Source organism: Vanellus vanellus (genome assembly GCF_965231255.1).
Source record: "Vanellus vanellus genome assembly, chromosome: 23".
Lineage (NCBI taxonomy): Eukaryota > Metazoa > Chordata > Aves > Charadriiformes > Charadriidae > Vanellus > Vanellus vanellus.
Window position 1 is genome coordinate 3,298,483 of NC_138928.1, and position 55,014 is coordinate 3,353,496.

Consider the following 55,014-nt stretch of genomic DNA (forward strand, 5'->3'; position numbering starts at 1 on the left):
CAGCCCAGGCAAGGAGCCGTGTGTGGGAGGGAAGGTGACGGGTGCCATGGCACAGTCTGTCCTGCCGCGGTCTCCGGGACTGTGTTCCAGTTCCCACTCTGCAGCCACGGAGCGGACGGGTGCCGACGGGCAGAGAGGTGCTGCAGGTCGCTGGGGCAGAGCTGGCTGTCGGCGTTAAGGGTCTGAATCACTGCGGTAATGATTTGCTCGGTCTGACGGGTTGTTAGTCTGACGGTTTTGTCGCAGTCCCACGGCTGTGCTGCGGTCGCAGAGCCACATCCTGAGCCGCATCTCCTCGATCCCTCCTGTGGGGTAAAATCCAGTCCTGGTGGAAGTCGCTACTGCTCCGACGGGCTCCAGCTGCCGTTGGCTTTTAGCTGAATTACCAAGAACCAAGTTTACTGCTCTAAAAACTCGATTCAAAACACACTGCACTTTCCCTCTCCAGGCTAGAGGATGTGTTGCCCCATGAAGAGAGGACATCCAAGGGCTGGGGGCTCTGCCATGGGTTGCGGGGACAGGACTTTCCCAAACTACCTCTTGGTGATACAGCGGTGCTTGCACAGAGCTTTCCTCGTCACCCACGTGGACCTTCTTGTTCAAACCTGGTCATCGCTGCACTGCGAGGCCGCCCAAAACCAGCAGCAGCTGGGGCGGTTTATTGTCACTGTGAAATAGTGGCCGATGATTGCGGTGTTAATCAGGCTCTTTACGGCCCTCTGTGAAACGTGAAATATTTTGCCTCCCATATTTTCTGCTGCTCTTTCAGCTGCCCAGCTTCAGCCGTAGGGCCAGCCAGCAGGACCAGGCCATTCCCATCGCCTTGGGTGGCTTGTCCCCTGGCCGGCATCTCCTCCGGAGAGCAACAGGGTCCTGGAGCGAGCGTGCCCCAGCGCCAGACACACCAGCGTGTGCGTTTGATGGGGGGGGGGAGAGGGAGAGACGAGGGCAGGAGAAATGAGTGAAGGGTCTCAACCCTGCCCCTGAACCTCTGGGGAGGACTCAGACCCGAGTGATGGTCAGAGGGACAGCGTGGGAAGGGGGGAGACGGGCTTTGTGTGTGGTTGTCACCTCCTGTCCCCCCAGGTGTGAGACTAGTCTCTAACTGGGTTCCCAGCCTGCCGCCTCCGAGCATCGGTCCCTGCTGCTCCATCCTCCGCCGAAGCAGCTCCCTGAGCTCCCGAGGCTGTGGCGAGGTTCTCCTCCCATTAATCACCCCCTCCCATCCATGTCTGCCCAGGAATTAAGCTCATTTGTCACTGCTGCCCTGTTCCAACCCCCCCCCCTCCCCCCTCGCAGCGTGCTGGTCTCGCAGGGCCGGCTGCTTGTGGCGGCCCCACAGCCTGCGTGTCCCCATGTCTGCGTGTCCCCATGTCTGCGTGTCCCCATGTCCTCAGGCACCACAGGCCTTATCCTGTCTCCATCTGCTTGGAAACATCCTAGAGCGTGCACAGAGCCATTTCTTCTGGCCCCCACCTCTACAGCCCCATCCCAAGTTGGGCCCCCCCCGGCACCAGCCGCGTTCCGAGGCAGCCCCTGAGCCCAGCGCTCGCTGGTGCCAACGGACCAGGGCTGAGCGAGGCTGAGACGACCCATTTGCCCCACCAAAACTCACCGGCAAATGCCAACGAGCCTTTTATATCCTCTCTTTCCCAGGGTCGAAGTGGCAATTTGGCCTGAGCTGTTCCGCAGCCCCACCCCAAGCGTCTCAGCGCCCCCCCCCCCCCATGCCCTACACAAAACCTCATCCGGGAGCGCCTCTCGCAGAGTAACAGGTTCATTCTCAGCCTTCTCCATCCCACTGCGCTGCGCTACCGCCACACGCTCGCTCAAACCCGCTCTGCCGGCATCGCTCTCCGGCTTGCAGCACGGCCCCTGGGACCGTTCCCCCGGCAGCGAGCAAGAGCTGCTCGTTAATTAGCCTCCCGTTACTCCCGAGCATCCCCTGCAATAACACACAGCTCCTGCCTTTTAACTACCTACAAGTAATCACTCAGTCTCCAATAAAAAGGGAAGGAACAAGCCCCTGGTCGTGTTGTTAGCAATAATTTTCCTGGCTGTTAACCTGCTCCCGTACTCTTAATTTTTCTCTGCGAAGCCCCAGATGCAGTGGGGAAGGACGGGAGCCAAGTGCGGCTCCGATCCTGCCGCTGACTTGCTGCCAGCCAGCTATAACCACGCATTTAGCAGTTCTTCTTCCTCCCTGCCCATCCCACGTGCTGATTTTAAGGGCACGGAGAGGGCATCCGTGCGGGACCGTGCAAGGGAGACTTCCCATTGCCGGGCGCTTAGCTGAGGCTATGTATTTCTATGAAAAAAGATGGGAAATGTGAATGACTGTGATTGAGGGTTTTTTTGCATTAGTCCTAGAAATCCCGTATCGGCCTCGGAAAGGCGGTCGCTGCCCCTAAGCATCTTATAGCGCAAGGAAAATACAGTCCTGTCTGAGACGTCGGCCTTGCCGGGCTATTCCTAAGGAGCTGGCTGTTTTCTTCTCTTGTTGCCTGTAAATCCCCGACACGCTTAAAGCCTCTCTCCTGATAGGGAGCCTAACGCCTGAGCCCTGAATAAACCTGCTGAAACTCTCCGGCTTAGCATGCCGAATGTAATGTTCTTAGCCAGCTTCATCGCGGCAAATCTCCATATTTCTCAGGGATAAACACTCACCTCTCCTCCCTCTGTCTTCTGCTTTATGACTGATTTTTCCACCCGGGGTGCGGTGTCGGGCTGTAATTGCTGGAGGGATGCTGAGGCCACTAAAAAAGGCTCTTTGTTTCACCCTACCCCCTCTCTTGCAGGGGGGTCACACACCCTGAGCAAACTGCTCTTTCTTTAACGGGAGAGGGTTTTGCCAAGAAAGGAGCTGGGGGAGATACCCCGAGCACCGCCTGGCCGGTGGCGGAGACGGGAGGATGCTGGCAAGGCTGGCAGCGAGTGACGGCTCCCGAGAGTGCCGCACGGCGGACACGGCGATGCTGAGCCGAGGAGCGGGATCCCCACGGGCTCCCCGGCATCGCCGCAGCAGGAAGCAGCCATGGGTGGTGGTGGGAAAGGCTGTCCCGGGTGGGCTGCTCTCCTCCGAGGTTCGTACTGAGGGTTTGGGATCACTTGTGCTGGCTCAGGCGGCAGCTGAGCAGTTTTACATTAATTCGCCTGCACTGCTGGTACTCCCTTTTGAATTTCAGATGCAAACGGAGCTGAAATCCCCACCCTGGCCCATGCCACTGCGCTTCCCCAAGCTGCTACTGGGGCGGAAAACCAAACAGGACTCGAAAACCGTGCACAACAGAGAGAAGGCTGCATGGAAGCAGGGCCAAGCTTAGCAAGCTCAGAGCCATTCCAGTCTGGAAAACATCTGGAGTTGTGCTGTAAAACCAGCTGTGTCGGGGCAGGGTACGTTCGAGGCTGTTTCAGCAACCGGGGTCGGTCCCGAGAGAGCCGCCGGACTGGCGCAGCGCTTCCGGGAGCGAGCAGCGGTCTCCCTCCTGCTGCATGGGGGCTTGCGCTGCTGCATCGCTGCGAAAGCGGTGGGTTGGAGCTGTGGCCATGGGCTACGTTTGCCCGAGGCTCTGTAGCAGCCCAGAGGTGCCAGCCATTCACCCCTCGCTGGGACGGAGAGGCTCTCTGCTCTCCAGCCCCAGCCCGGTCTGGAGCATGGGTGGACAAGGTGGGAAAAGAGCTGGTGGAAGGGGAGAGATTGGGGAGCTGGTGGGAGGAGGAGAGAGACAGGCAGGAATTGTTCCTAAAGCACTGGGGGGAGGGGGGGAATGAGGATGTAAATCACCAGAATCGGCGAGGGACAGGCCATAAAGCAAAAATAAAAAGGTATTATAATTTATGATGCACAGTAAAAATATCCTGGGAACTGGGTTATGAAGAAGAATTCATTCTCTCGCCAACTCTGCGTATCTTTAAAGATGATAAATGACATTATGATTCTTCCTTATATCTGAGAGCTGGAAAATTCACTCCACCTTGGAGCTCTGTCCACGTCCCCTCCGTGCTCCTCCTGCTCCCCAAATGGCACAGGCTGCGAAGCCCTGACCTGGCACCGTCACCCTGCCGGGAAGGCGCAGGTCCCCCAGACCTGGGCTGGGGCCACCACTCTGGGGACGCTGTGCCTGGGGTGCCACAGCAGAGCGGGCGTCTGCCCGCACGATGCGCTGAGTTGTGTGTGGCCTCAGCAATGCGTGCGCGTGTGTGTTACAGGGCTGCAGCCAGGACTTCTGCCAATGCTTTTGGGGGGCTGTTCATCCCTCCCATCTGTGGACGCAGATCTTCCTGCCTGTCTTGAGTAGCTGCTGGTGCCCTTTGCATGGTGCGGATGGTGTCCAAGTGTCTCCAGATGCCACGACAGAGCCGATCAGAGGAACCCCTTGATCGCCATCCCGGGCAGGTGCGCGTTCGAGGTGAGTGGGAGACATTCCCTTTATCACGTAGAGCCGTGGGGCCTTTGAACCCAGACCCTGATCCGGAACAAGAGGAGGATGAGGACCACTGTCGGGTGATGGAGCCGCTCAGCCGTGTGTGGAGCTGGCCCTGGCTGCGGTGTGAGGAGTTGGCCTCTACCCAGCTGAACGCTGCGGAGCAGTGTGTAAATGTGGATTAGTTGTTCGCCAGGTGGATTTAAAGAGTTAGGAGAGGAGGATGAAGCCAAAACTTTCCTTAAAGCTGCACAGGCAGCCTTGGCATCTCTTCCCTCCCTTCTGCACAAAGCCAACCCGCTGGGTTTCTTCTTTGATAAGAGTCCTTGATGCCTCCGTGCCTCCAGGCACTGAATAAAAGGCTTTAATTACCCACTGCCAGGCACCGGCAGCGTTGCTGACAGCGGGGAGGTGCCTTCTGCCCACACCTGGGGAAGGAAAAACTTCCTACAAAAGGAGCCATTCCCGTTTCATGTGCAGAAGCGTCTGCTCCTCCGCTGGCTGCTCTGGAGCCGGTGGGCAGAGCCCCCGCTCGGCCCTCCGTACCTCTAGGATGCGATTTCCAGGGAAGCGGTTTCCCTCTGCTCGCTTTCTTCCATTGCTGGAGCGCTTTCTTGTCCTTCCGAAAGGATGATGCTGCAGCACAGCAGCCTGTGTGAGCTCCTCGCGTGGCTCTGCGGGGGCACCATCCCACAAAATCATCCCGTATCCGCCAGTACCGCTGCCCGCTGCACAGTGATGGACACTGGACCTCTCCTGCTGCTGTCTGCTCCGGCACAACGCTGCTGCATGGCACTCGCAGCCTGCCCGGGCAGCAATGCCTCCTGCTCACGGGTGGGCATCCCCACGGGTGGATTTTCGGCAGGACAAGCGGGATGAGATGGAGCGCGTGCCCTGCAACTGCATCGCCCCGAACTCTCTCGCTGCCCCAGCGTAGGGAAGAGAAGGTCGCTTGTGCCTGGCAATGCAAACGCTCGGGGGACTCCCGTCTTTCACCAAAAATTCGTCTTAGGAAGGAGATAACGAATCTCATTTTTATCGCCCCAGCTGAGTGCTGCAAAGGTCAGGAGCTGTCGGCTGCCCGCTGACCCGTCCACCCGCTTGGGCTGGCTGGGAGGACGGGCTTCGGCGGCACCTGGAAATTTCCAGCCTTTCCCAAACCCATCAGCAACGCAGCCAGCTCCTCCGCTGCCGGCGGGCCGGGAACACCTCCCCGGTGCCCCCGCTGAAGCCCCGCTGCGTGACGTGGTCCCCGTCCCCGCAGGGCAGAGCGGGGCCGGGAGCAAAGGCAATCACTTCGAGCAGCAAATCCTCGTGGGGACCGACAAACCCTGCTGCTTCCAGGCGCCCCGGTCTCTCCTGGATCCCCTTCTCTGCTCATGCAAAACCTATTAAGCAGAGAAGAGCCTCAAGTATTCCCCAAATGAGTCATTAACCAGGTCCTGGTAACAGGTGTTCCTTTAAAAAGGTCTCCGAAGCCTTCGGAAACAAGGGGAGCGGGAGTGCTTGCTTTAATCATACACCAAAAGCAGATTCATTTTCACAGCGGGATGGCAAGCTGCCTCATCCGATAAAAACACACAATACCGCGGGGAGGTGCGTGCTCCGGTCCCAGCTGCAGCGGGACCGCGTGCCCAGCCAGCGCTCTGCCTTCCCCACTTGTAATTTCTTAATCTAGTTTTGGAATATTTTATTACTCCCGGCTCTCATCTGCTTTGTGTTGGGCATGGCGCTCCTTCTTCCCTCCTCCCTTCTCGCTCCAATTAAATTATGTGCTGCAGCCCATTGCTTTGGCCCAGGGCTGCTCCACCTTCTGCTCTGCCATCTCCTCCGTCTCGGCGTGCGATGCCAGCCGGCGTGGCGTGCCCGGGGCTGGTGGGCAGAAAAAGGGGCTGTGTCGCACCCTCTGGGCCACGGTCCCTGATGGGGATGCTCTCCTCTTAGGCATTTAAACCCCTGAGAGCCGCGGTGCCGTGCCTGCATGCCGAGCCCTGCTCTGAGGGGCACCGTCACCCACCTCTGGGCTCCCCGTGCCAGTCCAAGCACCCGGGCGAGTTCAGCCCCCGCCAAGGGGGTAACGTGGGCCGCCTGAAAGCAGAATTGGTGTTTTCTAAGTTGTATCGGAGAATCTGCTCCTTTCTCTGCACTTCTCCTCTAAAAAGTCTTTCTTTCTAAGCAAGTGATGGATGTGACAGCAGGAATGCCCCCCGCCGCCGCCCCTCCTGCTGCCTGGCTCTGCCTTCCCTGCCCCAAGGTTTTCGTGTGCCTTTGTCCATCTGCCGCACCGAGGACGCTGTGGGGGACAGCCAGTGACGCCGCTGTGGCTGCGAACTCAGCTGTTGGTCAAACACTCACCATCTTCGCAGTCCTTCCCTGAGGACCGCAGCCCACCGAGCACGAGGGACCGATGTGTGCTGGCTCCGGCCGCGCATCCCCGCAATTACCGAAGTATCTGTGCCGTGGGGGAAAGGTTTAGGAGCTGCAAGTGAAGAGGGGAGGGGTGGCTCAGGCAGGGAGAGAGGATTTGAGGCAGTTCATTCCCCTGCGAGGAGGTGATGGAGCCAAAATGTCCTTTGAGCCCTGCGTTTGAGGCTGCGCTGGCCCATCCGGGCTGTCCCAGGCTGTATTCAGCATCTCCCGCCAGCCGGGAGCCCATCCCCAGGGAGTCATGGCTGGGCTCTGCTCCGCTCCAGCCATGCAAAGGGGCTGGATGAGGCCCCCGTGCCACCCTCCTGTCCCCGTCCCCATCCCCTGCAGCCGCCCGTGTGGAGGCGGCACCACTGCTGCCCATCTCCGCGGCGTTTCCACTCTGCTGCTTGGCTTCCACGGGCGCTGATGTGCCAACGGAGTCACAGCATCCCAGACTGGTGAGGGCTGGAAGGGCCCTCTGGAGCTCCCCCAGTGCCACCCCCCGCCAGAGCAGGGGCACCTCCAGCAGTGGCACAGGACACGTCCAGGCGGGTTTGGAATGGCTCCAGAGGGGGAGACTCCCCCCCTCTCTGGGCAGCTGTGCCAGTGCTCTGCCGCCCGCACAGGAGAGAAGTCCCTCCTCAGGCTGAGATGGAACTGCCCATGGTCACGTTTGTGCCCGTTCCCTCCTGTCCTGTCACTGGGCACCACTGAACACAGACCGTTCCCATCCCCGGCACCCGCCCTCGAAGGACTGATAAGCGTTGATAAGATCCCCCCTCAGCCTTCTCTTCTCCAGACTGAACAGCCCCACAGCCCTCAGCCTCTCCTCGTAAGAGAGATGCTCCGGTCCCCTCATCATCTCCGTAGCCCTTTGCTGGACCCTCCCCAGCAGTTCCCTGTCCTTCCTGTCCCGGGGAGCCCCAAACTGGACACAGCGCTCCAGATGTGGCCTCCCCGGGGCAGAGCAGAGGGGGGGATGACCTCCCTCCACCTGCTGGCCACACTCTGCTTGATGCCCCCCAGGATGCCATTGGCCTTCTCGGCCACCAGGGCACATTGCTGGCTCGTGGGCATCCTGTTGGCCACCAGGACTCCCAGGTCCCTTCCCACAGAGCTGCTCTCCAGCGGGTCAGCCCCCGACCTGTACTGGTGCAGGGGGTTACTCCTCCCCAGATGCAGCACCCTACGCTTGCCCGTGTTGAATTCCATAAGGTTCCTAATGAATTCCCCCATGGCTGCGCTGCGCTCCCGGCCCCGCCGGCTCCAGCTGCACAGAGGAAGACGTTTCCATGCCGCCGCTGCCGGAGGAGCCCCAGTGAGTACCCCTGCCACCCCCTTCTCCGCTCTCCGGGCCGTGTCCCCCTGGGGTGCAGCCCCCGGGGGCTGATTTGAGAGCCACAAGGCTGCCTTGGCATGGAAGTTATTCAGAAGTTGGCCAAAGCCACCCATCCCCGCAGCTTGTCATAACTGTGGGGGTCCTTTCCCCGGGTCGGCACCCGCTAAAATCGATGCCGAAGGTGCGGAGCAGCTCGGGGAGGAGGCGGGGAGGGGTTGGTGAGATGCACCGGCTTGCTTTGGAAAGAGCTCCTTGCGGCAGCAAAGGGGCCGCGGCCGCTTCTCCGCAGAGAAAAATGGAGAATTTTCTGCATTTTTATTAACTTGAATTTTAGCTGAAGAAATGAGAGGGGTAAAGACACTAAGGCTGTTTGGCAGCTGAGCGCGCACCCCTTCCTACCTCCCGATGGCTTCTCAGCCACAGAGATTTGAGCGCTTTGATTTCATTTTGCTGCCACCAATAAAACACGCGTCGAAGGGGAATTGCGGGGCAGAGGGAGGGAGGGAAGGAGAAGCATCAGGAGCTGGCAACCAGTGCTGACGTGGAGGGTGGGGACCAGTCCCATTGCTAACAGTTAAAGAGGGAGCGAGTAATAAACAGGGGTGGTGGATATTTTGGCAAGATAAATGGCGCACAAAAAAATATGCTTCTTGCAAACTTCACGGGGATAAAAATGATTTAAAGAGATGCCGTCAAGATAAAAATCATATCTATTCAAGAACAACTCCTTACAAGTGTTATTAATAGTACCCGAGATATTGTTACGCCGGGAAGGGCTTTAAAATATTGTGTTTGCTTTTTGCTGTCGGCGCTGCCTGCTTTAACTTCTGCAAGCGTGCTCGGCCGAAGAGTGCAACGATGCCTGGGCAGGTCGGTGGCAAGCGTCGGAGTGCAGGCGAGGTGGCGGGGTCAGGCAAGCCCTGGTTGCCCCGAATTCAGCTCCTCGGCATCCTCGGGGACGTGGTTTTGGGGTGCGGATGCATTTCCCCACCCTGTGCTCCAGCTGTGAGCATCTCCTGCATCCCGAGCCGCCCTTGCAGGGTGATGTTGAGGGCTGGGTAGAAGCAGCGGGTACTTTGCTGTGTTGGTCCTGATGCTGCTGGACCCTCGCACAGAGCCTCTCCCCGCTGCACCCCATAACCGGAGGCAGGTTGGGGTGAGACATCAGAGAAAGCTTCCAAGTGCCGGTGCCTTCCCCACATCCCTTGGGAAGTTGCGCTTTGGCTGCGGGGATGAAAGGCTTCTCCAGCATCACAGACCTCCTCCCCGCGTGTTTAATTACAGGCTGTGATCCACTTGTCTCCTAATCTTCTCTTCGCCAACATCAAGGCGCCGCTCACCCGGGTCCCCAGGCGGGATCTGGGCCTCCATCGCTGTGGTTCCTCCCGGCAGGGATGGGGAGCGGAGGGGGGCCGGGGGGAGCGGAGCTGCCCCAGGAACTGTTGGGAGACGGTGGGTTCAGCCCAGCAGAGGGCAGGGGGGACAGGCTGACGTCCCACCGTGCTCCAAAGAATCGTGGGGGGGGGGGGTGTGTGATGGGGACTCCCTGCTGCCCCTGCTGTCATGGAAACTTGGCAATAGGGAAAACTGAGCCATTTCCAGTTTCTTCTGCTTTCCCCCCAGCCGGGTGGAGGGGTGGCCAACTCCACAACCCCATTTGCAGCTCCAGACTGGAGGCAGCGCCTTCTCGGGGCTGGGGGAGAAGACTGGAGGGGGGGGGATGCAGAGGGACGTGATGTGGTTGAGCTTTGCTCAACACTCCCCCTTGTTCTTCCTCTTCCCACCCCCCCCAGGCACCCCCGGCTGCCTCCCTCCCCGCTGCTTAACCCTCCGCAGAGCTTCTCCTCCCGCCCAGACTCCATCTCTCCACCTCCCACACCTTTCTGTGCGCCCCAGGGCAGATTATACCTTTCCTCTCCCGCAGCGCTCTCGCACCTTTGAAAACTGTGGCCGTGTCTCCCCTCTATCTTCTTGGAACCGCTCAACCCCGCCGCTCTCCATCCCTGCCCGCAGGACCCGCTTTGCAGTCCGTCCGCTCCCCCCCTTCCCCTCCCCAATCATTTCTGTTGCTCTCTCCGGGCTCGTTCCCGGCGCTTGACATCTCTCAGCCCCGTGAAGATTCATTTTTGCTGCCTGGCCCGCTGGTACGGCGGGAAAAGGGGGGATCACTGCGGTATTTTACGCCGACTGGTTTGAAAGCTGTGAAAGCCGAGCTGAGAATTTAATGGCACGTTAAATATACGGCTGATTGTTAGGTCCAATTCTGATTTCAAAGCGAATATGGGCTTGGGAATTAAGGACGAAGATGAGTTTCACTACAAGGTAAATAAAAATTAACTGATGGTGATATAAATATACCCGCGTATTAAAAGCGGGCATGTGTTTTTTGAAATACGCTCAATTAGAGAAGCGAGAGTTTGGGGTTATTTTTAATAAAAGCTTCGTAAACATGGCAAAATTTTGAGGACTTACAAACAATAAAAATACCCCCAGCTCCAATATCTAACTCCGGATGTTTACGACTGTTTAGTGCTCCTCGCATAAAATAAAAGCACCACCACAAATTAAGGCTGTTGCTTTTGCTGCCTCCTGTCCCTGATCTCTGCAGGCAGCTCCAAACCCTGCCCGGCAGCAAGGCGGCAGCGAGGGGACACTGGGACATCCCTGGGGACGACGCCTGGCTCGCTGCGGGATGGTCCGAGCTGGGAAACGGGGTGGAATGGAGTAATTGCAGGAATTAATTAGGCAGAGCCATCCCTTGCATGCAAGTCCCTGGGTGTGGGTGCGATCAAGCGTCACCCTGACGATGCTCTCGTGGGGTTTATTTGTACTCGAGGGTGTTTGGAGTGAGGACCGGCGCTTTCCAGCCAGCCCTGGGCTGGGTCTGCGCTGGAGCATTGATGCTGCTGTAGCACGAACGTGAAATAATAAAAATTGGCTAAACCGGCTTTTTACCAGCTAGATTCGCGCTTTGCATATGCAGCACTTCTGGAAACCTGCCACCGCTCCGGGTACCAAAGCAGGAGCTGAGGATGACGAAACCCGGCCCCGGCTCTCCGGCGAGGAGGGCTCAGGGCTCGTGGGGTCTTTCCCCGGCCGAGGGTCTTCCTGCAGCTCCCTTCAGTCCAGAAAAAAAAATCCCCGAGATGACGCAGGAGGGAGAAAGAGAAAAAGAGAGAAAGAAAAGCTCCCGCTTTGGGCAACCGTCGCCTCTGATTGTTACCAAACTTGTTGCGAACACAAAACAACAAAGAAGTGAAACTCGGAGATAATTAAGGACGTAATTGTACACACACAACTGCTTAATTAAGCTTTTCCTCTTTAAACCTGACAGAATCTGCTTAGAAGGTGGGAGCGCGAGGGGAGGCTGCCCATATGCCGGGCCATCTGCACCGCAGGCGGGGGAGGCGAGGCGGCCCCGCGCCGCAGCCCGGGGAGGAGGAGGTTGCCCGAGCGCCGGGGAAAAGAGCATCACGGCCCCGAAACCGGCCCCGCGCCACTGGTTGTCCGTCCGTCCTACGCCTGCGCCTGCCTGGGATGGCACTGGCAGGTCGCCATCTCCTTTTTGCTGCCGAAAAGCACGGAGCCGTCCCAGCTTCGAGCTCCTCTCCCGCTTTCCCTCCGCAGCATCCTCCCGCGTGGGAGGTGGGGGCTGAGGACAAACAAGGCAGCGAAGCTTAGTACGGGAAAGAAAAGGGGAGGGGGACACCTGACCCAAACTCCCTCTTTCTGAGATTCAAATTAAAGTCATAATGCTGTTAGGAACACGATTCTGAGTTTATGAACATGTTATTTATATTGATTTATCCCCGCAGCCCTCAAGACTTCTTGAAAATAATTAGGGCTGACATTGCCGACGTTAGAGCTAAACGCTCGTATCACAGAACGAAAACCGCGCGCCGTGGCTCCGCCTGGCCAACACGGCGTGTCGGAGCAAACGCCAACAGCTGCAGATCGCACCCTGCGCGGCTCCGAAATCAGACACTGCAGCTGATCGTGGCACCCGGGGCGACACGTGGCCACAGGACGGGGCCCCTGGAAACCCCGACCGGCGGCTCCCGCTGCCCCCAGCCCCGCGCCGCCGCAGGAGCGGTTGTCCGAGGGGCCGCGGCAGCCCCATTGCCGCTGGGATAGCCCCGTTGCCAGCGAGATAGCCCCGTTGCCAGCGGGATAGCCCCGTTGCCAGCGGGATAGCCCCATTGCCAGCGGGATAGCTTCGCACCCCATTGCGTCCCGCACCCTGTCCTGGTTTGAGCGACACAGGACTGATTTCTCTTCTAATACTTGGGAAGAGTGCAGTTTTAGAAGGCTCTAGTGTCAGAATCTGTGAAAATATTTACTTTATAGCCAGCAACAGCGTGGGGGTTTCAGGGTCTCAGTGTTTTCAAGCTCGCCGGGTGCTGGGATGAGGAGGAACAAGGTCTGAGCACTTGACCCACGCTGGCCAACAAGATTATTTCGTACCACGAACATCACATTCACTATAAATTAGAAAGTTTGCTGCAAAGTGCTCGCTCTCCTTGCTGGCTGCCACGCTGAGAGCTCCTCGCCCCGGTGCCGGAGCCCTGAGCCCGTCCCTTCCTCCCAAAGCCGCAGCGTTTCCAGTGTCCCACATTGGCTGTCACTGCTGGGAGCGCACGGCTTCTACTGATAGAATGGGCTGAGTATTTTTGCATATTCTATATTGGTATCGGGATCAATATTGATTCTTTAGTGTTACTAATGTTAATTATCTAATCTCACTCTATTAAATCTATTTATACTTCAACTTCCAGGTTTCCTTTTATTTCCCCCCCCCCCCCGATTTCCTTTCCCGGGTGGGGAGGGGTCATCGGGTGAGAGAATGATTGTCTGAACGACAGTAAATTGTTCTGGGTTTCTCAAAACCATATCACATGCCCACTGGGATGTGCAGCCCACCCCTTCCACCCGAGGCTGCAGCGCCTGGGCACACATCTCCATCAAGCGCTGCTGCTTTTTCTTTGCAATACAGTAGTTTTATTAAATTTTTTCCTTAACATGGCTTATAACAAGATAGGACACGTGTACCCAGACTAGGAAGGTGTATTATGACCTAGCCTGGGGCCAGGATACATGGCTCCAGATTTAGCGCACGTGCTCTCCCTATTAGGGCAATATTTGCTGTGGAAGTGGCTCCTTGGGGACAGCCCATCTCCTCCAGCGACGGAGAGGGTCTGAGCTGCATCGGCTGTTTCTCCTGACGCAGAGGATGCCCTCCCTGGAGCTGCTTCGTTACTTTTAGATAAAACCCCATCAGTTTTCCAGCTCAGGGATATCATCTGTTTCTTTGCCCATCGCTCTTCGCACTGTGTATCGTGCCGTAACTCGGCCTCTATGGAGGGGACTCCGGCACGTGCTTTGTCCCCACGTTGGAAATGTCACATCTCACTGTCCACCCTGTCCTGGGCTGGTGCCAGAGGTGAGACGCCGGCTTTGGGATGGCCGGGACGGCCGTGCGTGCAGGCAGCCCCCCCGGAGAGCAGCACACGGGGAACGGAGGCTCCAGCCTGGGCTTTGCAAAGCGGAGCCGGCGGGATGGGGGAGCGATTCAATTAGGCGCCTGACGAGGCGAGGAAAAACGAGACAGGTTGCGGGCACGCTGGGGACGCGCTGGGAGAGGCTGAACCGGTGTAACGGGAAAGGGCAAGGCCTGCGTCCTGGGAATGTGCATCTTTAGCGGCAGTAAGCAGTAGCTAGAGGCGACAAGGCTGGCAGCTCCGCTTGCCTCCGAAAAAAGCTTGGAAGAGCCAGTGCGAAGCTGCTCGGGATGGGCACAGGGAAGGCAGGGAGCAGGGAAAGCCCAGCTGGGGGCAATGGGGCGAGGGAGGGGGCTGGTAGCCCCCGGGGGGTGGGAAAGGGGCTGATCCCCAGCTGGGGCGATTTGGGGATTAGCAGCAGACAGGGCACACCCGGGGCTTTGCCCCTGATAAGGGGCTGGTGGCACCATGGGGAGGTTCTGCAGGGAGAGGAGCTGGCGAAGCTGTGCAGAGACCTTGGGGCTAGTAAGATGCTCTCTTTGGGTTTTGGGCGAGCCCATGTGGGACCCGCAGAGGAGACCCCCAGTGATGGGGTTTGGCACCCGCTCCTCCTGCGGCGCCGAGGCTCTGTCTGCAGGCGAGGGGCTGGGTTGAGCCTTTTGGTGCAAGCTGAGCCTGGCTCCAGAAGTCGGCTTTAATTAGGCGCTGTGCTCGGTGCCATCCCTGCGAGCGGGGCTGTCGGCAGAGCCATCGCTCATCTCGCCCAGGTTAGCTGCGTCCCACACGCGCCTGCTCTTATCTTGCTGTTTATTGCTGTAAATTATTGAAGTCAGAAAGGCTGACTCAGCAACGGAGGCTGGAGGAAATTTTTACACATCTATCAGAGCGACGAGTCCCACTCCTGTCTGCGTTTATTGCTGGCTGTGTCACCTTGCGGTGGGCTTGCCCCTGGGCTGAGACCGGTGCTGGTGGCTGCATGAGTGACTTGTGCCTCTCTGGGGCCCCCCAAAGCGGGGCGAAACTGGATGTGTGGATCCAGCTCTGCAGCAGGCATCAGCCCACGTCGTGTATTTTGGATGCGGGGTGGGATGGGGCCGGGGTGATGGTGACAGCCTGGAGCACCAGGGCCATGAGCACGGACGAGCTGGGAAGCCAAGTGGGTAACTCAGTGGTGGGGGTGTTCCAGCGGGGTGGGGAGAAGGGGTAAAAATTTGTATTATTTCTGCAATGAGAGGGGAAAACCTTGGCCTGCAAGGGGAGGTCTCTGCTGGAGACCCCCTGCACAGCTCCATTTTGGGGGTGCTGGTGCCCTGAGACAGCCGAGGGGTCAGGACTGGGGCTGCACAGTGCTTTGGGAAAATCAGTTGTCTTGAGCCAGCTGCAAAAAAAAAAAAAAAAAAATAAATCCCTTGTTGTCCCGGGGAAATGCGGCTCCTCACCAGCACCACGGTGACTGCCCTGTGCAGGTCCAGCCCTGGCACCCACCCGCGTGTTCCCGTGGTGGAAGTGCCCTCCTGTGGGGGTGCGATGGCTGCGTCTCCCGGGGCTTTGGGGGGTTCCCCGGGAGGGGAAAGTTCTGTTTGTGTGTTTGTTCCACTTTAATTTATTGCAGCGGCGTGGGGACCTGCTAATGAAGTGTTGAAGATGGATTGTGGCCGGCTTGTGTTACGCGGGGCTCGTAGAATAGTTAATTACCTTGGGAAGCCTGAACGCAATGAATACTTCATAAAGCAAAAGCCAACAGTGAATTATTCATTATCCATTTATCAGGGGCAGCTATGATAAACCCTCTGGGACTGGGACTGAGCGTGGGCTCCTCTTCCCAGCCCTACAGAGGCACAGACCCGCTCATCTTCCCCATCGGTGTGGGAGCCGTGGGGTCAGGGACACCATGGGGCTCCTCCAGGGAGGGATTTGGAGGGGGGAACCTATTCCCTAAGGATTGCTCAATTTGTTCAATCGTGTGCTGAGCTACAGCAGGTGCCTGAAAAATTTGGCAAAGGGCTGGGGAAGGGGGGTTGGAGACATAGCGAGGGAGCGGGGTCGGTCATCTCCCTGCAAGGGAGGCCGTCTGGAGTGGAACACTGTGTGTGCCCTGAAAGGACGGGCACTGTCCCCGCAGGAGCTTGAATTGAAGGTGGCAGCTCGGCTGCTGCTGCCGGGGTGCCCGGGGCTGCCCCGCTCCGGGGGTGAGGTGGGGGGAGGCGGGTGAGGAGCCACTCGCGGAGGCGTTCGTAGACGCCTGCCTGGCAGACGTGCTTGTCACATCCTAACCGAGGAGAAATTAAGGTCCGCCCTGACCTCTGAATCACGCCGCAGGAGAGAAACCTGTGGAAAAGGGGCGGTGGTGGAAAACTCGGTCTGTGGGTAAAGGGGAGGGTGGGACCGTCCGTAAGTACCCACTCGGTGCCGTGGTCCCCGTGGCCGGATGGTGCCTGAGCGGGGACCCGGCTGTCGCATCCCCGCTGCAGCAAGAAATAGGCTTTGCTGCCATCTACCTCTCCCGGGCTCCCCGGCAGCACCGGTGCCGTGGGGAGGCCGCGTGGGCCATGGGCTGCTGCCACGTGCCGTGTGCCACCGGTGGGACTTGGGGCTGCCTAGCTGCTCTTGGGAGTCCCAAAATATCCTAACCTGAGACTGAAATGGTGCTGGGAGACTTGCAGGGGGAGAGCTTTGGTTTCTCCTCTCCATCCTTCTGCTTCGGTCAACGGTGGCTCGTGCACCGTGGTCTTCCTCCGGCACCAGCCCAAAGGCTGCTCGCTCCCCTCCAGCGCAGGGCGTGAGCGCCTCCCTCCCCCCTGTGCCTCGGGGGGGTTTCACGGGGGAGAAAGAGCAAGGCTGGGGGGGAACATCCCCTTGACATCCCATTGCATCAAGCATCTGCTGCTGAAACATCATGTCCTTCCAGCGTGGGCTCCAAGGGCGGCCGGCTGTGCCAGGCATGTTTCGGGGCTGCTCGGCACCGAGCGTCAGCATCATCCGGAGCCGGCCGAGGCTTTGCTCGAGCCCTGCCAGGCGAGGCAGCCTCCCCTGCCTGCACGCCCTGGGCACTCGCCTCCCCCCGATTCCTTCCACGCTCCCCATTTAATAATTTTTTTCCTTTTGGCATAGGGAGTGCAGCCCGTGCTGCACATCTGCATTGCACAGCTGGCAGGGCGCATCTGGGTGGGATATTCCCATAAAACCCCTGCTCCCTGCTGTGTCTGATCCCGCTGGATGGAGATGCAGCAGCGATGGGATATCCTGGTATTTTCCCTCCCGTGGCATCGGCTCTGCTGCATCTTAGTGTTTCTTCCGCACTGAGCCGGTGGCAGTGCCCAGTTGAGGCCATCCCCTCCTTTTTGTGTTCAATTTGTAGTTTTGTGTTATCCCCCGAAATCTGTGCTTCTGCTGATGTTCTCTAGACCTTAAAGAATATTTAACCACCTGTTAAATTATTTATCCCTCTGAGGTTTCAGGCACCCGGGGCAGCTCATGGGCCTCCTGGAGAATTAACTAGAGCCATAAATCAAAGAGACATTTGAGAAATTTCCCATTGCTCGTGCTGATGGCGGCCTGGCCCCTGAAATGCCACTTGCAGGTTGGGAGCCGGGCGCTGCCACTTGCTGCTATTACTTGTTTAGGAGCTTGTTAAATTTAGAAGTTAAATAGACTCCAGGAAACAGATGAGACACACCAAGTGCTGGCTATGGGGGAAATTGGGTGGCTGCCACCCCCTAATACTCCTTTTTAAGGTGGGTTTTTTTTCAGGCTTTGCAAAGCACCGCCATCAATCCAGCTGCGAGGGCGAAGGCAGCCGAGGGCGGATTGTGGGTTGCGACAGGGTGTTGTGCTGTAGGGAATCATGGAATGGTTTGGGTTGGAAGGGACATTGAAGATCATCCAGGCCCACCCCCTGCCCTGGGCAGGGACACCTCCCCCCAGCCCAGGTTGCTCCCAGCCCCGTCCAACCCGGCCTTGAGCACCTCCAGGGATGGGGCAGCCACAGCTTCTCGGGGCACCCTGCGCCGGGGGCTCACCACCCTCGCACTCAACAATTTCTTCACAATATCTAATCTAAATCTCCCCTCTTCCAGTTTGAAGCCATTCCCCCTCGTCCTATCGCCCCATGCCCTTGTACAAAGTCCCTCCCCAGCTCTCCTGGAGCCCCTTTAGGGACTGGAAGGGGCTCTGAGGTCTCCCCGGAGCCTTCTCTTCTCCAGGCTGATCCCCCCCACCTCTCCCAGCCTGTCCTCCCAGCAGAGGGGCTCCAGCCCTCCCAGCATCTTTGTGGCCTCCTCTGGCCCAGCTCCACCAGCTCCATGTCTTTCCTATGTTGGGACTCCAGAGCTGGAGGCAGCACTCCAGGTGGGGTCTCCCCAGAGCAGAGCAGGGGGCAGAATCCCCTCCCTCACCCTGCTGGCCACGCTGTGGGGGATGCAGCCCGGGATGCCGGTGGCTTTCTGGGCTGTGATTGTACACTGCCGGCTCACATTGAGCTTCTTGTCAACAGGGAACGGGGACAGCAACGCTGCCTGCTCCGGGGGTGGGAGATGGGATGGTGGGACTGCGGCAGCTCCACTTGCATAGAGCACAGGGGATGTGCCCAGTGCAGAGGAGGAGTCGTGCGTTCGCCTGAGGGGCTGTCGGTGACGCTGAGCGTGCAAAGAGCTGATGGCTTTTACCTGTTGTCATACAGACCGGTTGGGGTGGGGATGGAGCAAGGTCTCTGCCACCCTGCTGCGATGCTCGAGCCCCTCGGGAGGACCGCCTGCGGGTCCCAGGGGTGCGGTGGCCGGCGTGCGGCAGCGCGTTCTTCGTTTGTTGAAGTGAGCCATGTCCTGACCATCCCCGTCAGCTGCGGGAAAGGGTGAGGAATGAAAGGAGGTACGGGGAGGAGAAGCCCAGCAAGGGGTCCGGCTGCCGGCATCGTGGCGTGTTTCCACTTACGCCCCGGAGCTGAGCTGAGGAGGGGGATTCGGCGGTCTCGGCGGGGTGGTGCATCGGGTTTTGCACGGGATGGTTTTGGTTGTGTGCCACAGCGAGGCTGGAGCGAGGCAGCATCCCTGCTCGGGCATGCGTGCAGAAGCTGTTGGGTAAGGCGGGGGACAAATCCTGGCGCTCGGATGTCTCCATGCGGCATCATATGGAGTGAAAAGTGTTTAGGAGTCGCCTCTGGGCAGGGCCTCATGGCAAACAAGCTGTGGCGTGGGGCTGGCGTGTCCCAGGCAGGGACCTCGGGGCAGCAGAGACGCAACACTGCCCGCAGAGCTACGCTGATGCCAAGTGACACCGGGGGAGGGGGGGTCTGCACTGCAGGGACATTCCCATCTTGCCGAAAAGCATACAGATTGCCCCATGCCCCCGGGTCTGCAGCACGCTTCTTCGCACAGCTTCTGTATTTTTATGGCTCTTTTCATATGCTTTACACTGCCTGAACACTACCGATGGGGGTTCGGGTGTGAGCTGGGGGCATCTCTCCCTTCCTGCTCTGTGCCCACAGCAGAAGGGACATGAGTGGACCCCGGAGCTCGAGGCACCCTGGCTTTGCGGGAGGAGGCTGTTGGGCTGCGGTGCTACCAAGGCGCCATGCCATACCGCCCCGGCCGTGCCAGGGTGGGCTCTCCGCATCCCAGGGGTCCCAACCCGCACCTTCCAGCGTGGGTGTGGGGTCTCTGTTTGTAGCCCCTACCTCAACAATGCCTTTTCCTTTGGGTCCCCTGCTTTCTCCCCGTGCTGGGAGCCTTCTGCAGGGTGGCAGAGAGGTGTTTCACCTTTCCCGAGACATCCTGACTTTCTCCGCCATCAGCGTTTTTCCAGCAGGAGCCACCCGCATCGCTGCTGCTCCCGAGCAGAAAGAACCTGCCTCGGGAGACCGCTTTTGTTGCTGACCACAGCACAAATCGCTTCGGTGACGGCTTTCCCTCTGCCGTCAAACCCTCCTGCACCGTCTCGGGGAGGTTTTAAGCGCGGTTTGTCCTTACTCCCTCCCTGCATTAAATCTCAGCTCTACCCCGAGGTGCACGGTGGTGGCTGGGACGAGCCCAGCTGCACCCGCAGCACCGGGCTCCCCGGGGACTGCAACCCTCCGTCCCCTCGGGACCAGGGCAGGGTGTCCAAAGAGAGGACCCGAGCTGCCACCGGGCAGGCAGAAAAGCCCCAACCCCACCTTCCCTCCTAAATTAATTCATTCTGCTCCCTGTGTGACGCTGCGGAGGGACCCCAGAGAGGGGTTTTCTCCCCTCCCGCGCTGCCCCCGGCCCTTTGCAGCCTGCCTGCCTGCCTCCGTCCTGCTGTTTATTCCCCATAGAAATGAGAATTTCAGTTTATCACGTCTGCCTGGCGGGCAGCAAGCCACCAAGCGAGCGAGAAGGAGCCTGCAGCAGCCAGCCGGGGAGAGCTGGGAGAAAGCGCTAGGTAATAGAGGTATTTATTAAAGGAGGGAGGAAATTTATATGCTATTCCTGCTTCTTCAGCTCTCAGTCACCGCCAAGGGGAGAGGAGGAGTGGGCAGCTTGCGCAGGAAATAGCCAGAAGTCTGTTTTCTGCCCATTTGTCAGTCTGATGAACAAGAAAAATATAGGCGGTCTTGATGAAGGAGAAATAGAGAGTCTGGAGGAGGCTGGCGCGTGTCTCTCCACCGCCGGTCACAGCCACCAGCAGCCCCAGGTTCACAAGAAGACACCCCGGACCCCCCTCCCCAGGCTGGGGGTTTGTGCCATGGTGGGACTGGGGGTCTCGAGGCTTCCAGTTGGTGGCAGCGAGCTGTGAATGGGAGGGGAGGGATGAGGAGGGGATGGACGGGGTGGGGAGGGGATGGGAGAAGGGGCTGTGGGGAGCAGAAGAGGGGCTGTGGAGGGGACAGGCTGGAGGAGAGCCCTGGCAGCGGGATGGGGACGGTCTCGGTGTCCAGAGCCATCGCCACAGTCTGTGCAGCTCCCCCCAGCAAGGACCCCCCCCCTGCCTGTTAGTTTATCTGAAGCGTTTGGCATCTACCGGAGAAGAGCACTAGGGAGTGAAAAACCCACCAAGTATTAAGTGCTAATAATTCCCTACTTTTATTTGCAGTTATCCACCTACGTGAGAGAGGCCGGGTTTTTGCTGACACTTTCTTGCCGGGAATTGAATGCTGCCTGAATCATCCATCCAGGGCCATTTGTTCATAAAAGTAAGGAATTGCTGTTTGAATCTTTTTATTGCTGCTAACGTGACACAGGCAGTGGTGTGATGGATTCGGGAGCCTCTGCACCGGCTGAGGATGTCCGTGCTGGGAAGTGGCACAAATGTGGGTGCTCGGCCCCCCCTCCGTGGGGGGTGCAGACACTGCCTGGGTCTCCCTGGGCTCAGCCTCGTGGCGGAGAGGCTCTGCAGTGTCCCCCTGGTGTGTCCCCTGTCCCCCCCCCCCCCTTCCCAAGCTCTGATCCCAACAGCTTTTCCCCTGAGAGGCAGCTTCTCCCCAGGGTACCAGGGTCCATGCACCCCGGAGAAGGGCTGGGGTGGCATTTGGACACCCCCAGCCCTGTGAGTGTGATGGCAGAGAGGGGAGGGGGAGGTTTTTTTAATCTTATCTCGTTGTTTCCAGAGCTGCTGGCGTGGCCAGACAAGGAGATGCTTTTCCTTTGGCAGAGACAAATAGACAGAGCCAGACCCTCCGGCATCCCGGCTGCCGCTTCTGCGCTCAGACGTGATAAATATGTCCCAGGAGAAACCCAAGAAAGCAATGTCCCAGCCTGAAGGGGATCAGCCCTGGGGCAGGATGAGTGCTGTAGGGCACCAGGCCAGGACCCCCATCTCAAGCCTCGCACCCCGCGTTTTGGTGCAGGATCGCAGTCTGTGCCCCACAGCTGCTGTGGGGCAGGGACCAAAGAGCCCCCCCCCACCCCCACCCCCCCCTGCTGCGATCTCCATCCCTGCGGATGTCTCCAAATTAGGGAGGTTATTAACTACAAGCTGCTTTTCCCCCGACTGCTGCTTGCACAAACGATAACTGATTTAAAATGAATTGAGCCAATTACTGCAGTTTTCCTAAAACAGATGATGGCAATACTCGAGTAAGGAGGAGCAATCCCAGCTGCAGTGGGGATAAGAGTTAGACACAGAAATGCCCTTTGGGCCCGAATTTCCATCTGTCTCTGTTTCCTGACTAAGTCTGGCTCCTTTCCTCAATTGTATGTGAATTTAGGCAGCAGCAGCCAGGGGCTGCTCAGCACCCTCAGGCCAGTGGTGCTGGAGAAGGTGACGGTATCTGCCCTGTGAGCAGTTATCTGCTGTGAATGAGGGATGCTAGAATGATCCTCGCTGATTGCAAGCAAGCAGTGCCTGAAAACATCCATGTATTTACGGAAAAGTGGAAAGAAATGACTCCTAAATTTTTTTTTTTTTTTTTTCCCCTCAAAGATGGGACCTCGGGGCTGGGGATTTCCCATACAGGAAAGGTGTGGGATGCCCAAGGACTCCTAAAGGGTATTTAACCAAATGGTTATTCATAGAGATGCCAAGCTGGTCGGCCGTGCCCAGAGCCAATCTGCATATGAAGTTCATCAAATTTTAAAGAACAAATAATTGTCACTGGCTGTCTTGTCCTTGTAATATGAGGAGCTTTAGTGAAAAGGAAACGTAATGAAGATGGATTAAAGCTTAAGTGGGTGAACATGAGTTAAGGAATCTTGAAATCAGGTTCCCATTTGTCTGCCTTTCCAAATCATGGGGAAATATTGATTTACTTATGGCAGCGGCAGCGACAGCACGCTGCGGTCCCAGCAGAGCGGTGAGGAGTGACATGTGCCACCGGCTCTCTGGGATGGGGACAGGTCGAGTCCCGCACTGCTCCTCAGCCGGCACAGGTTGCCACCGGGTCGGAGCCCTGGGTGGTTTTGGATAGTTTTGGCTGGGGCGGGCAAATGCTGCGGGGTGAGGCGAGGAAGAGGCCAGGCATGGCTTCCTCCCGCCAAGGGTGGTGAGCGGCTGTGCTCGTGTTCTGTCGCGCCGAGGCTGGTGGCACCGAGCTCTTCCCTGTGTCTGTCGCGCTCCCCGGTGTGGCTGCACCCCCCCAGCCCTGGGTTTCCCTCTGCCCCTGGACAGGATAGTCCCCTTCCACGCAGCCCACACCAAAGCCTTTAGAATTGAGATCAGATGAGCCGCTGTAAAATCAATTAGTGATAAAAACCTGTGGGCAAAGCGCACAATTGTGTCATTTTCTTATGTTGCTGTCTGAGCGGTAAGAATACATAGATGTACACTCTGAAATTCCGTATAAAACAACCTGAAACACCGGGTTGGAAATGTGGGCTCCAGCTGCTTCCCTCTTCATCTCCTATTAAGTGATATATCTTCTGATTGCTTTTGTCAGCTCTCTAAATTTAATAACTGAACTAACCATTTTCTCCTATTGTTTGCATATAAATAAGTGTTGGATCAATAAAAAACATCTTTAAAAGCCCCTGGATTTGAAAAACGAGGGGAGCATGGCCTGGTGGGCAGTTGCAAGAGAATTATGGCTTCACACCTCTGAAAAAACAATGTTTGAAACAAGAAGGGGGGGGGGGGGGGGGGGAAAGAAAATGCCTTCAATGAGATGGTTTCTGCCCTGGAAAGGTTGAATCAATGAGGGTTAGATGAGGTTTTAGCTTTTGGTTGCAGATTGCCTGGTTGCTGCGTTCCTCCTCTAGCCCTGCCTGGCCAAACTGCACGATTTTAGGGAAAACGGCGCTCGGATGCTTTAATTTCTTGGAGGAACGTGTTCAAGGAGAGCTGAGCATCACCAGCTGCTGCTGTGGGGCCACCTCGGGTAGAGATGGGCTGGAGACAGAAGTGGAGGGGTTGCTCTCTTGGGATGGGTTTCTCTTTTTATTCCCATTTGCAGCCTCAACCCCGTAAAAGCAGCTCCTCATTTGCATCGTAGATGACTTCAAGCTGCCTGATTTCAGGCTGCCTGCACCTCGGAGCATCACCGGCCAGCCGTGCTCAGGATCCCCCACGTGCACAGCCTGTCTGGGCAATTCCCACCTGGAGAAGGCTCCTCGCAGTGGGGTGGCTGCACCAAGGAGGTAAAACTATTGTTGAGAGACATTCTTCTCCTTTGACGCTATTCTGCTGGAGATAGTTGAGAAGGGAGGGGATTCTTCCCCTCTAATCTGCTCTGGGGAGACCCCACCTGGAGTGCTGCCTCCAGCTCTGGAGGCCAAATATAAGGGGGACACGGAGCTGTTGGAGCGGGGCCAGAGGAGGCCACAAAGATGCTGGGAGGGCTGGAGCCCCTCTGCTGGGAGGACGGGCTGGGAGAGTTGGGGGGGTCAGCCTGGAGAAGAGAAGGCTGTGGGGAGACCTCAGAGCCCCCTCCAGTGCCTAAAGGGGCTCCAGGAGAGCTGGGGGGGGACTTTGTACAAGGGCATGGAGTGATAGGAGGAGGGGGAATGGCTTCAAACTGGAAGAAGGTATATTTAGATTAGGTATTAGGAAGAAATTTTTCCCTGTGTGGGCGGTGAGCCCCCGGCGCAGGGTGCCCCGAGAAGCTGTGGCTGCCCCATCCCTGGGGGTGCTCAAGGCCGGGTTGGACGGGGCTGGGAGCGACCTGGGCTGGGGGGAGGTGGCCCTGCCCGGGGCAGGGGGTGGCACTGGATGGTCTTCAATGTCCCTTCCAACCCAAACCATTCTATGATAATTCTGTCTGCAAAGCATCCTCGGGGCAGGCCGGGTGCTTGTGACCTCCACCGACTCTGTAAACGGCGTTCACTCATCCGCCGCAGTGTTGTGGGCGGTGGCACATCTGGGGCGGCAGCTGGCTGCTGAGTGCAGGTGGGGGCGGCCAGAAGGCATTGCTGCTGGCATCTGCCACTGCCCAGCGAGCCAGGGCACTCGGCTCCATCCCTCTCGTGCCTGGGGGAAATTCGGCTGCAAAGCCCCAGCCCAGCCCAAGGTGGTCCCCGGCTCTCCAGAACTCCCCGTTTGGGGTCACGGGCTGCTGTTATCCCCCTCCAGGCTCTGCCACATCCTTGTGAATTCTTCCAGCGTCGCTGCACGGCAGCAAAAGGCAAGCAGCCCTCACCTATAACTGCAGCATTTAAAAAACGAGAGAAAAAAAAAAAAGGGGGGGGGGGGAGAGGCATACACAGCCGCTGTGCGGAACGGGCGGTTATGGAGGGCTGCGTTCCCGTAATATATTGCGCTCAAAAGTCTAGGGGGTGAGATAAGCGATGCCGAGGAGGCCTCCTTCGCGCACGGCGTGTTCAATCACTCGCCGTAAAAAAAAAAAAAAAAAAAAAGAAAAAAAAAAAAAAAAAAAAAAAAGCCCCGGTGCCTCCCCTCCTCTGCTGCTCCCTCGCTTCAAAGAACAAAAGGAAATGGGCTTGTTGCTTTGTAGGCGAAGGAAAGGAGACTCCCGAGACCCGGGGAGAGCGAGCCATGAATTATTCAGAGTAGCTGTCGGTGCAGGAGTGGCGCCGAGACCTGCTCCTGCTGTGACCCCAGCATCGGGCGCTGGCCGGGAGCCCCGAATTTGGATGGGTGCAGGGGCAGTCCTGCTGGGTGCGGAGGCGGGAGGGGGCCGGGAGGGCTGGGGGGCAGCATCCTTTCCCCCTCCCCAGGGCACAGCCGTGCTGGTGGGTTGGAGCAAAAGGTGGTTTCTATTCCTGCCTCCCCCTCCCAGGGGCGAGCCTTGGGCTTCCCGCCGGTTTTGGTTGCTTTGGACCAAAAAAAAAAAAAAAAAAAAGGAGGAAAAATGCCAGAGAAAAGGGGCATGTGTGTGACAAACAGGGAAGGTGGCGGAGGGGGAGAGCCCCGGCAGCGAATGCGCCGGGGATCGCTCTCCGGCCGTCTCGGTAACAAATTCACTGACACAGGGAACAATATTTCCCTGACTCTGCCAATTCCTTAACGCCGCTGACTCGAAGGGCTCCGCAGGGAGGGGAACTTGAACTCTGCAAAAAAGCTCTTCTGCTGAAGCTTTATTTAAGGCTACGTGGGGGGATGCTTAAATATTAAAGGACGAAAAGGTAATGGCTGGGGGTAGGCTGGGCAGCGAGGGGAGAGGCACAAGCCATGGCACCAGCTGCCCTGTCTGTGGTTTTGCCCCTAAAGCCCGTTGGTGCTCCAGCCAACGGGGCCGTCGCCTGCTGGGGACGGTCACTGATCCAGGATCCCTCTGTGATCCGGGCTGCTCCAACCCACAGGTCCCCTTTCCCCCGGCCTTGGGGACAGCTCGGGGCTCGCGTCTCCAGCAGCAGCACTGCCTCCTCTCGGCGGGACACCGGCGTCTCCTCAACGCAGCCCGAGAGGAAGGACAAGGACTGAGCATCTGTGGTTTTCTCTGCGCTGCTTCTGTTTATTTCTTATTTTTTAATCCCTACTTCTTGACTGTAGAAGTCCTTGTGCTGACACGATATTATTTATTTATAAAATATGTACAGGAAAGCGCTCGGGTACCGGTCCCACCCTCCAAGGTTGGCCGTGTGTGTCCGGCCGGCGGGAGCAGAGGTGAAAGATGGTTTCTCTGTCTTGGAGTCGGGAGGAGGAGGAGAAAGGAAAGGGCTGAGAAAGATAGAGACTTCAAAGTACTTGAGCAAATATTTACAGGTTCCAAGACAAAAAAAAATAAAATATATATCTACAGTGTTGTCTTGGGGATGCAGGGAGTCGGGTTTGAAGCAAAGCCCGCTCCCAGCTCCATTTGTTATATTGATTTATAAAGACTACGGGTATTGATTTCCATGGGCTGTGCCGGCAGCGGGGCGTGCGGCTCGGGCGAGCCCCAGGCTCGGGTGCTGGCAAGGGGCAGCCGCTACCGCCGCAGCCACGGGTTTGTGCTTCTGGGGTTGGTTGGTTGTTTTTATTTATTTTTTTTTTTTTTTTTGCAATGGCGCTCTGTCTGGATGCTTATTATTTTGCAAATGAGGGCCAAATGCCGCTGCGGCACTCCCCGGAGCGCCAGGGAAAGGGGACACTGGCAGGGAGTGCATTTTGGAGCAGCAGAGAAGAAATTATGGCAGTTTGGGGTTTCCCACTGGCCACTGCTGTTTTAATGGGATGTGAATGAAGCAGGAGGGGTTTGCTGCCCCACGGGTGGTCCCCAAAAGCTGGCCGGCTTCTGGGAGCTGGGGAAGGGACACGGGCTCCCCTGCGAGGGGCTGTGTCAGTGTGGAAGAGCTCAGCGTGCCACGGTGGCACCAGTGGGCGCAGGGGTACCCCAGCGAGCGTGCCGGGGGCTGGGGGGCTGCACACGGGGGAGGGGGGAGAAGCTACGGCACTGCTCGTGCCGGGGAGGGCGGCGGTGCGTGAGGGAGTGACTGCGTGAGATGAGACTGTGGGTGTCTGGCCCGGTCCCCGAGCTCGGCGGGTCGCCCCAGTTCAAACTGTCCGTGGTCTACGCGGGTGATACTTGGCTGGAGGAGACGGAGGAGACCTCGGTCTTGCTCTGGGATACGGCGGAGGAGACATCTTCATCCCCAAAGGGGTTCTTGCCACAGCAGATTGTGGTGATCATGCAATTACGGAACTGAAGAGGGGAGAGAAATGGAGAATGGTGGGACCAGCGGGGATGTGCTGCCGGACTGAGAGCCCCCGACAGCCCCCAGGCTTGCTGCTCCCCCAGGCTGAGACGCAACCACTTATCGGGAGGAGCACGGTGCCTGCGGTGACCCCAGGTAAGGACAGGGGCTCCCCCTGCACGACATGGGGCATCTCACCTGTTTGTTCATGAGGACGTAGATGATGGGGTTGTAGAGGGAGGAGCTCTTGGAGAAGAAGGCAGGCACTGACATGAGCGTGGCAGTGAAGTCTGCTCCCTTGTTGGTGAAGATCCAGAACGCCACCACAGCGTAGGGAGTCCAGGCCAGCATAAAGCCCAGCACCATGAGGATCACCATCCGTGTCACCTCCTTCTCGGCCTTCTGGGTCGTGGCCGACTCCTGCTGCTGGGCAGCTGCCTGCGGGCAGGGGGGTGGTGAGGGGCACCCCGCAGCCTCCCGCCCCCAGAGCACCTCCCTTCTCCTGTCCCAGCTGCCCACCCTGGCCCCGTTCATCCCCTCCCAACGTTACCTCTCGGACTTTGCAAATGAGGCGCCCGTAGGAGAAGAAAATGACCACGACCGGGATGATGAAGTGGATGACGAACATGTAGAGGACATAGGACTCGTTGTGGTAGTCGGGGTTGTGGGTGTAGTAGTCGGGGCCGCAGGAACACTGCATCCCCTCCGGCATGTATCTGCCAGTGAGAAAGGTTAGGGTCTTCACCGGGACCCTCCCTGGGGATAACGGGAGAGGTTCAACCTGACGACTGAATTCCCCGAGGATGAGGGATGCTCGAAGAGTGGCACGTGTGTTTTGGGTGAGCTCCTTCCCAGCTTCTCCCCCGTGCCCCGTGCACCCAGCCTCGCTGGCTCTGCAGCACGCGGCTCCTTCGGGGCCGGCACGAGCAGTGCCGACGTGCTGCACTCCAGCGCGTGGCAGCGGTTTGTTGTGACACTCGCTCCCTCCCACGGGGAACGGACGATTTATTTCCTTCCTACGTGGCTGAGCACTTGCCTGCCGTGAGCCACCTGCTCTCCCGCTGCCCGTGGAGGGATGCCGAGGGGGACCAGAGGCACCAGCTTGGTGGGACTAAGCTCTTGAGGGCTTCGTCCCTGCTGCTGCCCGGGGTGGAGGGATGCACAGCCTGGGTCTGGAGGGTCCTTGGCTCAAAGGGATGCAGCTCAGGTCTGCTTGGGAGCCAAGGACCGGCTGCCTGGGCAGGGATCCCAATTCAGGGCTGGAGAAGGATCATCTGGCTGTGCCTCATTGCAGGTGGATGGTAAAGGGACTTTGCTGCCCCAAAGCCACCTCCTGCACGTGCCCAAAGGGCTGGTAGGGACTTGTTATGACCCCACAGAGCAGCTCTGCAGTGGGGTGTCAGGAGGGGCCGGAGCTGCAGCATTAGAGGGATCACCTCCATCTCCTCAGCTCCCCCCTTATGCTCCAGTGGCCTTTGGCTGCTGCATCAGCCCCTGGTGAAGGAATGGGGGTGCGTGCAGGAGCCAGACAGGGGCTTCAGCTGCCCGGAGGACGTGCTCGCTGGAGCCCAGTGAGCAGCCTGTGGTGTGAGCAAACAGCGTTGCCTCTGGTTTTGGGGGGGGGGGGGGGGGGGGCTGAAACGTACTGGGAGCAGGGCAGATGGGCTTGCTGGGAGAGCTGGGCAGGGGCACTGGGAAGGGCACTGCAGGGCTCCCAGGAGCAAAACTGGGGTGGCAGCACCCCAGCAAGGCCAGGTTTGCAACCCAGAGCCTGCTGGGCTGGTCATCCAAACGCTCTTTATGGTCTGCAGGGAGAAACGGGCTTTTCACAGCACGGGTGAGACGAGCCGTGCCTGTCGAAGCCCCTCTTGCTCTGCAGGACATACAGGCAGCATGAAGGGTATTGCAGCGGGAGATGCTGAGCCTGTGGCTGCCTTTGGTTAGGGGACACCAAGCCTTCGTGAGACTGACAGCCGAGGTCGCATTTCTGTTCTGACTCGCCCCATTGCCTCTCTCGCCCAGGGAATGTCACGCCTGAGCCACGGGCGCATCTCCTGTCCCACTGGGGTGTCAGCAGAGCAGCTGGGGCTGCCGCTGAGCATCCTTCGACTCACCTGGACCAGCCGAAGAGGGGTGGAGCAGCACAGGAGAAGGCCATTATCCAGGTAAAAGCGATGCCCATCATGGCGTGGGTTGCGGAGAAGCGGAAGTTTCCCATGGGTTTGCAGACAACGATGTAGCGCTCTATGGCCAAGACAACCAGGGACCACAGGGCGACTTGGCCTGCGGGAGGGAGAGAAAAGGAGAGCGTACGGTGGTGGTAAGAGCTCCTCTAGGTTTGATCTTCCCTTTGTGGTCGCAGCAAAGAGCGGAGGGGACTGAGGGGTTGGGGATCAGCAAGGGATAACCGGCATCGTATTCAATAACTGAGAATCTCCCGGGCTATAACATGCGAAAGGTCTGGGAGCGGAGGGGAGCGTCTGTGCCACAGCAGGATGCTGGCGACGGAGGAGGGGGATCATGATGGCTTTTTAATCATTTAAAAATCAAGGGGGTGAATTCCACCTGGGCGCGAGGAAGCACAATTTCCGGCAAAGACGCCAGATGCGTCCAAACCTGTTGATGCCTTTAAATGTGTATTTCATGAGTCTTCCGCCAGTGCTGGATCAGGGGGAGGTGTACGGGGGAGGCTGTGTGGGTGGGCATGCGTGCACATGTATTTATAAGGGATAATTAAACTTCAGGGGATTGGGAGCGTTTAGTCGGTGCTGTAAGCCTGCTAATGCCCCCAGCTGTGATAATCTGCTGATAACTACACCCTGTGCTAGGACTCGCTGGAGACCTGCTGCTCGCACAGTGACTGCTTCCCATCACACTTTCTTCCCTGTGAAGAGGAGACTCCTTGTTCTTTCCTGGATAAAAACACTGGAAGGGCAAACAATGCTGCCTGAAAGCCCACAGGCTCACTTGGTCAGAAACGGTGCGGACCCAATATAATCTTCTGACCCCAAAACCAAGCCCTTCCTCGGTTCTTGGCTTTGATGGGGACATTTAGCTTTGCTTTTGCCTGGCAGAATATCCATCCTTCTCCCCCCTCCCCCAGATCAGCATCATTGCAGGAAATTGAATTGTCCATTTAGGGGAAAAACAAAAAAAAAAAAAACAACCAAAATTGAAGTCCTTGCAGTGGTTATGGATGTCTGCAGCAAGGATTAGCGGTTGTCAGATCCATCACGAGGTGTCGTGTGGGCCCGGCTGGCTGCGTGGGCACGGGGTGCAGAATGAATTTTCCCTGTTTCGCACGGGGGCTTTCTGCGGGGTGAAGCGTTAGCGGCTCTCATGTCCCTGAGAAGCGAAATAAGGAAGCTCCCAAGGGCACCCAAATCGGCTGCAAGTGGGACAAGAGCTGAGCAACTGCTGCAAAGCCTGGGCCTGGTTTCCCGAGCTCTGTGCGACCCTGAATCCTCCTTCCCCTCCACGCTGCTGCTCTGCTCTTCTGGTTCAGAGCTGCCACATCTTCCTTCTGCCCCTGGATAAGCTGTCGCCCCTCTCCTTGTCTTGAACTCCTCCTCTCCATGCCCCTACCCCTTCTGTGGGGTCCCTCTCCTGAGTGGTCCTGCTCCCAAGGGATGTCTCTTCCTTCCCCAAACCCTCCCAAATGCTTCACCTTTTCCCCAAAAAAGGCTTTTGGCAAAGATGCTTGACATATTGATTCAAGGACACGATGTGGTCGTCCCCATCAGGTGGCTGCTAGCCATGCGGCCGCAGTGTAAGACCCCTGAATGCGCACTGGCGCTGGGGCCGGATGAGCCCCCCCCAGGCTTGATCCTGTGAGCGTGGGTCCCTTACAGCTGCCCAGCTAGTCATGAGCATGGCGCTCCTTGGCATCACGTTCAAACTTGCATAAATCTCTCTTTTTTTACCCCTGTCTTGAAGCCGCGGGGAAGCAGCGCCTTGCACGGCCGGCTCTGCCCCCCGCGACGAGCTGCGACACCGCGGCGGCAGGTAAGATGGCTTTCTGCACGGGAGGGATGCTGCCTGCACCGCAGCCATCCTAATGGTACAGTGAAGGGGTGGAATTGGGCTCCTGAAGCCCTGAAGAAGCAGGATCGCCCGCTGCCAAGCCTGGCCCGTGGTCCCAAGCTCCCACCCCACAGCCCTTACCTCCCAGCGTGGCGAAGAAGCCCTCCACGGCACAGCCGACGGGGCCGAAGACGAAGTAACCGTTCCAGGCAGTGTAGAAGGTGACCGTGAAACCAAAACAGGCCATGAAGAGATCAGCCACCGCCAAGTTGACCAAGATGTAGTTGAGCGGCTGCCGGAGCTTCTTGTGTTTGAAGGTAACCAGGAGGGTGAGGAGGTTGATGGGCAAACCGGTGGAGATGAGGAAGAAGATGTAGCAACACACGACGCGGTACTTCCAGGGCTCGGCTAGGTAATACTGGGGGTACTCAAAGGGGCTTCGCACCACCCCTGTCTTGTTGGACATAGGCACGTAAAAATTGATACCTTCTGTCCCATTCATCCTGCCAAGGTTATGGCAGTTGCTTTGCTTTTAAGGTTGGGTTTTTTTTTTTTTTTTTTTTTAGATCAAATGCTTTGATTTTGTAACTAATTTTGCTTCAACCCCAATTGGGAAAAAAAAAAAAAAAAAAGAAAAAGGAAGCCCCACCCCCCCAATGTGGAAGAATACTCAACTAAAGGGTCCTCCCCCCTCAAAAAAAAAAAAAAAAAAGAATGAGTTGATAAGAAGAGCCGTAAATCCCGAGGGGACGGGGGGACAGGAGGTGGTGCGCTGCCCCTGTTCCCGTCGAGGGCTGGCGGTGCCCGCGGGCCAGGGGAGGTTTTATACCCTTCGGCCTCCTCGAGGGAGCGCGGGGGGAGGCCGGATTAGGGGCTCGGCTAACTTTGTATGACAAGGGCAACGGGATTGAGAGGGGTTGATGGTTTAAGTACCCTCTAAGCAGCCAGTTGGCCCCAAAACCTGCATTAAAGCGTATTAATTGCCATTAAGTGTTTAATATTGTTTAAGGAGTTGGGGGGAGGAAGGGATGGGGTGGGGAGTCCTTTGGAAGAGGAGGGCGGTGAGTTGGGGAGCGGCTGCTTTGGGTGATCGATGGGGAAATGGGTCCGTTCTCAGGTCTGTGGTGGGTCACAGCCTTTGGGGTGTCCCTGGGTGGCTGAAGGACTCCATGGGAGTGTTTGGGTACCGGGGGGTGCCCAACTCTGCCCCACTGACCTTGGGGAGGTCGCTGGGGGAAGGCTGGACCGAGCTCTGTGGGTCGGAGCCGTGGGCTTGGCTCTGGCTGTTTGGCTGCTGTGCGCTGCCGGTGCCCGGTTCAGTGCGGGTGCTGCCCGGCGTGGACACACGTCTCCGTCACAGAGCAAAACGGGGCTCTGCTGACATGGCCAAGGGCCCCCGCTGCGCACGGAGCTGGGCAAAGGTGAGGGGGGACCGCTTCCCATCCCAAAGGCTGCGATCTTGGTAAAGTCAGGACTCTGGGGATGGGTCTCCTGGCTGTACTACGCCCCGCAGCACCCACCCGGGTCGGGCAAAGGACTGCGAACTTACTCCTCTGCCTTGCCTTCTCCCTGGGCTGAAGGATACCCATTATTCAGCTGATCTTCCAAGGATCTCTGGCAGGACAGGAGGGAGCGCACCATCCGGCAGGGATGGATGGGGCATGGCCAGCCCTGGGGGCTCCCTGTCTCCTGGGCAGCTGCTGGTGAGTGTTTCTCACCCGAGTCTCCTCCCCACCCCAGCAAGTGGGACACCAGTCTGGGTCGCAGCTTTGCAAGGGTTGGTGGGGTTTAGGGAGGGCCCTTAGCCACAGCCTGACAAAGTGCCGCTACTCGCTGGAGAAGCAGCACCTGAGTGCTCCTGGGGAGAGACAGTAAAGTCTCAGCAATGCCGGTGTCCTGAATTGCCTCCAGAGACAGTGCAGAGACACCAGCACCAGCCTGTAGCCACACTGGGAGAGCAAGTGGGATGGAAAGAAGCTTCTCCTGGTCTCTTAACACTCTGTTTGGGATGTAGGATCCCCAGCCCCGCACACATGAGACTATGAAACCCTTCTCAGCAGGGTCAGTGCCAGCTTGGAGCACCAGTGCTCCATCCCAAACTCTTTCCCCATTTTTTTCTTCTGGGTCATGGTCGCTTCTTCTCCAGGAGACCTGCCTAAGGCGCCTTAGCGAAGCTCTTCCATTAATATCTGACATCTGGTGGCGTTAATGGCCCTGATCTGTTAATGCGGTAAGCTGTTAGCCTCTTTCCCACCGCTGCCCTCCGCCAAGACAAGGTGGATGGAACAAGTCAATGCTGTCTTGCTGGATGAATGAGGTCTTCTGCAAGAGCGGAGTGTCTCCGAGCTAGAGGGCAGGAGCGGAAGGCTAAGGGGCGTGGGATGAATGATGGCCTAATCGCTGACCCATCTGCACCGGTCCAAGAGGAGCAGAACTAGGACATGGCAAGAGTAAGTGGGTCACATAAACCTCAGGTGCCCCGGAACAAGGAATCCCCATGGGATGTCTATGACTCTCAAGACGTACCTCAGGATACACTGCACGTCCTGTGAAACCACCAGTCATGAAACTCCCAGTCTAGGTCTTTTCTAGTCTATCCACAAGCTCTTCCTTGAGGGGAAGAGTTTCTTCTTGACAAGACCCATGGCCTTACTTCTCACAAAGCTTTCCCCTGAGGCATTTCATACCTTTCCTGACCATAGTCATGCTTCTGGACGTACAAAAGTTAGGCACATTTTTGCAGAATTAGTTGAACATTAAAAGAGAAGCCAGAAAAGGTAACAGCCATGTACAGATGCACACCTCAATTCCAGTGTGTCCTTCCCAACTTCATTTATAGAAAGCAACTCTTTTCAGCTAAAAGTTTTCACTATGATGGTCCACCTTCAAAAGACTTGGACCTTGCTGTCGGTGCCAGCAGCATCTGAAAGCTCTGGTGCTTCTCCAAGGTTTTGTATATGAACATGGTTATCTCGCGTGAAATCTCAGTTTTCTTCTCCCAGAAAGTAATTTTCACGTCCCACCTCTGTGATACTTTCTGCCACAACTCTGTGGTGTCCTGTCTTCTCCTAAAGAGTAAAGACCTGTGCAGATGAAGCACAGCTAGGGGGAGAAGAGGTGAAACGACAGTCTGTTTTGGGCGGTGGGGGAAAGGATCAGCAGTATTTTTTGCACGGAGATTTTTTCCTTGGCCAGCGCAAACCTGCTCTACTCCCTCTTTCAGCTACGGTGGGGTACGACTTTGGCTTCATGCGTGGTACCCAGACACCCTTCATACAGAGGATGGCCAACAACTGGACCAAGAGGACTTTCACCTGACCTTCAACTAGATCTGGACCTGGACCTTTCCCCTTTTTGGGAGCTGAACACGGAGCAGGTAAGCCCGAGTCACCTCTGTGGTGCTAAGAGGGGACTGGTGGATTTAGAGCTCTCTGCAGGTCAGCGGCAGCCGGAGCAATGCCGAAGGCCTCGAATAAACTCAGCAGAAGAAAATTACACCGGAGAGAATAGCTGGTTCCTCCAGGACGTGTCCTGAATGCAACCCCGGTTCCCTCTGCGTCTCTGTCACAGAAATGGAAAGTGATGGCTTTAATTTGGTGTCTCTTAGCAGGGAAACTTTACGGGCTGTCTCCCAGAGAGCTCTCAATTGTTTTCTATGCTGACTCTACGACAAAGAAGGCAATAGCAAAAATCAGGCCCTGTTTAATGCGAGAGGAGAGGTTTGCTTTCTTTGTGTTTGTCCTTAAGAAAAGGAAGGGTTTTCTTCCTTCTTGCAGTTTTTTTTTCTGCTTTGCTAAGCTCTTTGAGATGAGATTGCCTCTTATTCATTGTTTGTCAGCACATTGCGTGACGGAGCCCTGAGCTGCTCTGGGCTTTCATGTCCTGTGTAAAGCAAGAAATGATAATTATAATCAAATAACTAACTTGCACTGAGCTGATACGGTCGGTTCACCGGGCTCGAGCGACAGGCAGAGCAAACCGCGGGGATGTGCGGGGGGAGGTGGGTTTCCCGGAGCCCTTTGCGGCGCCTCTCCCCACCCCTGCACAAGGGTCCTCATTGGGAATGACTGGCAGAGCAAGGTGTAGAGAAGCACATAAGCAATAGAAATTAGTCGCGAAGCAAACATCTGCGCCGAAATTCTGGTGGTGGACTAATGCACAGGACCTTGAACCTCGGCCATGAGCACCAACGCCGAATGCCAAACGGTGCCCAGCTCCTTTTTGTGCTTCTGGCTATTTTCGCAATGCGCTGCCCTGAACCTCCCTTCTGGAGGAGCTCGTTCCTCCCTGGTGGGCAGGAGAAGAGGGAGGAAGGCGCACGTATAGCGGTGCCTCCCGGTACCCCCCGCCTGCCCTGGGAAGACCTCGTTTCCCCGTATCAGATAGCAGCCACGCGTGGCCGCTGCGCTGAGCTGCTTACGCCGGGCTTGTGAGCTCCCTCGCCAGGAAAGGGGTTAAAGAAAGATAAAGCCGGAGCGTTATAGAGACCATATGGAGGGGAAGAAAACCCTTTATCCTGTAATTGGATTCGTTCCCGGTGGCTCCCGGCGGAGGTGAGGCTGAGTGGAGCTGACAGGTCGTGATGGGAGAGGCGCTGCCAGCCGCCCCGTCCAAAGCAGGATGTGTGTGCACAAACTTGTAGATCAATCCATTAGAGTGGATCAAATAGATTTAAATGTGTGGCAGGGAGAAGGAGGACACAGATGTATTTACAATTTGGTTCGGTGGGCCGTTCCTCCCCCAGCAGGGATTAACTCGGCCGTGGCTGGCGGCTCCGAGGAGGCAGCCGTGCCCTCTGCCGGCAGCCGCTCCTCCGGGCTCGCACGGTCGCATCCATCCAGGACAAGGATCTGGTGGTGCAGAGGGAGGTTATTTGTACCTTGCCCTTGCTTCTTTCCCCCAAAATAAGGGTGCGCAGAAGCCTGCCGCCTGCCTTGCTCACAGCCCCCAACGGGCTGCACTCAGGGGCTTTGGGCAGGAGGAACCACAGCTCCTGTTTTCCGTGCAGGTTCCCCATCACAGCCCCTTCTCCAGGCTCTCCTCACCAGCACGGCCTCGCAGGGGGTGGATGCACCAGAGCCAGAAAGCAGCTGGGAAGTGGGGAGAGCTTCACCGCTGCCAACCTCATCTCATCTGGACGGTATTTGCAAGCAAGCAGGGCCCTGCCACCTCCCAGGCTTTTCCTCCGGCTGCTCATCCAGGTAACATCCCTACAAGCCCCGTAGGATTTCCTCGGAGAGGCAGAAAGTCTTTGGGACCTGTCATTTTCTTGCCAAGGAGCTGAGCAATCCCGGCTCAGCTGTGAACCTGCACCACGCCGTGTGGTGCTGTCAACACTTTTAACGAAGTGATAAACCAGGGCTGTAGCGGAGTAGGCAGGTTTGCAAGACAGTCTCACCGGCCACGCGGCACCACGGGACGAGCAGCCAGCACAGCCCAGCAAATCCAAGAAGCACAAGCACATTTTATAGAATGGTTTGGGTTGGAAGGGACTTTGAAGATCACCCAGTTCCACCCCCCTGCCCTGGGCAGGGACACCTCCCCCCAGCCCCGGTTGCTCTGAGACCCATCCAATCCGGCCTTGACCACCTCCAGGGATGGGGCAGCCACAGCTTCTCGGGGCACCCTGCGCCAGGGGCTCACCGCCCCCACAGGGAAGAATTTCCTCCTTATATCTAATCTAAATCTCCCCTCTTCCAGTTTAAAACCATTCCCCCTCATCCTATCACTCCTCTCCCTGATAAAGTCCCTCTCCACCTCTTCTGCAGACCCCTTTCTTTGCATTTCTCTGTGTGTTAGCAGCTGTGTGAGGGTGCAAGCCGTCCTCTGGCGAGGGTGGTGGCCAGTGCACGGGAGAAGATGCTGCCTGCTCCCGTGAGATCTTCCTGTCCTGCAAAAATGCAGCCAAACCCTTGCTGGAATTTGTTCTGTTTTATGGGCTATTCGAGCCAGGTGGGTGTTAGCGAGGGGTTAACAGGGAGCTGGGAGTCAGGGAGCTGTGTCCTGCTCTTCTCACCCACCTCTGCTTTGCTCAACCAGTGGCAGGTGCTTAACTGCAAAGTCAGAGAGGCAAAAGAGAGGCTTTCATTTAATTCCAGAGGGACGCAAGAGCGCGGCACCACCGCCTGCGTTCTGCGGTGTCCAGCAGCGCTGGCCACGGCCCCGCTTTGAGAACGGCTGAGCAGTCAGGAAAGGGGGCTTAGGCAAATAGAAATAATCCAGCCCTTTTATTTTTAATTTGTAAATCTCATTTGAAGTTGAACCCTGTTGTTCCTGAGGGCCTTATTGTGGATGTTCGTAGCCCTCCGCAGCGACGCTTTATGCACGCTGGTTCGTTTTGTCATAACTGGGTCACTTTTTTTCATTTCTAGCGCAGAGCCCTTGGTTTTCTCCGTGGAAGCCTGGAGACTGCTGTGACACGGCCAGCTGGGTTATAATCTTTTGGGAAACAGAACAGAGGAAATTTGGGGTTTGCTTGCTTGTTTTCTGCTTTCCAGCAGGGCCTGGGCTGGCTCCTCGCCCCGATGTCCCTATAGCACAACAGCCAACCTGGTGTTCCAGCTCCCAGAAGAGCCACGTCCTGGTGGTACTTTGGGTCTCCCAGGGACAATCCCTCACGTCACTGCCCTGGCCACACTCTCAGCCAGCAGAAGAGCCCCATCCCCTGCCTTTTGAGGCCCCTGTTCCTCTTGGTGGGCAGCTGGGTGTCCTGCATTGGAATTCGGTTTTGTCCTTTGCTTGCTATCCCGGCTGTAAAGCCTGCTAGGGATTTGCTCCAGACCAAACGTGTCCTTTCTCTTCCTTTGCCCTTCATCCCGTAATTGGATTCATTTCTTCCATCCAGCCCATCCCAGGCTTCTCCCCATCCCTTTATGTAACGACGCTGGCTCCGGGCCGTGCCAAGCCCAGGCGCTCGGGGTTTGACCTGCAGCCGCCGAAACCAGCGGCGGGATTTGCACCGATTCTTATTGCGCGTTGAACCCCACATTGGTACAAACCCCCTTTTCTTTTGCAGTTTGTTCTCCCTTCCCGTTTGCTGCCTCTTCTCCCTTCCCACGTGCGCTGTGCGCTCCCTCCAGCCTCTGCGTTGCTCGTGCAGTGGTGGCATCTCTGCGTGACCCCCCTGAGCACATGGTCCCACGGCACCAGAGAAGAGGTAAACGCAGCCGCTCTGTGCAGACAAGCACAGCAATGGCAGGGTTGTCTGGAAAAAGGATTGATTTTTTTTTTTTTTTTTTTCCCCTCCTTTCATTAATATTCATTTTCCTTAATACCCAATCTTTACTGGTTAGCTCTCTAAAGCCTTTGTGGTTTCAGGCTTTCACTGAGGTTGCTATTCATCACCTAAGCAAAATATCCATGAATTAAATGGGCATTTTATCAAATTTGAGTCCTGTGCTGGAATCTGACTTGGCTGGACAGGCCCAAATGTCTTTGCAGATCTTTCTGCTGTTGTCCGAGTTTTCCGTTTGGTTTTCCCGGCCCCGTGTCCCAGCTGGGATGGATGAGCGGATCCTCACGTTTCTCCAGTGAGAACCACTCACCAGTGAGCACATTGCCTTGCCATGTGCGCCGTCTCTTTTCCACCCTGAAGGCATCTGACCCTGTTTCCTTGTTGCCTTGCAGAATGAATTGGTGCCTTGAAAGCCTGAAAGGAGATAAAGCGGCAGCAAACTCTTCTCTCCTGTTGCAGATAAACTGCTATTAACTGCTGAGGGATTCTGGAACGAGAAGGGTGACTCTCCATTGAAAGCGCCGATAAATCCCGGGCATCCAGCATAATCCAGTCCACCGTATCAGGAAATCTCTTGGGTGCTGGCAGCACTGAGCGCAGCGATGCCTTTTCATGCTACACTTCTCCCATGGACGGATAAGCTCCACGGACAACAACTGCAAATACCGGAGGGTGGATCCTGACTGCTCTTACCTCCCCTTTCCTCCTCAGCGAAAGACCCGCTGCCTTCTGCGGCGAGACGGGGTTTACCTGCGACCTTCGTCTGCAATGGGGACCGCGGGATGGGATTTTTGCATCCCGTGTGTGAGCAGGAATATCATACATCATCGTCCTGCTGGTTTGACAGTGCAAGCGGCCCCGCAAAGCAGCGATTTAATGCACTTCTCGGTGCCTTAGCGTTTCGTCTTGCTATGCTTAACCTGATATATTGTTGTTTGATACGGGAACGGTAGGGGGGGTAAAAGGAGGTAATAAGAAAATAAAAGGTCAGTGGGTGCCTGGTGTGTGTAAAGGCTAAATTGCTCTTTCATCAAATCTAATAAATATTCCCTGTGAGTGGGGTAGGGAGCTCCTTTTCTGAAATGCTAAGTGATTTCCCTGCCTCAGAGCCTCAGCCCGGGGCTCGGCTGATCACATCCAGGCAGGGTTTCCCAATGCCGGCCTCTGGGCCACCACCGGCCAAGCCCGGCAGCCCCCCGGGGAGGTCAGGGCAGCGGGACACGAAGGGACAGCAGCCGCCGGCAGGGACGAGCCAGCCGCAGCCCCTCACTGCGCAGGGAAATGCATTTTTCTGCCATTCCTGAAAATATTCCTGAGCCTTCAAGTGCAAACACGGTGGTTTGGATTTGAAAACCAAAACGGAACTAGATAAGCTGCATCCCGTCTTGTTTTCTCACCTCCTCTCCTTTCTCTCTTCGCTTGCTCCAGATCGGGGAGAGAATGGCAAAGGAGTAACCAAAAATGAAGAAAAAAAAACAAAGCAAGGAAACATTTTTCCCTTGTTTATTTTTTTCCTTGTCTGAGAGTCTATAAAGCTTTTATAAGCACGGAAATTGGTTTTATATGAAAAAGGGATATTTTTATTTTTATTTTTTATTTCATTCCGATGGAATTGAGATGCACTCTGGCCAGTGCCTGTCTCCTCCACCACTGGTAGAGAAGTTAAATCCATCCAGGCTATAGCCAGAAACATGTGCTTTCCTCTTTCTTTTGTCCTTCCATCCTTCCACGGAGAAACTGAGGCAGCAGGCAGATTTTCCAGGTGTCCAGGTCACCTCAGGCCTGGTTCCTGGAGAGGCTTTAGCGTTACGGGGGGCAGCACTCATTTGTCAGGCTTTTAAATCCCCGTGGGAATCTCTTGCAGGTGCATTGCAGACCCAGAGGAGCTCGGCGAGCTGCTGAGGCTGTACATCGGTGCGATCCTGCTGGAGGTGGCTCTGCTGCGAAGACGCTGCTCCATCTGGGGCTCTCCTGGAGATGTTGGTGCTGAAGAGCTCCAGAGCATCGCGTTTGCAGGTAAAACTGAGATCGCTGGCTCCGAAGGGCGAGCGGTGGGATGCTCCCAACCCTCTGCTGCACATCCAAACCTTCACCTCCTTCCCCGTGTCTGACCTGCACCTCATCCGCCGCTCACTGCCGTCAGCAAGAAGGGCCGCCGGTCTCTGGGTTGGCTGTAGGAACTGGGCAGAGCGGGAGGAGAGAGAAACAACGCGAGACAAATTCCCCATTAATCTAAGAGATCATTATTTGCTGCTGGAACCAGGAGGGTGAACTGGTTTGGGGAGCCAGCAGGAGTTAAATCCTTGCTATTGATTCTCGCCCAGCCCGGCTGCGCAGATGTGAATTACCGTGAATTGCAGTGCCGAGCAGTGGGGAGAAAGCGAAGGGCGCAGGGCGAGCGTGGGGATGGGAGGGGGAAGTCTGCACCCTTCAAATATTTATGATGCAAATTAACATGTGTTTTAAGCCTGCGATTCTTCAAATATTTATGTAGCGTTAATATTTTGAAAACTGCGTTAAAATTTGCCACTGGTGCTTTATTCATTAGGAGCGCTCGGCAGCCACAGACAGCAGCGGCTGCTAAATCTGTAATGGGTCCATGCAGAGACAGCAGCTGGAGGATGGTGCCTGGGCTGTGAGAAAGAGCTTTCTGCTCCCACTTCCAAAGCAGGGAGCCTAAAATGAACTCCTTACCCACGTCGACTTCAGCTGTGTGACTGCAGACGTTCAGTTCAGCAGAACACGCGTCGCATTTTTGACCCATCTGCCTCCAAGCAAAAATAATTTAACGCGAGCGGGGTGAGATAGATACTCCCGTGAGCAACAGAAAGGGGAACCGGGGGTGGAGGACATGTTTTTTTTTTCCAACCTTGATGGCCGCTGTGGGTCTGGCGAGGCTGTGAGAGCAAACTGGACGTGCACAAAGCTGTGTCCGCCCTTCTCGTATGTGCCGTCCCCATCCAAGGAGGTTGTCCGATACGGGGGAAGTGATACCGAATACGGTGATTTGGCCCACGGTGGCCGTCAGGGTCAGTGCTACGGCTCTGCCGCTCACCCCCAGATTGGAAGCTTTGCTGGGGGACACCCCAGCACCTGCCCAAGAGCCAGACGGAGCGGCAGCGTGGGATTTCAGTCCTTCACGCTCGCCCCACGCGCTCTCCGCCCGCTGCGTTAGCTCAGGGCTGAGATTCAGCTTCGGACTCACATTGGCTTCTATCTCCTGTTTTTTATGCAACACACTTGCCAAAATACCCTGAGCACAGAGAGGCTTGGAGGGAAAAGTACAGGACATGGAGACAAATGCTCGGCGTCGCTGGCACAGGGAGAACATTTTCCCTTGATTCCTTGACATTGCAATTGATACATGGCTTAATGGGCTTTACTACTACTGCCAGTTTCCAGTTAAAATTACTCCCAATTATGGCAAATGCTTAACTTTAGGTATGAGCAGAACTGCAAGCAACTCCATTTTGCACATCGTATTTTTGTTAAGCTGCTAACCTCTGCTGCAATTTTTGCTTCATAAAACAAGGGCAGTTTCAGGGCGCCTGCAGATTGCAAACCGTTTTTTTTGCATCACAACGCTTGGGAGTGAGATTTCCAGCTGTGATTTTTATTTTCATTTATTCTCATTTGCCATTGGCAACGGGGACATGCCGAAAGCTGCTTTTAGGGACTGAGCAAAGCTCGAGCAAAAAGGGGCCTGTTGCTCCCGCCCGCTCCGGTGCTGCCGCTGAAGAAGACTCGGAGTCACCTCCCTTATTTTCAGCTCTCTGTTTCCTTTCCTTTTCGAGAACTCTTGCATAATTAAGAGGTGAACCCAGCAGACAGCATCCAGCTAATACAGATAAGATTAATTTTCATCTTCCCTTTTTATTTCAAAGGTTGTCCGTTCCAATGCAGAAGGCTTCGTCGCAGATGGATGGGAAACCTGCCAGCCAGCCACATTTTTGAGGTAAAAGGGGACAAGACATGGGAAAGTTTAGTGCTTTGAAAAAGTGACCTTTCTCGGTAATTGATTTGTCACTTCCCAACACCATCTGCTGACTCGTCAGCGGCATCCATCATAACCACGCAAAAAATACTGGAAAAGTCAATTAAAATGGGAACTGGTGTCAAATGGGATTTGTACACGTTCTTTAGCAAAGGGAGGGGAAAAAAACCCCACCCTATCACATCATGTCCTTTTCGTCAACACACATAGGCATGGTCCCAGGGAGAAAAACTATGTTGACCTCTCGGCAAGTTTTATAGCTAGGACCGCTCCGTCGCCCGGTGATAAGCTGCGGTAAATGCACAGGGATCTGGGAAGCATCTTAGCGACTGCCACATTTTTCCAGGAGGGGTTTGGCCCAAATTGAGCGTTATTGACCGCAGTGACAGCAGCGAGTCCCTTGTGAGGACCAAAGCGCGGTGCAGTGTGTACACGTCGTATTGACCGGCTGCGATGGAGCCAGGTGAGAAAAGTCATTTTACGGGCTGGGGCAACAGCTCTTTTCCCCTCGTCTCCAGCAAATACTGGCAGTGCTTAGCTCTCCACCAGCCGGGCAGGAATGCCGCTGCACCCCCCTGCTACAACACCCCATAAAGCCATTTGATGAAGAAGGATTTTATCGCTTCCCCAACTCATTTTTTCCTCTTTCATCTCGCCTGGTTGCTCTCAGGTTTCCTCGCGCGCGGTCACCCGTCTGGGAGAAGCACCAGGACGTTTCTGGCCTTGATCCCAAACCCTCCAGCATCAGCGCCTGTCTGATGGGCTTGAGAGGCCAAAAATGAGATCTTACGCAAGTCCCTAGCTCGCTCTGCACCTCATTTGTCTGGAGAGAGATGTCAGTGCACCGTTTTGTGTCCCTGAGGGGGATCAGTGTGTCCAGGACTGTGCGATGCTCACTTAGGGTGGGAAAAGGGGCCACATGGAAACCCAAAATGGATAGATAAATCCCCGGGCTGCTTTGGTATCTCCCCACTTGTCTGCTCAGTTTATAAAGCTTTTTGGCGAGAGATTTAGCATGTATAGTTTTATTTATTATTTTAATATTTAGCTCTAGATCCCGCCAGGGGATTTATTACCGTAAATCTATGCTTTTTGTAATGCTCGTGGGTCAGACTTCATTCTGCATTACGCTTATTTTGTGGCAACATTGTTATTATTGCGATTTGTCCACATTACAGTAGAAATACAATTAAGACACAGGCATCATTTTACCACTGGCGCACTCACATCAAAAATGCTTTATCCTGGAGGGCTCATAAGCTAAATAGACAATCTGGGAGAGAGGAATTTTTCCACCTTATCGATGGGGAAACTGAGGCAGCGACCCCCTGTCCAGCAGCGGACTCACTCAGCACAGTTGCCAACCCAAAGACAGGAGCCTGGGGAGGGCAGAGAGGGGATCTTCCTGGAAACGAGAAACTTCTAAAAAATCCAATGCAGATAACAACGTTGCCCGTCTGGCAGAGGCGTTTCCATGCACGCCAGGTAGCCGCTCGTCAGCACCGCTGGAGGTGCGGGTACCCGCGCAGGTAAGTGATTGAGCACCGGTGCCTCTACGCGTATATAAAGGGTGGGAAAGCCAGCGGGAGCATCCAGGCGTGAACAGGAGCGAGGAGAGATCTGACCTCCAGCATCCCAGGGCTGCGCTCGCCAGGTAGGTGCTGGGTCTCTGCTCCCACGTGCAACCTCGGCGGGGTGGGCACTCCGATACGTGCTGGTGTTAGCAGTGCAGCATGTGTTGGCTTCGGCAGAGAGAGCTCCGACAAGAAAGAGGAAACAAAATCGATGCTTAAACAAGGGGAAAGGTGCTTTCTGCTCGTCCCCCGTCCTAGGAGCATCGATTCCACCAGCTCCTGCCTCCCTGCTTGTCGTGAGCACCCAGCAGACGCCGACGCGTGCTGCAGAGGCGCGGGGAGCCCTGGGTGCCCTCCGCGCTGGGGGAGCTGCTTTGAACTGACAGAAAATGAGTCACAGACAGTTCCTATTGACAGTAACGATTTGATTTTTTTGGAAGACAGCTCGGTAGATAAATGTACTGTCTTGTCACTGTGCTCATGCCAGTACCAGGTGGATGTTCACCCCTCCTGCCCCCAAATTGGCATTTCACCCCATTTTGCACGGGCATAAGCAGAGCTGGGAACTGCTGCCCCCAGCCCCATGCGAGTGCAGTACTTTGTCGTGCTGATGCTGAACTTGGGATCCTCCTGCTTTGTGCTTTCTCTTTGTAGCTGGGAAGCAAATTCGCTAACAACAAAGTACATATCTGCCTGGAGAGGCATTGAGCTAGAGATCTCCGGTCTGAAAGACATGTCCTGCTTACAAAATAAGGAAAGGACATTCAGAAATGACATTTTTTGACTGGAGTAATGTGTGGGGGTGTTTCTCCAGGGGAAGAGGGAGCGAATCAATTCACGAAGGGACAGTCAATAAGAGATGAAGGAGGTGACGGGGTTTATTTCTTTGTATATGGCAGTATTTTATTGTGGTGATAGCATAAACGAAAAGGCACAAAAGATTGATGCTACTGAGATAACACCATGTTATCAGCACATATGCACATCAACACGGTGTATTACAAGGGGAGAGCCTGAGAAATCCTCTTTTGAGCACTGCAGCAAACAGTACACCTCCCTGGGTCGCATATGACAGCTTTGATGACCCAGCACGGGTGGGCAGGCGGGAGATGGCACCGGTGCCACCCCAAGCAGTGCCAAGGGAGAGGAAAGGGGCTACAGCCGCTTGCGCTCATGGTCAGCCCTCCCCTCCCCTGGCCTGGCACACAGCGGGGGGATGTGACTGGCAAGTGCTGCAGAAGGGAATATTTATTAACTTCCACTGGCCTTCAGTTCAATACTAGCTGATATTTATGGGAAATCTAATTTAGGGGTCAAATTTGACCTAACAATGTCTTTTCAATAACGTCCAAAGCAAGAGGTTTCTGAAACTAATTAAGGATCAGGCTCCAATCGGGTAGAGTAGTTAAGCTGTGGGACCAGACTTCATTAAATTCGTCCAGAGAGGGTATTTTAATATTTAAAGAGAACACTTAATGTTTACGTAAGTCCTCTTCTGACGTGAAGTCGCTGTTAAATCACTTCGGAAGGTAGTTTTTAAAGCTTTTTATACTAGGCTTTTATGGAGCCGGGCTGGCAAATGCCCTTCCCAGCTCTCTTGGACCCAGTGAGGCTTATTAAAAGATTCAGTCCATCAATGCAGGTTTTCAGGAGTGAGGAATATGAAAACAAAGTTTAACAAAACAGCTGTCTTTTAGGGTTTTTCTGTCTTCCAGCATCACTCTGTCTCCCTTGCTGTCAGTGGGATTGATGGGAGCGTTTTGCTCTGAATGTGTGTGGGTCTTAAACCAGTACAGCTGGAGGGCTAAAGCTTGCAGAACAGAGGGAGTCTTTAACAGTACTGAAGGGCTGGGCTTGAAGTCCCCGGAGATATTGCTCAAGAACAAATCTGTTTACAGAAAAAGGTTTGAGAGGAGAATTGTCAGTCAAGACACTTCTATTCTCAGCTCAGGAGCAACTGGAAGAGTAAATATACCTCTAGTTAGCTGGTGGATAAATTAGATTGCAGCTGATCAAAAGCCAAAGGGATTTCTTGTCAAATGGCCCTCTCTCCTATCACCCTGGTATCTTCTTTCCTGTGTCGTTCAGACTCTCATGATGGTTTCAAAGAAGGTGGTGGCCAGTTTGCTCCTGGTGTACGTGGTGTCTATGCTGGCTGAGCAGACTGAAGGCTTCGTGCCCTTTTTCACCCAGAGCGACTTCCGGAAAATGCAGGTAACCCCAAGAAACGTACTGCAGGGGCTGGAGCCCCGAATAAACCAGGAAAGATGTTTCTTCCTCCCTAATCCCCCAAGCTCTGCCAGTGCACACCGTGCCACCATCACCCCCATCATCTGCCCCTTCTATTCCAAAAGGAGGTACTGTGACACTGGCAGTCCCTCACTCATCCTGAAGTTAAGGGCTGTGGGAGAGGGCAGAGACAACTTTTAAGATGTGAGAGTAGAAAGGAAGAGCCTGGACTCCTTTACATAAGAACTAAAAGACCTGTGTGGGTTATCACCTGCAGCTAGTGGGTCTCGGGTTTCTTTCCTCCATATCAGTGGCTGTAATTTTTATAGAGAAGCTGCAGCCTTCCATCACCATACTGATGGGTCTTTTTGTTGTAACAAATAATTAAACATCCTCCAGATGGTTGTCACCTCTGGGATGTGCAGAGAGGAGAATGTTTTTTTTTTTTCTTTTGATGTGAAACTAATACTGTTGAAAGGTGTCAGGCAGGCAGCTGCAGAGACTGCATCTTCTTAAACACAGCCGAAGTGAGCTTCCCCTGCACGACACAACCCATTGATACTGGGGAGAAATCTTGTTTCCAACACCTATCTGCTTGCTGGATAGCTATTGCTTTTTGTGGGGAGCACAATCATCCTTCAGCCTCGTTGAGGAAGATGATGGCGACCCACGCACGGTCCCCGGATTGATTGTTCGCACATCACGACCCTTGTAGCTATGCGTGATTGAGGGTCTTCTAGATGTACACGGGTGAAATCAGTCTTCCAAAGGCTGCCTCTCCTCCTCTGAGCACGCATTCAAACCAAAGCAAGCGCAGAGCAAGCCGTCAGTTTGACACTGAGCACCTTTTCTGCATTTTACACGTCTTGTCATGTCTGTCATGTCCCAAAGCAACTTTGGCTTTTCTCTTTGGGCTGGGAAGAAAGGGATGGTCCCGAAGCCAAGTTTAGCCCCATAAATGGGAAAGGACGGACATTACAGACCTGCAAGAAAGGCTGGTAATATGAAACATCTGCATAGAGCCCTCCATTTGCAATGAGGCTGTGCAGGCTTTTATTCAACTTTGCTGCCACTGCTCCAGAACAGAACCAGGACCAGGCCTCTGGAATAGCTCTGTAAGATCAGTATATTTGGCTACAACATCCTGCTGACAACGTTATCTTGCACAGATCAAAGGAGTCCTCTACAAGTGTCACGTTTGCCACAGATCTTTACATGCAATCCTGTAACCGGACCTTACACCCAACATTGCAGCCACTGCTGCATGTCAGAATTGCAGTCCCCAAGGCCATGCTGACCACAGCTGATGGGTCCCTTCCCAGTGAGCTGTGGCCCTGGGGAAGGAGGCCACATTGGCTCCAGGCAGTGGTTAGACCTCCAGTCCCTCTGGTGGGCCCAGCTCTGCAGGGTCCTGGCTGTTGGGCCATCGGTACGGTGCAGGGCGGGCTTGGTACCCACACGATGCTGTGTCCCAGCATCACTGTCCCGTTTTCCTCTCTACTGTGAAGTTGCAGGAAAAGGAGAGGAACAAAGCAGGGCAGAAGAAGTCCCTGACCTCGCTGCAGCAGCTGGAAGAGGAAAGCTTGTCTGAGCAAGCCGGTGCAGATGTCAACAAGGTCAAGACCATCCAGGTATGTTGAACCACGCGACTCTAAGGAGCCCGCGAGGATACACAGGGGCACAAGTGGACCAAGAGTCAGCCCACAGGGTCTGGCTACAGGGCAGTGTTTGGTGGTGGTGCATGAGAAGACAGTGGGTGTTAGCAGGGAGCTCGCAGTCAATACATAGGAATACCACCCGCTTCCTGCCAGGCAACTCAGCCAGGTTGCATCAGAGAAAAGTTTTACCTCCTGCCTATAAATTATCTTGGACATTCAGCAGCCTGGTCACCCCTCAGTCCCACCTGCCTTCTCCCTTCGTATGGGGAAGATGGAAACAACATGAGGTCTTTCTTTGCCATTCAGTGAACACCAGCCAACTGCAAGGCAGGAATTTGCAGGTTTGCTTCAGTTCTGGGTTTAACATGTCACTTCTTCACCCAGCTCCAGATTAGCTGCCTGATGTCACCTCCGATCTCACAGTCCTATGCGCTGGCAAGACCTTATTTATAAACTTGGGCCCATACAGCCGCATCCCCCCAAAGTCTGTATACAGAGCAGAAAATTGCCAATTTTAAGGATTTAGGTGCCAGTCTAAGCCCTCAAAGGCACGCTTACCTGGTTAGCCAAGTCTGAAAATTGTGCTTTTCCACTTGAATACAGGGAACTCTTTGCCCTGTCCGTGCAGCTGCCCCTGCGGTGAGCTCGGCCATTCCCTCTGCCAGCAAAAGGAGCTTGTAGGTCCACCCCAAACTGCGGGAGAGACTGAGCGGGACCCGCAGCGGGGCTAGCCAGACTGGAATTTGGCCAAGAGGCAGGTTAATGCGCAACGTATTCTTGCAAACGTGGTGCACCAACAATCAATAATAGGATTTAAACAGTAAGGATTCACTGTTCAAAGCATTAAATGACTGGCACATCCCAGTGTCTAACACCCCCCCGCCGCAACCACAAGCCCTCCTGTGCCTCCAGCCATGACCGGAACAACTCTATTTACTTCGGATACATCTGAGCCACAGCTGGCTCAAAGTCAGTCAGTCTGGGGGCAGGATGCTGTCTCATCCTCAGCGTTTGCTAAGGCAGGGTGCTTCACCAGCATCAGTAAAGCTGATGGCTTGAAGGGTCAAGGTGTGAGACAGTGGAGGATTATAAGGTTCAGAAATTTTCTTCTTTACAGTCTCTGTTGCCAGGAAGTACCTTTATCTGTGTTTGTGTCAGCCCCATAGATGATCCAATGCATAAAAACTTTGGTGCTCTGAACAGCACAAGATTGCATCGACTTAAAAATGTTGCCTTTCCCTATATAAGGATCATCCTCTTCCCTTCAAATCAGCCCTAGACCCTCTACCGACTTGAGGAAAGTGGGGTCAAAGAGCCCCAACCTGCCTCCCTCTGCTCTCCCCAGCTTTTCCTTCTGACTTTCTTGGCTTCCTCCACAGCTAGCTGTTCCTGTCAGAGCTGGGATGTGGCTCACCCCAAGGCAGCTGGAAAAATACCAAGATGTCCTGGAGAAACTGCTAGCAGAGATGTTACAGGACACCCCAGACGGTACTGTCAGGAGGTTGATTTCTGCCTTGGGAATTCTGCCTTTCCCTCCTCTCACCAGCTCATCATCACAAGATATTTATATTCCTCAGAAGGGCTTTTGTGTCATGTTTGCTCACTTTACAGAGACCTCAGATACCCCACCCGCTCTCACGCACACGCTCTTCTGGGAAGGTTATCCATTCTCTTAGGGTGCTGTCTGTGCCCTAGAGCTGATATTGACTGTTAGCAGCATTGCAATACTTCCCAGCAGCTCCCCTTGGCGTCGCTTCCCACTTCCCTCTTCCTCCTCCCCAAAAGTCCTCAGTCTTCAGGGTGCAATTTCCAACAGAGCTTATAACACAAGCTGCACCCACGAGGCAGCTCAGCACCTGCAGTCAGACCTGAACACCTTGCTCCCTGCACAGGGGCTTAACACCAACGCTTAATTACAGCTAGAATTAGCTGCAATTTGAGGTGTCGAGCGCTAACAAATCCAGCCCTGGGCTTTGCTTTTAGTATATGGGAATTGTAAAAGAAAATATCCAGAGGCAGTACGTGATGCAGCTATTCCAGACTGCAGAGTTGAGGGTTGGTGGAATGGGTCTCACTGCTGTTATTTCTGGACCTTTGTCTTATCTGGGCTTAAATGTCCCAAACAAGAGGGTCCCCTCTGTCCCTGCGGGAGCTGTTATTCTGCCTTGGCTGTGCTGATTTCAGTTTGCCTTCTAGCTTTTTAGCTGGGGAGCTGAGGAGGAGGAAACTACCTATAAAGGCTAGGAAAGACTGAATGACAATTTTAAGGACACTTGTTCTTTTCTCTCTTTTCTTTTTAGCTGACTGATATCTGCAGCATCAGAAGTGAAAGCAATGTAGCTTGCTAAAGCTAAGAGACTCCACTTATGTAAACGAAATCTGTAAAAGAGATTAACAAAATCTGAGGTGAGATAATAAAATGCGCAGTATAATTAAATGGAGGATTTGTGCCTTCTTTTCTGCATGCCTCTCAGCCAGATGGCAAGCAGCAAGTGTGGGAAAGAAGAGAGGGAGGGTTTCCAGTCCTCGAGAACATCACCGTCCTTCTGAGAAGTGCAAAGCATGTTGCAAAGCCTGAGTAATTAATCTTTGTGGACTAATAAGTTTTAGCCCTCCCTTTTGGCAATAATGGAAGCGGAGGCAAATATTTACCGGATCTCCTCGCCAAACTGGTGCCACAAGTGTAGGATGAGGAGAGGGGTGGGGGACCTGGGCATCCCCACCAGACTCCCTGCTCCGGATGCGGGAGGGCACTCTCCCCCACACTGCTGGGAGGAAGCAGGAGCCCTGATTTGCAGTTCCTACCTGTGCTCTTAACCCCCTCTAACTCACCCAGGTGATATAAATAAATAACATTGTGAGGAATGCCTCACCCCATGGCTATGATGCGAACAGGCACAGCGTATGTGAAGCAACACAGAGCTCCGGCCTTATTTCTGCCTCTCAAATAAACCTAGAGGTGAAATCGTAATTCCACTTGAACATATTGCTCTCCATTTACATACCTTTGGCTTATTTTAGAGCTGCTCCTCTATATTGGCAGCAGGAAATCCAACATATGTAAAGTAAGGATGGATGAGATCAATGGTATGTATGTGAATATATCCAATTTCAATCCAATTTTATCCTCCCAACCTAACACAAATTCTGTTCGCACTGTGGTTCATTTAAATAGCTGTGTTTGTGCTAGAACAACACTCCTCGGTACGCTCTCTGCTGCAAGTCATCCCTTAGGAGAAAAGAAATCTCCCAATGTATAATGCAACATCCAGCATGGAGTGGATTCCGGCTTTAACATTTGATTCAAAGGCACGGTCCTAGTCCATGGACTGATCAGCTCGGTGTAACTCAAAGTTTGCACAGATTATTGCTGAGGCAGGTTGAGCTATGAAATCACTATAAATGAGTCTGAGCAGGAAGAAGATAGAAAAGAATACATTCCGTTAGGCTGAAAGTGAAATCAGCCGCACATATTGCTGAGCTGTAGGAGCTCAGCCAGTGCAAATCAGTCTGCAGTGGAGTGATGTCCATGGAAGATCTGGCACGGAAATCACTGGAGGAGCTGAACCACATTTACACCGGTGCCCAAGATCAGACTAGACTGTTTGCTTCAAAGGGGGCATGTTGACTTTTTACTTCTAAAAGACCCAAACCTTTACCCCAGGTTTAATTTTGCCCTGCCAAAGGAAAACAAGGAGAACTTCCCCTTGAGGGGCAAACTGCTCCTAAAACCCCAACATAAGCTCCACTGCAGGTCAGAGTTGTCCCTCTAGCATGCCCTTTTGCCCAGCTCTTTTGCGCAAGTGGTTTTCCAGGCTGACAGCTTCCCCTGTGCCATCTAGGAAGGAAAGTTTCCCAGTGACAGCAAGAATGAAAGTGAACATGAGTCTCTTGGCTTTGCTTCCTGGACCATTTCCCACCACAGTGTTGGTGGGGCCAACGCTCCAGAGACTTCTATAAGGAGACCCACCAGTGTGACTTTGCAGGGACATCTCCCTCTGCTCTTACATTTTGACCCAGACAAGCTGCACCAGCAAACATCTGCTTTTATGCTGGCCACCTGCTCTTCCCAGTTGACCCAGCTATCAGTGAGCTCAGGGATGCACGGCTGGTTGTGACAGTAACCATATGAACCCCCTTTCTTGCCCTGCAGCAACAACCATGCAGTCCAAACAGGCATCAAAGAACAAGGGGGCCTTCAGCTTTTGGAAGTAAATTCCTTCCAGCCTCAGGGGCTTGAGCAGTGGGAAAGAAGCAGATGGTCTTCTGCTGGAAGGAGAAGCTGGATGGACCCCAACCATCCTCCCAGGCATGTCTCCCACTGGCAGGGCTACATCTCTTGTTAGGAAGCAAAATGGTTTCCATGTTACAGGACAGATCTGTATCCCCGGTGCCCTGGAAGGCTGCTTTGGCAGCCAGCAGCACCGAAATCCATGCCTGCAAGCAGGTAGGAAGATCTCGCTGCTCCAGAAACCGAACAAGAGTTTTGTGGCAGGATGAGCAGATGAATAGTTGGGGGAAAGAGGCAGGGAAAGAAGGAGAAGGAAGAGAGAAAAGAACAAAATCAGCACTGACTTCCTAACCTAATAAGAAGCTCGGCAGGCTGGGGACATGACATACGATCGGGAGGATGAGAAGCAGTGTTCTTGGGTCACACCTGTGCCGTGGCTGTGAGTGACAGGGTGTCAAATTGGCACAGTCGGCTCCCAAGTAAGATCTGACACTTCCCCTGGTGACATATGCAGGACTGTCGTCCAAATGCCGTGGGATAAGCAGAGGGGGTGGCACGGCCGGTTTTTTTCAGCAGCCCCTCAGTCAGAGGTGGAAGGGTTTGTCTGCTGCCCATGCTTTTTGGGGTGCAGCATGCTCCCCTCTTCAGGCACCTCGTGAAAATGGCGCAGATCTATTTCTACCCCTCTGCTTACAACAGTCCCGTCTCAATACTTCAAGAGGAGCAGCAGACGGCGCGGCACGCCTGCTCTTCCCATTTGATAGCTGAGTCACTGCCAGCAGTCCTAAGGCAGCTTCTGGGCTAGCAGGGAAGGTGGAGGCTGTCCCCTCCTCGCCGTCCCATCTTCCCACATCCCGCTCAGGATATTTAGAGCCAAGATATTCAAGAGCTGCACCGTGGGCTGGGAAACTGGCTTTTCACAGCCGAGCATCTCTGAGCATCACAGCCCAGCTGCAGCATCAGCAGGCCTGTGCTCGCCCCAGCAGCCTTCGCTGCTGCCCAGAGCTGTGGGGATGACAAAGGAGCTGCAAAAAGCAGAAAATCCACCATCAGCCTCATCATCGGCACTGGGGTCAGCATGATGGGAACAAATAGGTGCTCGTCTATGGGGATATGGGCTCTGTCATGTCTGAGAGCCAAAGGGCTGTCTTCTCCTGCTGCCTTCTCCGGGGTGTCCAGGTACCTTCCAGGGGAGGCACGGATGGTCCCAAGGGTTGTCTTGCTAGGGAAGGAAGGGAGAGGGGTTGTGGATTTCTCTCCACAAAGAGGCATCTGTTCCTGCTCAGCATTGGCACCGCCAACCTCTCTTCTGCAAAGGAATCACAGCTTTTCCCCAGCCCTCCAGTTCTCGAACACCACTCAAGTTCTCCACTCTGAAGGTCATGCAAGGAGGTTGCTGGGCCAAATCTGTCTTCATGTAACTTCCCTAACATCCAGAAACACAAGAAGTTGAAGGGTTGGTTGTTGTTGTTTTTTTTTTTTTTGTTGCTGTTGTGCTTTTTCTCCAAAGCAAGAGGAGTTCACTTAATTCATGAGCTTGTATCAGCTCAGGCTTAGATGCCAGCGTGCATCTGCATGTCTAGGCAGAGCTTCTCCAAGCTGAAAGCTGTGATCTTATAAAAACGGTGTACTAAGAGTATATTCTCATCCTGTATTTACGTTAGACACTGCTCCAAATTATTAGCTGTCAGTTGTGCTTTCCAGTTAGTGAGCAGGGGAGGCTCGGCTTAGCACGTTCACACCTCCCATCGGAACTGAGTATGCTCTTTTAATGGGCTCCCTGGCCTCTACTAAGTGTGTATTTCTCGTTGCTAACCAGATTAACAAATCTCAGCATCTTGTTGCTGCTTTCTTACATAAATCGGGAAGAGCGAGGCGAGCTTTGCCTGATGCCCTAAACAAGAGCACGGCAGTGAAGCGAGAGTGAAAGGAGGGGTATCCCAACCAAGTTAGGTGGGAGTGTTGATCTGCTTGAGGGTAGGATGGCTCTTCAGAGGGACCTGGACAGGCTGGATCGATGGGCTGAGGCCAATAGTATGAGCTTCAACAGGCCAAGTGCTGAGTCCTGCACTTGGGTCACACCAACTCCATGGACGCTATACAGGCTTGGGGAAGAGTGGCTGAAAAGCTGCCCGGCAGGAAAGGACCTGGGAGTGTTGGTCGACAGCTGACTGAACATGAGCCAGCAGTGTGCCCAGGTGGCCAAGAATGCCAACAGCATCCTGGCCTGTATCAGGAATAGTGTGGCCAGCAGGGCTAGGGAAGTGATTGTCCCACTGTACTTGATACTGGTGAGGCCACACCTTGAGTACTGTGTTCAGTTTTGGGCGCCGCAGTATAAGAAGGACACCGAGGTGCTGGAGAGGGTCCAGAGAAGGGCAACAAAGCTGGTGAAGGGTCTTGAGAATAAGTCTTATGAGGGGCGGCTGAGGGACGTGGTGGTGTTTAGTCTGAAGAAAAGGAGGCTGAGGGGAGACCTTATTGCTCTCTACAACTACCTGAAAGGAGGTTGTAGAGAGGTGGGCATTGGTGTCTTCTCACAAGTTACAACTGATAGGACAAGAGGAAATGGCATTAAGTTGTGCCAGGGGAGGTTGAGGTTAGACATTAGGAAAAACTTCGACACTGAAAAGGTTATCAAAGACTGGAATCATCTGCCCAGGGAAGTGGTTGAATCGCCATCCTTGGATGCATTTAAAAGCCGTCTAGATATGATGCTCAGGGACATGGTTTAGAAGTGGGCCCTGTAGAGTTGGATAATGGTTGGACTTGATGATCTTAAAGGTCTTTTCCAGCCATAAAGATTCTATGATTCTAAGTTTTTAATGTTGTGAAGGCAGAGTTTAGCATCTCCAGCCTCCTGGTAGGAAGCGGTGGGTGTCCACGCTGAGCTCTCCCGGAGCCCCCTCCAGCTCCCACTTCCTGCAGGTCCCGCTCCCGA

General features: G+C 55.1%; 2 protein-coding genes across 2 annotated transcripts; one reads left to right on the top strand and one right to left on the bottom strand.

Moving 5' to 3' along the window:
- Positions 1–27,006: 27,006 nt before the first annotated feature.
- Positions 27,007–31,655, bottom strand: LOC309680936 (green-sensitive opsin; the record flags this gene model as incomplete). Its single annotated transcript, XM_082494707.1, has 5 exons — positions 27,007–27,138; positions 27,329–27,568; positions 27,681–27,846; positions 29,245–29,413; positions 31,295–31,655. The coding sequence occupies 5 exons, from the start codon at positions 31,653–31,655 to the stop codon at positions 27,007–27,009; spliced, it is 1,068 nt and encodes a 355-aa protein (XP_082350833.1).
- A 14,234-nt stretch (positions 31,656–45,889) lies between these two features.
- MLN (motilin) lies at positions 45,890–52,878 on the top strand (the record flags this gene model as incomplete). Its single annotated transcript, XM_082494593.1, has 6 exons — positions 45,890–46,169; positions 47,693–47,815; positions 49,222–49,330; positions 50,864–50,929; positions 51,996–52,053; positions 52,722–52,878. The coding sequence occupies exons 1-6, from the start codon at positions 46,050–46,052 to the stop codon at positions 52,876–52,878; spliced, it is 633 nt and encodes a 210-aa protein (XP_082350719.1). The 5' UTR covers positions 45,890–46,049.
- Positions 52,879–55,014: the final 2,136 nt, after the last annotated feature.